Genomic DNA, 72,089 nt, shown 5'->3' on the forward strand with positions numbered 1-72,089 from the left:
TTCACTCTTGGAGGCATACATTCTGGGGACCTGGACAAATGTATGACAACATGTGTCCATCATAAGAGTGGCAGAGTAGTTTCACTGACTTAAAAATGCTCTGTGCTCCAGATGAAGTTTTATAGCGTTCAATCTCTTAAGCAGAAATATACAATAAATTTAGATACGCAAGAGTCTTTTTTGTAAGTTTTTTTTTTTTTAAAAGAATGAAATCAGAGGGGCACCTGGGTGGCTCAGTCAGTTAAGCGTCTGACTTAGCTCAGGTCATGATCTCACGGTCCGTGAGTTCGAGCCCCGTGTGGGGCTCTGTGCTGAGGCTCAGAGCCTGTGCTCAGAGCTTGGAGCCTGCTTTGGATTCTGTGTCTCCCTCTCTTTCTGACCCTCCCCCATTCATGCTCTGTCTCTCTCTGTCTCAAAAATAAATAAACATTAAAAAAAATAAAAAAAAAAAGAATGAAATCAGAGTTGAAGTAAATTGAGGTGGGGGGAGGAAAGGAGAAAGGGACAATGGTAAGAAGATATAAGATTCCTTCCACTTAAAAGGTAATTAGTGTTTTATACTGAAATCTACACAAATAATAATGCCAAATAAATTGCCATCTCACTAACTTCCTGCAAATAGAGTAGCTCATTTTTTCACATAAGATGTTGACTTTTGTATATGAAGCTGATGCCTGCAGGTCTACGCTACTGGCTTTTGACTGTAAGCAATAGAGACATACTCCAACTCAAGCAAGCAAGAAAGTATTAGAAAGATTGGGAATAGCCCACAGAATCAAAGGAAAACTGAAGAATCTGGGAAGAACGGGGATCAGAACTGCTCCAGGGCCCCAGACAGAATGATGTAATGGAGAGGCCCTCAGCTTGTTCGAGGTTCTCTGTGCAGAATGAAGAGCTCTTGCTATTACCAGTGTTCGCTTCCCTCTTCTCAAGAGTCATATCCTCAGAAGGAGAGGCTAATTGGCTTAACTTGGGTCACATGTTCATCCCTGCTAAGGGACAGTAGGCCTTGTGGGACAGTCTTATCAAGACCAAAGGGAAACCAAAAAAAGGGAAAGATAAACTGGCACCTTAAATATTACAGATGTCCCTATAATGGCCTCCCTGAAAAGAGTTGTGTTTTGAGTTACAGTCTGTTTTCCCTGAGTTGACCACAATCCCACACTGCCTTCCTTTTGATGAACTGCATACTTTTGAGAATTGCCTGTCTGGTCATAGAGGTGTGACTATAGAATAATTTTTTTAATCAGTATTTTTTCTATCAATCTACTAGCAATCTTTTTCTATCAATCTACTTGTAAATAAAATCTACAGGCATATAAATCTGAAACCCCATCTAAATTGGCTCCTTTCCTAATTAGTAAGATTTACCTATTGCAGCATTTTACAAAGACTTCCATCAAAATGCTTCTAAAGGCAGAGAAAGGAAATAGTAGAGATTGAGTGGATGAGTAATATGCCCACCAGAAGCTTGAACTTTCACCAAAGTGTCATGTTTTAAAATTTTGTGCAGAATTTGTATTACTTGCTTTATGTCCACATTTTCTTCTCCCAAAATCTTTATGAAATTGACATTCCTTGGAAAAGAGCCCTATTTTTATTGTGGCTTCTAGAACTCCTTGGCATAGTGACAGGTTTCCCAACAACATAAAGCACAGAAGTACAGAAATAAAGGAACTCTTACGTGATTTTCCTTGTTATGGTGTGGGTTTCAACTCTTGTGATGTGTCTGACCTATAATTCTAAGAAAAACCAGTGATTTGTGATATGTAATAATATATAACCACTACCATTGCCTGGGTATTAATAATCAGAATTTCCAAGCTATGAGGGCCTTGAGAAAGAATCTTAGCCTTTTACAGATGTGAGAGCCAGTCTCATAGGGGTGAAGTCACTGTCAGGTTCACGAACATAGAAACTGGCAGAACTAGGGGTGTGCCTGGGTGGCTCAGTCAGTTAAGCTTCTGAGATTTCGGCTCAGGTCATCATCTCATGGTTCTTGGGATTGAGCCCGGCATTGGGCTCTGAACTGACAGAGAGGAGCCTTCTTGGGATTCTCTCTCTCTCCCTCTCTCTCTGCCCCTCCCCCACTCTCTCCATCAAAATAAATAAATAAACTTAGAAAAAAGAAAGTGGGAGAACTGGAACTTGATTGCACCTGGGTTTTTTGTTTTTGTTTGTTTTGTTTTGTTTTGTTTTTTTACTTCCATTCAATACTCCTACTACAGAATTTGCTGTAAGATTCACTTAGGACACACTTTACTCACAATGTCCAGAATAGTAAAATGTTCCATAAAGTATGTGTATTTATTTGCTCTGGTGGCCATAACAAAATACTATGGCTAGGTGGCTTAAACAACAGAAATTCATTTTCTCACAATTCTGGAGGTTTAGAAAGCCCAAGATTAAGATGTCATCAGGGTTGATTTCTAGTGAGGCCTCTCTTCCTACGTTGTAGACCACTGTCTTCTTGCTGTGTGCACACACATGGAAAAAGATCTTTCCTGTCTCTTCTTCTTGTAAGGATACTGGTCCTATTGGATTAGGGCCCCACCCTTAAGACCTCATTTAATGTTAATTATCTCCCTAAAAGTCCTATCTCCAAATCCAATCATATTGGGGGTTAGGGCTTAACATAAGGATCTTGGGGGACACAATTTAGTCCATAACAGTATATATATATATATAGATAGATAGATAGATAGATAGATCAGTATATATATATACTGATCTACTTACCTATTTACCTATACTATCTATCTCAGTTTGGGGTTCTTGATTAAGTTTATTGATATCTTTACAGAAAAAAGAAAAAGAAATAAGAAAAAGGAAAGAGTGGGGAGAACAAAGTAGAAAAGGATCAGGAAATTTTAAGGCCCAATTATCGCACATTTATACTTATGTAGAGATTTTTAAAAATCAGATATTTAGTTGCTAATCTGAGAAGACAGCTAGCGGGCAAGGTTGAGATATAAGGCAGGTGAAACTTAGAAAGAAGAGTGAAATATAGATTGTGAGATAATGCTTCATGATCCTGGAAGACAGGTGTAGGTTGAGTGTTTTGGATTTGGAGAAGGGGCAGTCATCCTGGGCACAAGGGTACATTTAATATCTGAAAAAAGGGATTACTTTGTGGTAGATAAGGAAAAGGGGAGATTAATGTCCAGAGACTAGTTTTTCCTTTTACCTTTTAGTGCCACTGTTTCCTCATCTGTAAAATGGGGATTGTAGTATACCTCCTAGCGTTCTTTTGAATTAAACCTATATGGAAGAAAAACATTTCCTTAATTGCCCCCATAATTTGCAAATCCTCTTGTCTCTCCAAATGGAGACATTGTTCTATACCTCAGAGGCCAATCACACAGTAGCATATGCAAATGCCTCGCCCCCCCCCCCCCCCCCCCCCCGTTATGCAGTGGATAGCATGTGTCCATACTGAAGGCATTTTTCTTCTCTCACTGCTTTCCTTCTCCCTTTTCAAATCATGCCTGCTTAGACCTTCCAAGAGTCAGAACCGAGCCACTGCCTGGTCAATACTCTCCTACTGTGACTGTTCTCTTGGTAATACAAATCCTGGTTGAAGCCTTTAAATTGCCCCCTGCAAGGGCTTGATTGGTCTTTGATGAAAGACTAGTCTTCTACTCACCCTTGGAAAAGGGAGTGAGAAAAACGGAAATGAATAAATAGCTGAAATGAATGATCTGAAAAGAAGGCACTGAAGCTCCTTTCTAGAACATGCACATGGTCACATGCAAATGTACTACTTTTATCAGAGCTGATATTCTCATTCAGGAGCATACTTAGTGTCTACTTAGAAATACTCAGAATTTACCAACTTTGAAGAGTTTTTCCTCACAGACTTTATAACTTTCTGTTACACAATATGTGCAATAGCAAGAACTTTGGACTTGCCTTCTTGTGATGTGTAGGCTTTCTGTTAATGCCTTTGCAAAGGGGCTCACAAGTTTCAAATTTTCTGCTTTGTTGCACCTCTGAATCTCTTCCCTTACTTCATGGTTCATGGATGTTCTGGTTTTAGATGACAAAGATGTCTCTAAGGCCAATGCTCAGAAAACTCTCCTTTCTCTAAAGAAGTTCTTTTTTTTAATAGTTGTTCACTATGTCCCCTTATCAAATAATGCTCTGATATTGAGGCTGTAGCCAAAAATTCTGGTAAAACAACCATGCGGGGGTGGGGGTGGGGAAGGTTGGAAGAGGGTCGGTTGACATTTAATGCTTTCATCCCTTTTAATTTTTTCATTCCTTTTAAATACAGGTTATACAGATTTCACCAGCCCTGAGAAACAGAATAATCAGTATGTTTTTAAAGCTCTACTTTGCCAGAGGTCACGGTTCAGTTATATCACCCATCATTTAGTTAATTAGACATTTTGCTCTTAGCTGAATTTGCTTAAACAAATATGCACACAAATGAAAAACTACTATCTTTACAAATCAACCAAAAACTCAATGTTTCTCCATCATATAATTGTGTAGTGAATGTTAAAACTTGGATTCTTGCCAGCTTATTAGTCTGAAACCTCAGGGAATGTGTAAAAGTGCTCCCAAAGCGCAATTTTGTAAGAATGAACTTCGTGGAACTTCCTGGTATCATTCCAGTAATAATAATGGATTATCTTAACAGTTTGATTTTGTAACATTACTAGCATCGTCTCTGAGCTCAAGGATTACCTTTATTCCAGATGGTATCTGTTTTTGACAGGGAAGAGCTCCAATGATGGATTTCTTTATGTTTTTCCTCTAAGGTAGAATACTGTTCCAATATTCTCTATAGGCTGTCACAAAACACTGTTTTTAGGAACCCAATACAGAGGATTTTATTTAATAGCCATTATTCAACTTCTAAAACTGTCACTGACCATTGCCTCTCAAGTATTTGCATCCCAGTCTATCTTGGTTTCATAAAATACCTAGTGTATCATCATTCCTTCCCACCTGCTCTCTCCCCACAACACAAACTCCCCACAGGCTGCCCCACCCAGTGTTGGATCATTGTTATTCAGACTTCTAGTACTCATTTCTGCTTTAGGATTAACTTATCAACCACTTTTTTTAAAAGAATCACAAATGCCAGGGCGCCTGGGTGGCTCAGTCGGTTAAGTGTCTGACTTCAGCTTAGGTCATGACCTCACGGCTTGTGGGTTCAAGCCCCGCATCAGGCTCTGTGCTGACAGCTCAGAGCCTGGAGCCTGCTTTGGATTCTGTGTCTCCCTCTCTCTCTGTCCCTCTCCCACTCGTGCTCTGTCTCTCTCTCTCTCAAAAATAAACAAACATTTAAAAAAATTTAAAAAAAAAGAATCACAAATGCCACTGAAAATAAAACTGTCTGACAGACAATAAAGGTCCATGTATTACATGAAAAGTAATCCATGATAATTCTTCCCTTGGAAATGTGATGGAATTTCAAAATGGGATTCCTGTGTTAAAGGTTATGTGTATTTTTAATTATAATCGATAATATCAGATCATTTTACAAATATTACCTCCTCCAAATGTATCAACTCATCAGCAATGTTTTTAGATACCTGTTTCTGCCTGGTCATCATCATTTACCCTCAGTCTTTACTTTTTGCCCAACTGATGAATGAAAAAACAGTACCTCATTGTTTTGATTTTCACTTTACTGACTACTTGTGAGGTTGAGCATATTTTTATATGTTTGTTAGCCTTTGCATTTCCTCTTCTGTTGGTGATCTGTTCACTGTGCCCATTTTATTTTTTAATATGTATTTATTTTCAAGAGAGAGTGAGAGATCAAGCAGGGGAGGGGCAGATAGAGAAGGAGACACATAACGTGAAGCAAGCTCCAGGCTCTGAGCTATCAGCACAGAGCCCAATGTGGGGCTTGAACCATGAACCGCAAGATCATGACCTGAGCCAAAGTCAGATGCTGAACCCACCGAGCCACCCAGGCACTCCAGGTTGGTCAACTTTTAAGGTAAATGACCTAAGAGTACATATTTGTACAATTCATGCACAAATGAATGTGGCCGTGTTCTAATAACTTTTTAAAAACTCATAGTTGACTTATAGTTTATGATTCACCATGTAAGGAGCTTGGAAGTTGTCAATCTGTTGCAACCACAAATAAAAAAGCTGAATGAACTGAAAATCAACAACTCTTTTTTGATCCAGAAGAGAAAGCGAGATCCCAATTAGAGAGCCAGGTGAATGCAGAGAATCACAGGAGCAGAAAGCCCTGAGCAGAGGCCTCTGCAGGAACCTGTGCTATGGCAGAAAAATCTGACCTGTGATGGATAATTGCTAGAGGCTCAGAGTGGACAAGTCTGAGAATTAAAAGCTCTGGAGGGGCTGGCAGACACAGGAGGTCCCCCACACTTAGGTAAGCTTCACCTTCAGGAACTCAACCAGGTTCTCCAGTGAATATTAGGGGGAAAAAAATCTCCTCATGCTTCTGACAGCAGGAGGAGAAAAAGAGCCATTTTGAAAAATGCCAGAGCATTCTGTTCTTCTTAACAGGGGTACTCTCAAGAGAAACTATTTTACCACAGTCTAAATTATTGGGGTTTTATCCAATCTAGGGGGAAGGGAAATACCCAACGCCAGCCCTGTCTAGTCATCCTGGCCCACATAAGACGGGGGGTGGATTAGGGAACTGAAAAATACTTGCGAGTTCACAGACCAGAGGCACAAGGCTCACTAAAAGACTGAGATCTGATCATAGGATTGCAGAACGCTTCCCACCCTCTGCACCTTGACACCACATTACTAAAGGACTGTTCCTTCCACCCAGTACATCATGTCCAATCACCAAATAAAAATTACAAGGCATTCTAAATGGCAAACAAAAACAAAAACAAAAACCCAAAAAACAGTTTGAAGAGAGAGAGCAAGCATCAGAACCTGACTGAGATATAACGAGGATGTCGAGGTGACATATCAAAATGTCATACACTTGGAATCACAGCATGCTTGTCCCCATAATGTTTGAGACTTACCATATTTCTGAGGCTGTAGAATTCTTTCTGCATTTATCTGTCCCTGGTAGAACTTGGGTGGTGGGAATTATGCTTAAGAAGTTCAAAATTTATATTACACTTTATTTATATGAACACCTAACATTCCTAAAAGTGCCACATTCATTGCTTTTTTTCTTTTTTTTTGCAAGTGACAAAATTAGAAATTCTTTTTTTTTTTAATTTTTTTTTTAACGTTTATTTATCTTTGGGACAGAGAGAGACAGAGCATGAATGGGGGAGGGGCAGAGAGAGAGGGAGACACAGAATCGAAGCAGGCTCCAGGCTCTGAGCCATCAGCCCAGAGCCCGACACAGGGCTCGAACTCACGGACTGCAAGATCGTGACCTGAGCTGAAGTCAGACACCCAACCGACTGAGCCACCCAGGTGCCCCAGAAATTCTTTAGAAAAGAGACAAGTCCTTAAGCTTTGGATTGAATGGATATACATAATAAGATAATATGTTTTCCTATTGTTCCAGAATTGTGGCAGAAAACAACAGGCATCAAATCAAACCTCCTACTTTTTTATTTTTAATTTTTTTCAGCTTATTTATTTTAAGAGAGACTGAGACAGTGCGTGCAGGGGAGGGGCAGAGAAAGAGGGAGAGAGAGACTTCCAAGCAGATGCTGCACCGCAGTGCAGAGCCAGACGCAGAGCTCGCACTCACAAAAATGAGATCACGACCTGAGCCAAAACCAAGAGTCGGACGCTCAACCAACCGAGCCACCCTGGTGCCCCCAAATCCAGCTCCTTCTAAGGGCAGAGAAGTAGCTGGAATTTGACACTTCCATTCTCAGCCTACTGAAAGATGGCAAAGAAGAAAAGGGGGGAGCCCCTGCCTATCTCCTTTCAGGAGGCTGAACATTTTGAAGTCAAGAGACCTGTTACCCTACCTACGGTTACTCTTGGAGGAAAAAAACAAACAATTGAGGACAGGAGGCAGGGTCTGCATGTTGGGGGTGGTGGTGGTGGGATACTGTCAGACAGAAATGGAGCTAGAACCCCTTTGCTTAAGTTTGCAATTCAAGGAAGTACAAAAGTTGCAGCCTGCATGTGCCTGCAGACCTGAGAGCTGACCATGGAGAGATGAGACTGATGCCTCTAGTCTTGCCAGAAGTGGCAAACATTGGGGCATAGAGGTGAGTAGAACAGAGAAATGTAGCCGTGTGTGTGTGTGTGTGTGTGTGTGTGTGTAGGGGGCTGTCCCTTGGAATACACAGCCAAATTTCAGAAGGATGCTGGTGCCTGAAGAGCTTCCTTAGCAGAGCATCCCGTAGTCACATAAATGGCAATGGCTAGTGAGGAAGAAGACTGCAGGCTTTCCTGGTCACCACCTTTCCTCTCTCCCTCCTCTTTGTCCATCACCAGACAGAGGGACCGGAGAGATGTAGAAGGGAGTGAAGGGCGTGCCTGGTGCTTAGCCCTTACTTCCCCTGGCTGAACTGCCAAAGGGAGAAAAACTTTGACATGGACATGAGATTCCAGTTTCTTTTTTTAACGTTTATTTTTGAGAGACAGAGAGAGAGAGAGACAGAGCATGAGCAGGGGAGGGGCAGAGAGAGAGGAAGACATAGAATCTGAAGCTGGCTACAGGCTCTGAGCTGTCAGCACAGAGTCCGATATGGGGCTTGAACCCATGAACAGGTTCGAATTCACGAATCATGAGATCATGACCTGAGCCGAAGTCGGACGCTTAACCGACTGAGCCACCCAGGTGCCCCTCCAGTTTCAAAATAAAGTGAAGTGATGGGAGCCTGGATGGTTCAGTCGGTTGTGTCCCACTTCATCTCAGGTCATGATCTCACGGCTTGTGAGTTTGAGCCCCGTGTCGGGCTCTGTACTGACAGCTCAGAGCCTGGAGCCTGCTTTGGATTCTGTCTCTCTCTCTCTCTCTCCAAAATAAATGAACATTAAAACTCTCAAACATCTCTTAAAAATAAATAAATAAAATGAAGTGAGTCTTGGACAATGAGACTAGTCCAAAAAGTGACAATGACTGAAACACTAAGGTATGTGGCCAAGAAGTTAACAGATGTTTCCCGTGGGAAAAAGGGCTTGAGAGAACAAAGACTAGGTAGGCATTACAAAAATGCAATTATTTTATACATGCTATATGCAACATGCAATATTATATATATAAATATCTATCTATCTATATTTTTATATATATTTATATATATATTCACATTGAACAACCCAGGTTTAGCTGTGCAGGTTCACTCCTACTGGATTTTTTTTTGATACATTTTTTTGATAAATGTATTTTCTCTTCTTTATGATTTTCTTAATAACATTTTCTTTTTCTCTAGCTTACTTTATTATGAGAATAAGGGATATGATACATATAACATACAAAATATGTGTTAATCCAGTGTTTGTACTACTGGTAGGGCTTCTGGTCAACAGTATGCTGTTAATAGGTTTTGGGGGAGTCAAAAGTTATATGAGGATTTTTGATTGAGGGGAGGGGAGTTTTGGCAGCCTAACCCACTATATTCCTCAAGGGTAAACTGAATATGAAAATGGAAAGTGTAATAAGTAGAGCCATGAAATTTGCAAACAGTGGTGAGATTTACAAGGAAGAAATGACTTCAGGCTAGGAGATCAAGAGAATTTTCACTGAGGACGTGGCCTGTACGATGATGCTCGGGAAATGGGTTGGGGCTCGGGCAACACCTACTTGGGAAACAGGGATTAAGGAGAAGGCAAGAGAGCAAAGGGGGCAGAAAAGGTACAGAACTCCTGCAGGTACGGAATTGGCCTGGAGGAATACTTTGTGGTCCAGATGGGCTGGAACAGGAGCCTGTGTGAAGGGGATGATGTCACTGCATGGGCAATTTCCACCAGAGAGAGGTGGTTACTCAGGTCGCTCATGCTGGTAGTCGGCGATCGCGTGCTGAACGAACAAAACAATAAACTGACTGGATTGCCAGGCCGTGGAACCCCCTTTTCTGTATTAAGCAATGGACAGCCAGTAAAGATTCCACTTAGAGGGGGAGGACATGGGCAGAACTATGTTTCAAGAGCACTCCTAAAGATCCTCATTCACATTTTGGGAAGAATTAGCCTCAGGTACAAGGTTTGACTAAAGAACAGGAGCAGGACCTCCGTAAGGCGCACGCTTCTGTCTTCCGTACCCCTCCTTTCCAGGACCCTCGTTGACCCCCAACATCAGCACTTGCTGAAGGCTACCTTCTGTTCCTAGGTTCTTTCTGGCGTTTGCAATGTAATGTAATCCAGTTGGGCCACTTTTATCCCTTAGAAACCGTTTCTGGCGGGGCCGTGCGAGGAGACAGGCAGTAGAAGACGCCCAAGGCCTCGAGGGACGCGGAGTGCCTGAGGTGGCCCATTCCAACCTTGAAGACAAGTGCCTTTCTGTCGAGTCCTGCGGGCAAGGGTTGGCGGCGTCTGTTCCTCGTTCTCCACACGACTAGGGGGCGCCCTCGGTCCCCAACCCGCTTAGTTCCCAGGAGCTCGCTCTCCTTCGCGGCGTCTGGTTAGGCCACATCCTCGGACTCAGAAGTCGCGTCAGAGTTCCGCATCGACCAATCAGAACTGTCCATGTACTAGTGGGGGCGGGGCTGCCGAGGCAGGAGGAAGATGGCGGCGGGGGCGAGGTGAGGTGTTGGCAGTGGAAAGGGGTTCAGGCGTGGGGGGCGGGGGAACGTGGAGTGATGGCCCGCGCCGGCCGCAGGGCTGGATAAGAAGCCGTCGCACCGCGGGTGTGGGAGGGCGGGAGGAGAGGGCGCCTGGACGCCACGGGAGTATGACGGGGCTGTACGAGTTGGTGTGGCGGGTGCTGCACGCTCTGCTCTGCCTGCACCGCACGCTCACCTCCTGGCTCCGCGTTCGGTTCGGCACCTGGAACTGGATCTGGCGGCGCTGCTGCCGCGCCGCCTCTGCCGCGGTCCTAGCGCCGCTCGGCTTCACGCTCCGCAAGCCCCCGGCTGTCGGCAGGAACCGCCGTCACCACCGGCATCCGCGAGGGAGGCCGGGCCCGGCCGCCGCCCACCCCCGGCTGCGCTGGCGCGCGGACGGCCGTTCCCTGGAGAAGCTGCCAGTGCACATGGGCTTGGTGGTCACCGAAGAGGAGCAGGAGCCCAGCTTCACGGACATCGCGAGCCTCGTGGTGTGGTGTATGGCTGTGGGCATCTCCTACATTAGCGTCTACGACCACCAAGGTGAGGTCCGGCGCGGGTAGGGGGACCCGGGCGTCTCCGACCGGGGGGGGGGGGACCGCACATCCGGCAGGTGTATCCGCGGCGCGCCGCGCACCGCAGCGCTCCCTGCTCTTCCAGTTGCCCCATCCCACGGCCCTTCAGGGCAAATTACGGTGCTAGCGCTTTCGAGGAAGGGAGATAAGCTTTATTGAACACAAACACCAACATCTGAGCTTCTCCACGTATTTGCCCTCCGCCCCAACCTTTTTTGTTGTTTGTGTTTTTTCCTACACTGTTTCTTCAGAGAGATTCAAGGCACTGCTCTTAAATCATTGCTAGTCTGTGAAGGCGCATAAGCTGAGTGGTTGGGGGCAGGTAGCGTTTGAACTGGGCTTACAAAAAGTATGTGAGAGTCTGGATAGGCAAAATGAAAATAGTCACGTGTGTCTTCAGAGGTCTGGGATAGTGTGCAATCCTTGATCCTTAGTGGCTAACACAGTACTTGATATAGTAATTGCCGTTTTTTAAGGTTCGATTGAGGGAATGCATTTAACCATGGGGAATTTTTTAAGTACGAGAATTCACCATTTATTGGGTGGCTACAAACCTTAAGCACTGTGCTAATAAACACATTCCTTGTAATCTTACTTTTAACTCCATGGATTCTCAGGTTTAGGGGAGTAGATACATAAGTAACTTGTTGGTGAATAGCAAGAAGTGTTGGGAGTAAGTAACCACGATGAGAATGGGGGAGAGAAATTCTGAATTGGAGGAATTTGAGAAGTTCATGAAGAGGAAATGGGCTTTCCTTTGGACTGAAATGATGACTAGGAGGTCAGGTTGAGGAAGGCTCTAAATGGCAGGTTTGGATTTCAGTCAGATCCTGAAAGTAGTGTCATTTCCTTTCCTTAGATATAAAGATGTGACGATAACAATGATTTAGGTGTATGGGTATGAAGGAAAGAAAACTAACGTTTTCTTCTCTGTTCAGTAACGTAAATTACTGGTATGCTCCACAGAGGCTACGGTTTGATTTTTTTTTTTCCTTTAAATCTTTGTCACATAGGCAGGTGTAAGTGCAGGGTTTTGTCCGAAAGGGTACGTCAAGGTCAGACAGGAACTCTTGCAGGGTATTAGAGTAATCTTTGACTGACCTGTCACCTTCCGTGCAGTCAGCAAGGAATATAGTGACTCAGTAGTCTGTCATTATCAACTGATGATATAACCTGTAGGGTAAAGTTTAATAGGGGCTGACATTTTATGGAACTTGCCAAAGAACTGAGCAGACCAATAGAAATACAGGACTGTTAGGAAGCAACCCAGTCTTTGCTTAAACCAATGCAACAGAAACACTGTGTGGGGAAAGAAACAAGTGAAGCAGAAATGGAAATCAGTTAAAGCCATTAAACAATAGGATGAATTAACTTATAAGTGAATCCCTTATATACAGGTGATTCTTTTAAAGCAAGTACCTTTACGTTCTAGTAGGAAATGCAGATGTATATAGCTACATAGTTTAACTTGGTGACTGTGCCTACAGATTGTAATATTGCAACACTTTCTTCTTCTGATAATTCCTGTTCTTGAATTGCTGATATGGTTCAGAAATATCTTGTGCCATATTTGCTAAAAGAAAAGTGATTGTTGATGAACAGGGAGAAGTCAAGCTAACCAGATATTGACTGAAAACCTGAAGGAGTTTTAAGGTCATTTCCAGGGAATTGACATAGGGCACTTTGTGCCCAACTGTAAAAGCAGTTTTAATTATTTTTAAGGGGATAATTTCATTGTTTGAAACAAGAGACTTTTTTTTTTAATTTTTTTTTAATGTTTTATTTATTTTTGAGACAGAGAGAGACAGAGCATGAACGGGGGAGGGTCAGAGAGAGAGGGAGACACAGAATCTGAAGCAGGCTCCAGGCTCTGAGCTGTCAGCACAGAGCCCGATGCAGGGCTTGAACTCACGGACCATGAGATCATGACCTGAGCTGAAGTCGGACGCTCAACCAACTGAGCCACCCAGGCGCCCCTGAAACAAGAGACTTTTGACGTACCCATTCTTGATGTTCATTCATTCATTCAACAGTGACAGTTGGCTGTCTATTAACTATCAGGTATTCGTTTGGGCATGGGGTACACCAGTGCACAAAACAGACAAAAATCCCTATGCTCATGGAACTTACGCTTTAGTGGAAGCCTGACAAATATTATATAAGAGTAAAAGAGTGGTAAATTAGATCATAAGTGAAATGAGGAAAAATGAAACAGGGAATGGGAATGTTGAAAGGCAATGGTGGGGTGCAGCGTTAAGTAGGGTGGGCAAGGAAAGCCTCGTTGACTTTTGAGTATTGACCTGAAAGAGGTGAGGAAACGACCTGTGGATATGTGAGAAAAGTTGTCCTTTTCAGGGGAGGTATAGCTGCTTACGCTTTATTTAGTTTTCCCAAACAAACTTTTATTTAAACCCATCTCTTTATAAGTTAAAAAAAGTCCCATTGACATATTCACAAATGCCACATCTATTGAGTACCTTATGGTGTGAAGCACTGAGATACAAAGGGATACAAGAACTTGTGTTTCTTAAGAAAGTTAAAGTATCTCAAGGATGTCTACTAAAAATTAATACAAGCTAATATATAAATGCTAAGTGAGTGGCAGAGACTTTATTTAAGGAAAGAAAAATCCCTGCAAAGCAGGGTCACCCCCATATGCCCCTGATAAGGAAGGAGGTGACACTTGAGCTAGGCTTTGCCAAAGTAGGTAGAATTTGGATTAGCACGAACAGCAGTGTTCTCTCTCCCTCCCTGCTCTGTATGTGACTAGGGAATTCCCTTTTGGTGGCATTCCTACCAGACAAGCCTTAACAACGGTGCTGAGGACTGTGGGGAGCCGTAAATATAAGCAAGTTCTTATAAAGAAAACTTGAGAAATGAGGTAGGGTGAAGGTTTCTGTGACTGTTCCAGTTATTTACCCCGGGGCATAGTGTTTTAAAACAACAGCTTATATGTTGACTCAGTTCAGTTGGTCATTTCTTTTTGGGGGTTGGTCACTCATAAGGTTGTGGTCAGATAGTGGCCAGGACATAAAAATTTCTTGTCATGAGTCTGATACCTGGTTCGTAATGGCTGGAATCGATGAGGGCAGGTTGGTCATCTGTCTTCACACAGTCTTTCTACCTGACGTGCTTAGGCTTCCTCATTAACAGTGGCCTCAGGGTAGTCAGATGATAGAGTTGGCTTCTCCCAGAAAAAGTTCTCAAAGACCTAGCCAAAGGCCAAAGCTTACACGGTTTCTTTGACTTAGCTTAGGAAACCATGCAGTGTTACTTTTGCTGTACTCTCTTGGTTTGAGACATCACAGGTCTGGCCCAAATCAAGAAAATGGTGAAATAGACTTTACCTCTCATTGAGAAAATAGCTTATCCAGAAAGGTGCAAGGGAGACAAGTGTGGGAAGGATGGGGGTCAGGCAGGGGGATTGATGGCAGGGATCTCGGAGACGAGCTACTGTACCTCCTTACATCTTTCCCTGTCCTGTACCCTGTCACTTAAGAATTGGAGTTTACGTAAGTATTCATTCTAATTAATTATAATTGAATCTAGATTATATTTTATTCTTGGACTTAAAAAACCCCTTGATATTTACTTTGGTTTGATTGCCAGCAAACTGAACTTTTTATTTTCATTTACCTGCCATATTTCTTGATTGTAATAATTTCTGCCAGTAATTCTTTCACATATTAGAAATTGGAGTTGTTTTCTCAGGATTTCTTAAGCCCAGAATTCTAGTAAAGAGGTTCGCCCAATTTGTCTCCATGATTATAATTGAAGAAATGACCATAATTGGGATGGCACAAAACCTGGAGTTCAGGGACTTTTGGTATTACCACCTTAGGGGTGTTGTGCTGGCCTGGAATCTCACTTGAAGTATGCTGGGCTCCACATTATCTGGGTGTGTATTATTCATCTTCAATGATGAAGCCTGTTCTTCAGCCCAGTTATATTGGTGCCATGTTGGGGACCTTGCTGTAGGGCAGTATTTTTCAAAATGTGGCCTGTGGACCATGTGAGAAGGAGTTTCTGGGAATACTTGTAAAAACTACAGATTCAACACAATTATTGATCAGACTGAATTAGGGGAGTGGGACCTGAGCATCTCTTTTTACCCAACTGCCTATATACTGCCTTTGTGCCTTGAAGTTTGACCCTAACACAAATTGAGGGATACTCTGCTGCTTGCCTTGCCTCAAAGTATTCATTCTTCATGTTCCTTGTCATGAATGAGGAAATCTGGGTAGGATTTTAGTATTGCTCGTTATAAATTGGAGTGATCTAGGATAAGGCATTGCCTTCCGTGTGAGGATCCAGCAACAAGCAAACAGAAATCTTTCATGATGCTCTTTCTAGTGTTACTTCCGTAGTTGTATTAACAACTACTAATGTGTAGTACACATTAGTGTACTAGGTGTCTTCTGAAATTAGTTTTGGGTACAGATTTCTCACACTGGCATTAAAAATGTCTGTCCAGTGTACTCACGGCTTCCCTAACCTACTTCTCACATTTTATATACCTTTTGCCTCATCCACATTTAGGTTACTTGATGTTCCCCTTCCCGGAATGGCTCTTCTCCTTTTCCTGACAAATGGCTGTCTCCCTGTCAGAAGGCTGTCATTGATCCTTGTAAGTCTATCCTGTCACCTCTTATGTAGTCTCTCTTGACTGTTCCATTCCTAATCTTGCTCTTTTCTTGAATCTCCTCAGAACTTTGCATCTTGAAAGGTATTTGGATTTTCTAAAATAGTAATCATGTATATGTGCCTCAATTTTCTTACTAGATTTAAGCTCCCCAGATACTGTCCATCCTTCTCATCTTTGCTTCTCCTACAGCGTGTAGGTAGCTTGGTGTTCTCCGTGTAATTTGTTTCTGAGCACAAGTACCCAGGAACCTTAGAATAATGGAAGGAAACGAACATAGTTTCCCCTAGTTACATATTTGGCACACTGACGGAGATGCTGTTGGGAAGCATGGTCTTACTAAATACTTCTTCTTCTCCTTATGTTGAAATACAGAGTTGGAAGGAGGGTTGAAAATCCAGTTGTACTGTGATTACATGTTGACACAACGAGCAGTACAAACTAGGCTACTTGTCTTCCCTCATGTGGAAACTCATGGAAGGCAACATCTGTTCCTAATCTTCACCTTTGTGTAGTTCACATCTTGTACATAATTTCACATATATCCTAGCATCCTGGAACGTCTTCTTCATTTTGTGCCAGAGAGTTAGCTACCTGTCAAAAGGCTATCATCAATTCTTGTAACGTCCGTTCTATTACTTCCTAGGTAACCTCTTGACTTATTATTCCATCCCCAGTTTTGCTGACTTTGAAAAGCTTTATTCTGCTTTTGGCAACTTTTGAAATGACCTTCTCTTGAGTACCCTTCTGGTTAACCATAGTACTGGATCTATTTATGAAAATAAACCTTTACTTAATGGGAATAATTAGTCTTTGTTGAATTCTTTCTGTGCAAAGAAGTCCGTTAAACCCTTAGCAGTTTTACAAATTAAGAAACTGAGACTGAGAAAGCTAAGAACCTTTATCTGGTAAGGAACAGGTCTAGAATTTGAACTAAATCTTATTCCAAAGCTTTTATACTTAACCATTTTGCTATACTGACTTACACTCCTAAGAGAATGGGACTACAATAGTCACTTTTAGTACTGTTCCTAATTATGTTAGGTCATCTGAAAGCCTCGGTAAAGTGGTTCTTATCTACAGGTGATAGAAATGATTTGTAACATAATATGAAGGCAAATAGAATTTTCTTCCTACCACTAATATAAACGTTCATCCTGTGACTGATAGGACACTTTTTTTATTATTTTTTTTTAATTTTTAAAAAATTTTTTCATTTTTTTGAGAGAGAGAGAAAGAGACAGAGCACAAATAGGGGAGGGGCAGAAAGAGAGGGAAATAGAATCTGAAGCAGGCTCCAGTCTCCGAGCTGTCAGCACAGAGCCCAACGCGGGGCTTGAACCCACAAACCGCGAGATCATGACCTGAGCCAAAGTCAGACGCCCAACCGACTGAGCCACCCAGGCGCCCCATAGGACGCTTTTTTAATCAACTAAATGTAATATCATGGTATTCCTGCTCTGTACTGAACTGTTTCTTTGTCAGGTGAGCAGAGTCTGTGAAGATACTCTCATTTTTAAAATGTGTACCCAGGGGCTGAGAGAGGCCACATGGCTTGTTAATTTTACACATCTATCCTGCTGAAGAGCTGGGACTTGAAACACAACACTCGTTCCATTATGCTGTGCCACCATCACACACATACCTTCCCTGCTACAACACGCTGATTCCTAATCCTGGGGCTCTCTCTTGAAATAAAACTGTTTAATGGTGTATAAGATTTATTTTTTTTAGGACTGCTTGAGTCATATAAAATTTTAATGGTAGTTTTTTTTTTTCTTAATTTTAAATAATTGCTCCATAAGTATTATATTTTCTTCACTGAAGATTGCCTCTGATAGTGTTGTAAATGGATTGTTAGAGAAATTAAATGAAGGTAGCCACTAGGTAACTTACTTAAGTGTCTAGTTTAAAAGGAAAAAAGGTAGGCCATTTTGAAGGACAGGCATTTATTTTTAAAGAAGTATTACATTAATTCCATAGCTGATGAGATGCTTTGTAACTAGGAGAGATTGTTTTAGTGTTTATCTCACTTTTCTGTCTTCCCTTCCTGTAGCCTTATAAATACTTGATGTTAGTTATATCTTAAAGTCTGTTTCTGTAGAAAGGAGGGAATAACCATGGTAAAAATTCTAATTTCAGTTAATTTTTTTTTAATGTTTGTGTATTTTGGGGGGAGAGAGGCAGAGAGAGAAGGAGACACAGAATCTGGAGCAGGCTCCAGGCTCTCAGCTGTCAGCACAAAGCCTGATATGGGGCTTGAACTCATGAACCACAAGATCATGACCCGAGCTGAAGTCAGATGCTCAACTGACTGAGCCACCTAATGCCCTGTAATTTCATATTTAAAAGAAAATATGTTAAATATGTGCTTTAAAAGTCTCATTTTATGGAATTGATTATTCATTTCACATAAATTTTAGAAGAAGCAGGATTTAAGGAATAGAGATAAGATTTGCTGACTGAATATTTGTCTAATTAAACTCCTTACTTGGTTTCCTGAATTTGAAAAAAGTATGTATGTCATGGGTGTATTAGCCAGTTAACGTGTACATGAGTTGAGTGAAAGAGTAGACTATATTGAAACCTATAATTCTAAAATGTCATTTTGATTGGTATAGTAAAGATTTCAAAGGACTCCAGTAAGGTACCTGAATATAGCATATAATCCAATGGGTGGATAGAGCATGCTTAATTCGCCTCTCTTTGAAACGTACGTATGCTTGGATTTCTTCCTGTCTTGCTATATGTTCCTTCTGAGCCTCTGGCTTCTCGTTTTTTTCACTTCTAAATTTTGGGGGGTCCTAGAGTATTGTGCTGCATATATGCCTTTGTCCTTCTGTTGTTCTTGCTATCTCCTAGGTCAAGGGTCAACAACTTTTTCTTAAAGGGCCAGCTAGTAAATATTTTAGGTTAGTGGGTTATGGGTTTCTGTTAAAACTACTCAACTCTGCCAATGAGGCCAAAAAGCAGCCATAAAAGAATGGATGTGGCTGTGTTCCCATAGCAGTAGTTTGCTGACTCCTGTCCCAGATGATTTCTCTAACCATATCATTTTAAAAGTCCTTTAAATGCTCATACCCAGATTTGTATCTCCAGTCCTTATCTCTCCCATAATTCCAGATTCCATATCTAATTCACTGCCTAACAGGTTTACTTTTATTAGGCATCTCAGGTACTTAACATGTCCAAACCATGTCTCGAATTTCACTCTCCTCAGACCTCTCTCACAGTTTTTCCCATCTTAAAACATACTAGTAAGTGCTCAAGCTAAAAACTTAGATGTCTTCTGTGAGTCTCTTACATTACATTCCACCTATAATCTACCAACAGGCCTCCCTGGCCCTACTTCTAGAATATGTTCCAAATTGGATACTTGTTTTGGTTTTTCGTTGTAGCCACCTCAGTTTGAGTTATCATTATCTTTCACCTGGATTATTGCTGTAGCCACCTGATTGGTCTTCGTTTATATTCTGGCCCCTGTATAATCCATTCTTTACTCACCAGCAAAGTGATCTTTCTTGATAACATCATTTAAGCTCTGAGTAAAACCTTCCAACGGCTTCCGTTGTACTTGGAATGTTTTCTCAGCTCATTACCAAGGCCCACAGACCCCTTTGTATTACCCCTTTGTCTGGCCTCATATGATGGCCTTCATTCCACTTAATTTCTATGTTCACCAATTATATTGGCAATATATTTTCTTTTCCTTGAATATGATGAAAACCTAAATGCTGAAAGAATATGCAATAGCTCTAGTAGTAATCTTAATCCTGGGAGTATTGATTTTTATATTTTGAGAGCTGGAACGAATCAGCAAAGGCTTTTCTGTTAAATAATGCAATTGTTGTAATAATCATGAGATTAGCACCAAGGAAGAATACATGTTATATAAATGGAAAAAGCAGGATATAAAATTGCATAATCATATAGGCCAGTATTATACATGGGTGGGAACAAAGACTAGGAATAGGAAACACTAAAAACTGGAAGTGTTATGGTGATGAGGTTAGGGAATATTCAGTTTAGGATGAATGGTTACCTTATTGTCTAAATGTTGAGCATCTTAAGTAGTTTTTAATACTAGAATTCAAAATAGATATTTCTTAGAATATGAGAAGTTTACATTTGGCCCCCAAAGTGTGTAGCTAATGTTTGTCAAGAAATACTAAAAACATTGTAGTCTTTCTGAGGTCCAATTTTTCTGGCATAATATTTTATTTATTTTTTTACAGAAATTGTAGATGTTTGTGTGTGTATGTGTGTGTGTGCATGTGCGTGTTTTAAAAGGTAGTTCTTTTATATATATTATACACACACACACACACACACATACAGTTTACACTTAGGAAATTGAGAATACATGAGGTATAGTTGTAGAGCAACAAAATATAAAATTCTTGAAATCATTATTGCAAAATCTTATGTTTTCTTTTTTCTTTTAATAAAACTTTTTTTAATGTTTATTTGTTTTTGAGAGAGAGAGAGAGAGAGAGAGAGAGGAGCGTGAGCAGGGGAGGGGCAGAGAGAGAGGGAGACACAGAATCCTAAGCAAGATCCAGGCTCTGAGCTGTCAGCACAGAGCCCGACACGGGGCTCAAACTCACAAATGTGAGATCATGACCTGAGCTGAAGTTGGACACTTAACTGACTGAGCCACCCAGGTACCCCAAACTTATTTTTTCTTAATTCAAATAATTGTCAGCCCTGTGAAACCTCCTTAAGAGTCTTTTCAAAAAGGGCTCTAGTTTTAGTTTTTTCAAAAGATACTGCTTATTTGTAAAAAGGCCAGTTTTATATATTTAATAGAGTTCAACTTTTAGGGAGGGGAATTCAGAATTTAATGGGTGTATTAGTAAAGTGGGTTTAGCATCATTTGTTTATCAATGTTAGAAATAGTTACTGAACTGAATAATTAGAATCCGGGAGACCTGGATTCCAGGCCAAAATCTTAGACTCTTGGCCAAGGACAGTTGCTTGACCTTTTTGGGTCTCTTTCCTCATCTGTGAAAGGATGGTTTAAAATAATTATTTCAGCTTATTACTGTATAATTCTGTAAATTACGATTTTCTGAAAAATGTATTTACAAATGTTTTTCCCTTAGGTCAGTTATTTCTGAGCGAATGTAGTCTCAACTTCCTTTTACATAAAATGACTTTTGTCACAGTTTCTTTTATTACACCATTTTGGCGTTAGTTTAGATTCTGTGAAGGCAAACAAGATGAAATGTGATATGAGAAAAAGAGCTCTGCAAGTATGAATACTTGCCTAATACCATACTATGATATTAGTGGAGGAATTGCCTATCAGAGACAAAGGCACTCTTATATCTTTCTGCATTTCTTGTGTATCATGAGAAGTATGTATGTGTAGACTTTGAATCCTGAAGAAAATTTTAAGATGATAGTATTGCCTATGGGTAAGTGAGATAGGCAGCATAGCATATAATCAGATTTCTGGAAGGGGCAAGCGTGAGTGATCAGGAATCATCTTGCTGATACTCTGTTTTATCTATACACTTCTCAGAAACTATACTTGGGCATTTAATTTCTCCATCCAAATTAGCTGAGACAAAGGTTGTGTTTAAAATAACTTTATGAACTTCTTTATGAAAGATACTTTGTAACTGTGGCTCTGTGTATTCTTCCTTTTTAACAGAATTTCTGCCTGTATGCAATAAGGAAGTGCCTGTTTTTATTGTGAGAGGTTCCTGGAAACTTCTTAAAAATTCCACTTAGTGACCTATCCATTTAGGTTTTGTTGTTAGGTGGCACTTTGTGCACTGATTAATTCAGTTTATTAAATAAACATTGAACTCCTGCTATGTGGAAGGTACCTTAGGGGAAAAGAAATGAGTAAGCCACAAGTTCACAAGGAAGACTACAGTTCAGTAGGGGGATTAAGCTGTAATTATGGTACAAAGTAGAATCTCGTTTATTATGGAGTTTGAACAAAATGTGTGTATTTGGAGGAGGTAAGGGTGAGTCAGAGGAGGAATGGGGCATATCTGGCTGGGGGATTGGGAAGAGTCTCTTAAGAGTAAGTGACATTTTAGCTGGCCTGTGAAGAGTTTGTAGGTGTGGGGCTGGGGAGGTAACATAAAGGATGGAGGTTAGGCTCATGTCATATGTTTTGAGGGGAATATACGACAGTTCTAATTTGCTGGGGACAGAGTACTACAGAGAAATAAATTCATTTGTTTCATAAACATTATTTCCACCCACCAAGTGTGGAAGCGTAGGCTGGAATCTTAATGCTGATCTGAGCAGTTTGTTCTTAGTATACTAAGCATTTTGGGAGCCATTGAAGATCCTAAATTGGAATATGTCAGGATTAAAGATGAACCCAAAGATTAATCTGGTTGTCAATCTAGTGATACATGCTAGAAGGGGCAAGAAGACCCATTGGAAGATCATGTGATTGTAATATTTTAATGAAAAAGAAAAACTTGAAACAGCTGGGGACAATGGACAAATGGAAATGGATAGGGGAAATATTGCTGTAGATGAGTATATGGGTTTAGCATGTTAATAGGGCATTGGAAGTGGTAGTGAAAATACTAGAGTGGAGAAGATATTTGGGTGACTGGGCAGGTAGTGATGCCTTTATTAGAAATAGAACAACATGGGGCAACTGGATGGCTCAATTGGTTAAGTGTCTGACTTCGGCTCAGGTCATGATTTCATGGTTCCTGGATTTGAGCCCTGCATTGGGCTCTCTGCTGTTAGCACAGAGCCTGCTTCAGATCCCTTGTCCCCTTCTCTCTCTGCTCCTTCCCCACTTACATGCACACATAAACTCTCTCTCTCTCTCTCTCTCTCTCTCTCAAAAATAAACTTTAAAAAAAAAAGGAACTCAAACAACAAAAAAGGCTGGTGGTTTTTTTTCTTTTTAATTATATAGTTTTACCCCAATTACCATTTTAAATCCCCTGTTGTCCTATCACCCTTATACATTCACTGTTGTCATATAGCCTATTCCCTTCCAAGCTTGGTTCCTAAGTGCGTATAAATTTTACAGTTATGGTACTGCTCCATTTTTTTGGTAAACTAGATATAGGGGTACCTGGGTGGCTCAGTCGGTTAAGCATCTGAGTTTGGTTCAGGTCTTGATTTCACAGTTCATGGGTTTGAGCCCTGCGTCAGGCTCTGTGCTGATAGCTCAGAGCCTGGAGCCTGTTTCTGATTCTGTGTCTCCCTCTCTTTCTGCCCTTCCCCTGCTTGCGCTCTGTGTCTCTCTCAAAAATAAACATTTAAGAAAATTAAAAAAAAAAAAAAACTTGATATAAGTGTTTGAGAGCTAGTTTTATTTAAAAAAATTTTTTAAGTTTGTTTGTTATTTTGAGAGAGGGAGAGAGACAGTATGAGCAGGGGAGGGGCAGAGAGAGAGGGAGGGAGAGAGAATCGCAGCAAGCTCTGCATTGTCAGCACGAGACCAGAGCTGGGGTTCGAATTCACGAACTGTGAGATCATGATCTGAGCCGAAGTCGGACACTTAATCAACTGAGCCACCCAGGCTCCCTGAGAACTAGCTTTAAGAGATCAGCTGCTATGTTTTTTAGGTATGTTTCAGATGCTTACAGAACTTCTGGGTAGAATGAACTGGAATTTTCTTTTTTTTTTTAATGTTTATTTATTTTTGAGAGAGGAAGAGACAGAGCATGAGCAGGGGAGGGGCAGAGAGAGAGGAAGACAGAATCCAAAGCAGGCTCCAGCTGTCAGCACAGAAGCGGGGCTGGAACTCACGAACCGTGAGATCATGACCTGAACTGAAGTAGAAGGCTTAACAAACTGAGCCACCCAGGCGCCCCTGAACTGGAATTATTAAATGCTGATCCTTGTTTTTACTTAAAATTTTAATGTTTTGTTCATCATGGGATGTTTTTGCATTAAGTTGTTGAAGATAATGCGTTATTCTTTATCTTAGAGTTTTTTGATGCCAACTTAAGTTTTGCTTCACTTATCTCACCCTTGTCCTGGCCCTGAGTGGTTTTAAAGTCCCATGAGTGACTAGACTCAGAGAAAGAGGAGCACATGGACAGAAGGAGAAGGCTGAGATAGCAACTCTAGGAGTAATCTTCCAGTTAGAAGTGGGAAGAGGGAAAGGATTCAGTGCAAAGGGAGAAGGGGCCATTCAAGGCGCAGGCTGGGAGTAGAACCAAGAAAGGGAGTTTAGACAAGTTGTGGGATAAGGATGGAATTTTGAGAATGGAGCAGCTTGGTCATTAATGGTAACACTTCAGAAAGATTGAGAAGGAAAGGATACAGATCGAAAAGAGGTAGTGACCATTTTGGTGACAAAGAATGTCATCCATTGATTTGGAGAGAGCAAGAGTTCCTGAAATGTGTTCCTATTTTAATCTGGAAGCTAAGGCAGAGATGAGTGAATTAGCGAGCACTGAAGCATAGGTCTTTGGAGTATTGAAGGAAGGGATCAGTGTCCTGTAAATAGACAAAAGCAAGGGTTCCTAGTGGTGGGTTACTATTAAAATGAATCTACATTCTAGTAAGTTCATATGTTCTAGCAGTGTTGTAGAGATTTTACATTGTTTTTGAAATTCATATGCCTTCCATAATTTATTTATTATTTTATTTTATTTTATTTTTTGAATTTACATCCAAATTAGTTAACATATAGTACAACAATGATTTCAGGAGTAGCTTCCTTAGTGCCCCTTACCCATTTAGCCCATCCCCCCCCACACCCCTTCCAGTAACCCTCTGTTTGTTCTCCATATTTATGAGTCTCTTATGTTTTGTCCCCCTCCCTGTTTTTATATTATTTTTGTTTCCCTTATGTTCATCTGTTTTGTCACTTAATGTCCTCATATGAGTGAAGTCATATGATATTTGTCTTTCTTTGACTGACTGATTTCGCTTAGCATAATACCCTCCAGTTCCATCCATGTAGTTGCAAATGGCAAGATTTCATTCTTTCTGATTGCCGAGTAATACTCCAGTGTATGTGTGTGTACACACACACACCATATCTTCTTTATCCATTCATCCATCCATGGACATTTGAGCTTTTTCCATACTTTGGCTATTGTTGATAGTGCCGCTATAAACATTAGGGTGCATGTGTCCCTTCAAAACAGCACACCTGTATCCCTTGGATAAATGCCTAGTAGTGCAATTGCTGGGTTGTAGGTTAGTTCTAGTTCTATCTAGTTTTTTGAGGAACCTCCATCCTGTTTTCCAGAGTGGCTGCACCAGCTTGCATTTGCATGCCTTCCATGATTTATATCTATGATATAGACCAAAGTGTGGTCTAAATCATTTTTTATTTTTTACTTGCATAAACAACTGGAAGTCTTATAACATTAATAAGCCTATATCATGTAGCTGTCTTATAGTACATGCTTTTGTGTCATACATGTGAATTTTATGACTGACTTGAACATAATGTTAATATCCTACACATCTGTGTTGTTGCACAAGTATTGCTGTCCTCAACACTGTTATTCCAATAGCTTCTGATATTAATCACCTTCCTTTAAAATTTTTGTTTGTCTTTGGGACTATGTATTTTTTGTTGCTTTGCATATGGGTACTACACAGTGTTCACTTTTATACTTCCTAGCTTTTGGTCTCATGACTGTGGGCTTTCATAAGGTGCCACAGCCTTAGCCCCCTGCTCTTCTTCACGTATGCTTCTTTACCTTTGCAGATCTTATTTTTCACTTCTTGTGTGTCTGTTTGGCTTCACCTTAAGGATGGTGACTCCCAAATGTGTGTCTGTATCCCCATCTTTTGTTATGTTACCTTCCCAGCCTTACCCCTGTAGAATTCTCCTAATTCTCCATGGGCTAGATGAAATGTCACTTACCCTAAAGAGGTCTTTTTAAGTCCCCTAGACAGTCTCTGACTGTTGCCTTCTTTCGGCAGACATTTATTTGCTGAGTGTCTGTTCTGTGCCAGGCACTGTGCTAGCCCCTGGTGAGCAAACACAGTTAAGATCTCTACCCACGTGGTGCTTATATCACCTCTTTTGGTTTTTTGTTTTTTTTGTTTAAGTACGCTCCACACCCAGTGTGGGGCTTGAACTCATGACCATGAGATCAAGAGTTTGATGCTCTATGGACTGAGCCACCCAGGCGTCTCTATGTGACCTTTTTTGAATGTCCTTCCTTCATGTGTCTTAATCACTTTTTCAGTACCCCTGCCCAAATATTCTATCATCAGGTGTCTAAAACTTAAGCTTATGTTTTCCTTCAAACCAGTTCTCTGCTAGAAATTCCACACTTTAAACAAAAGTTATTATTTTCTTTTAGCTAGGATTAATGCCATGGAATTTTCTCTGTTCACCTCTCATTAAGTCATGCTTTTCATTCTCTCAGTTCTTTTGTAATGAACTCCTTCCATTGTTTCATCAAATTACGAATGGACTATTGCAGTATTCTGCTGCCTGACCTTCTCTATACCGTTGCCATGTTAGTTTTCCTAAAGTTATAAATTTCCACCTTCCCACATGGCTTAGAAATTGTTGGTTACCCACTTGGTAGGCAACATGAAATGAAAACTAGGTCCGTCCCCTTTTCTCAAATCCTTTGCACCAGCAACATTTGTCTGTCTTTTGAGTATTCAGTGTTTTTTTCTTAAACATTTTCCCAAACTAAATATCCTCTCCATCGTCTTTAACTTTCTAAGGTTGAAGCTCAGTTTTCTACCTTCCGAAAGCTCAGCTCAAGTCTTGCTTATTTTACAAAGCTTTCCCTACCAAAGGAGAATTTTTTTTTAACCTTTGAACTGCTATTACACATGGACTAGCAACGTAATGTGTATACAGCATATTCACCAGATTGTGTTATTTTATATATTTTTAACTATATTCTCTTTCCCAGTTAATCTTTGAAGTACTTTAAAGTCAGATCTGACTGAGAGTACAGAGTAGGAACACTTGGTAAAGATCGAAAAGGCAATGACCAGTAAAAAAGCTGCCCCTCTGAAAATAGCTAAATAGTTGTCACTTGTTTTTAGTTAGAACTCTCTTCATTAGTTTCATGTTAAATTTATGCCACATAGTTACTTCATCTTTTTCAATGACATAATAGTCGTTAAAAATTTTAGCTTTTTTTGTGCATGGTTGAAGGATCAAAAACAGTTTTAGGTAGAGTATTTCCATGCTTTGCTGGAATTTACTAAATTTTGATTTTGCTACTTTTGTGTATTCTCTCTATTTTCTACATAATTCTCTTTTTAAAAAAATTTTTTAATGTTTATTTTTGAGAGAGAGAGAGAGAGAGAGAGAGAGAGCGAGCATGAGCGGGGGAGGGGCAAAGAGAGAGAGGGGACACACAGAATCCAAAGCAGGCTCCAGGCTCTGAACTGTCAGCACAGAGCCCAACGCGGGGCTTGACTCAAGAACCTTGAGATCATGACCTGAATCGAAGTCAGATGCTCAACCGACTGAGCCACCCAGGCGTCCCTACATAATTCTTAATAGTTCCTCTTACCATTAAAACAACGAATCGGGGCGCCTGGGTGGCTCAGTCGGTTGAGCGTCCGATTTCGGCTCAGGTCATGATCTTACAGCTCATGAGTTTGAGCCCCAGTCAGCCTCTTTGCTGACAGCTCATGCTGTCTCTCTCTGTCTCTCAAAAATAAATAAACATTAAAAAAATAAAAAATAAATAAAACAACGAATCAAATAGAAGTAATAATATTGAATGCACGTAGTGGGTCTGCAAGGAAAGTGCATCAGACTGGGAGTCCACAAGATAAGGGCTCTGGGCCACTGCCACAGTTACAGATTCTTGAACAAGTCTCTTAAGGACTCTGGGTCCCAGTTTCTTAATCTGTAAATGAAAATTTCAAGTAAAAGATAGCTTAAAATTTCCTTCTAGGTGTAAATTTTTTTCATACTCATATTGGCTCCAAGTAGTCACCTCTATCCTTTTTTTTTTTTTTTTTTTGTTTTTTTTTTTTTTTTTTAATGTTAGCCTGACTCCATACTCTTATGTTAACAGAGTTTTGTTTTGTTTTTCTTTTAGACTCCGGTTGAGGCATAGTCAGCAATGCTTCATGTGGAGTTTGTTCAGTTCTGGGTGCAGTGATGTTTTCACAGCAAATATCCATTAATTGTTGAAGAGGATAAATTAACCTAGTTGGGATTTACTTGCTTTTTTTCTTTTTAAGGTATTTTCAAAAGAAATAATTCCAGATTAATGGATGAAATTTTAAAACAACAGCAGGAACTTCTCGGTTTAGATTGTTCCAAATATTCACCAGAGTTTGCGAATAGTAATGACAAAGACGATCAAGGTAAGCGTGAGTAGCAAATTGAGTATCTAACTTACACAGATGTATTTTGTGTTTCAAGGCAGATCCTGTCACTCATTCATTCATTTTGCGCTGTTAGTCTTTATTGTCACGCTCCTTTTATCATCAGATTTAGACTTTTCTTTCTTCATCTTCTTCAAAGAATTTTCAGAAAAAGATAAAATCGTGACTTTCATAGATATTAAAAAATACACACATGTTAAAGATTTTATTTAACTAATGAATAACCAGGAACCAGGCAGATTTTGTAACCAGTTCAAAGAGAGTCCAAAGAATGGACACACTTACAGGTAAGTAATATTGCAATGAATATGTAAATGGAGGCAAAACTGGTTTTTCTGTTGGGTTAGAGGGAAGATAACTGAACCTCTACCAGACAAGAAAGAATTTGCATTCTTGTCTATAGACAAGAATTTGGCATTCCTGTCAGGTACCTAGAATCCTGTCAATTATAAAATAGCTCCCACAGAATCAGATTCTGATAAGGTAGACAGTACCTGTTTCATTGAAACACATTTTTTCCCCTATATTCTTCATTTTTATCTTTTGTGTTACTGCTAACCGTACTATGATTGTAGATGGCATTTTAGGTGAGTGAAAATTGTAAACTAGCGTATGATTCCTATTTTCTAGAGGATTTATTCAGAGATACAAGGTCTTTGAGTACTTTGAGAGGAAGGTACTATATAAATATACACACAAATGAGATGTGTGGGTCCTTTCAGAGGGGAGTAGATAAGTATGTTTTGATATTCAGTTTGAAGGACTTAAATGATCCATGTTTACTATAAGAACTATGCTTTTATTTTAGTCTGAACTTAATATTTCTTGAAACAGATTTTGAAATGTGTCTGGAACAGGATTTTTTTTTTTTTAATAACTTGTTGTTTTTTTTTTTCAGTTTTAAATTGCCAATCGGCAGTGAAGGTGCTCTCCCCAGAAGATGGAAAAGCAGATATTGTGAGAGCTGCTCAGGACTTTTGCCAGTTAGTAGCCCAGCAGCAAAAGAGATCCACAGATTTGGATGTAGATATGTTTGGCAGTTTACTTAGTAAGTCATATATAGACAGATATATATGTTTTCAGTTGTGTCCTACAACTGTACGTGGTTTACGAGGGTACACTATGAAGGAGAGCATCTGGGTTCCTTTTGCACCATAAAGCCTGATTTTGTTGTTGTTGTTACACTTGTAATGTTTCTGAAATTTTGAAGCCCCACATGTTGAAAATGATTTTGAGATAATGAGATTTGTAGTCAGCTCTGTAGTCAGCTCACTTGCAAGAGAACTTACTGGTAAAGGAGAGGATATAAGAGGATTTTGTGGGGGGCTGAAGAATGTTCTTGAATATCGGACTTCTGCTTGTCAGCCTTCCTGTGGGATGTTTTCCTACACCGTGAGTTTTCCAATTCTCCAGACACCACATGGGCGTCCAGCAGTTCAATTCACTTCTGACACTAACCACCCAGAGATAGTGTTTGACTCTGTAGGTTGAAGGGCTCAGTCACACAAAACGGCCCCCACTTCAGATGCCAGTTGCAGTTTTCAGGCCGCCTGTACAGGCCACCTGATCAACTACCTATAACTAGGAGGTCCCTATGACTCTCTCCTAAGGTTTGCTAATTTGCTAGAATGGCTCCCAGAACTCAGGAAGGAACTTGACTAAACTTTATGTTTACCAGTTGATTATAAAGGACACAACTCAGGAACCGTCCAGCGTAAGAGGCATACGGGGCCAGGTATCGCCAGGGGATGCAGTCATCTTCCGTGACCTCTCTGGGCTCATCACCCTCTCAGCACCTCAGTGCATTCACCAACCTGGAAGCTTTAGGAACCCTGTCATTTAGGGGATTTTGTGGAAGTTCCTTTATGTTAGCATGATTGATGAAATCATTGACTATTAGGGATTGAACTCAGTCTCCAGCTCTTCTCCCCTACCTGCAGGTTGAAAGGTAGGGCCGGAAGTTGCAGCCCTCTAATCACATGACTGGTTTCCCCAGCAACTAGCTCCCATCCTAAAGCTATCCAGAGGCCTGCCCAGAGTCACCATTAACAGAAACTCAGCTGTGGTGGAAGGGGGCTTATTATGAATAACACAAGATACTCCTCTCACTCCTATCATTCAGGAAATTCCAAGGATTTTAGGAGCTCTGTGCTTGGAACCTGGACAGAGACCAAACACGTATTTTTTTTATTATAATATCGCACTCCTCTTACTGTTTCTTTTTAGTTTGAACTATCTGTTAAGTTTGAATTTAACAGCTATTTAGGAGGCAGTCCCAAGAATATAATCTTATTAGCATTCGTCACTTTATTTTTAGTGTTCTTTCTGTTATGTGATATGAAGTATACTCACTGTATTTGTCATGTTATACCAAATATAACATTATAGGGTTTTTTTCCTTCAACTATTTATAAAAGCCTTTAATTTGTTTATTCTCTGTAGAGCCTCCTAGGAACCTTTTGCTTCAACTTTATGGTCCTTCTGCTTACTGGCATTATCCTTGATCCTTTTGTTTTTTGTTTTTTGGGTTATTTCTTTTGTTTGGGAGTGGGCAGAAGGGTAGGAGAGATGGGGTGAGGGGAGGCTCGTAAGTAGGCTGCTTGCCCAGCACAACCCCTGATGCGGGGTTCGATCTCAGGACTCGTACGTCATGAACTGAGCCAAAATCAAGAGTCAGATGCTTAACCAACTGAGCCACCCAGGCACCCCATCCTTGATCTTTTGAAGAAAGGCAGTGCTTCTAACAAGTTCATGTCCATTAATAGCTTCTATAGCTATGCAATTTCAGACATACATTTTTGTTCATTCAAATAGAGTCTCCATTTACCTTATTTATTAATCATGCATTTTTTTTTTATCTAACTCAGTCATTTACTTGACTCTCCATTCTTGTTTCTTCCACATTGACACATGTTCATCATACAGCACATTTGCTCTCTGGCCTCCGGTCTCACCAACTCCTGTCTTTCACTGACTACTCATTTCTTCCCCTACTCTGGTATTCTCTCTCATTGCCTGGCTGTATTTAGGCTGAATGAATAGACTTAAAGTAGACCATTGTAGGGACTCATTGTAGGTTACTGGATGTTGACTGTTTCCTGGATTCTGTAAGGCCCCAACCATAGAGTAATTTATGAGGGTGTCCTAAAAGTGATAGAGGGACCAAAGGTGGTCCTTCAGGGAGCCTATGGAGAAGTGCCAAAGTTTTGAGACCAGGTGTTGCCTTCAGGGGTGGCAAACTCACGATAAGTGAAAAAGTACACAGTCCATAAGTTAACTTACTAATCTGACAGAAGCAGACCGCCTGAATACTGTTACCTTATGATTGCGAACTTCACCATTCCTACTTGCATACAAGGCAACTACATATCTGCTTTTTTTCTTTTACTATACTTTTATCTTTTCTAGAAATGTTATATAAATGAAATCATATAAAATAATCTTTAATGTCTTGTTTTCTTTCCTCAGCATATTATTGAGGTTCATCCATGTTGCATGTATTAGTAGTTCATTGCTTTCTGTTGGTGAATAGTATTCAGTTCTGTGGATGTACATTTCGTTTATCCATTCACCAGTTGATGTGCATTAGGTTTGTTTGAATAATGCTGCTGTGACTATTCACATATGAGTCTTTGTGCAGACATGTTTTCCTTTCTTTGGTAGATGACTAATAATGGAATTGCTAGGTTGTGTTGGTTGAGTGAATGTTTAACTTTTAAGAAACTGCCAAACTTTTCCAAAGAGGCTATAGTATTATTATATTCTACCAGTAATGTAGAGGAGTCTAGATTCTTCACGTCCTTGCCAAGACATAGTATTGTCAGTTTTTTGTTTTTGTTTCTTAATTTTAGCCATTCTAGTGGGGATGTAATAGTATCTTATTGTGGTTTTAATTAACATCTTCCTAATGACTAATGTCATTGAGCTTTTTTCATGTGCTAATTTGTCATCTGTATCTTCTTTGGTGAAATATCTGTTCAAGACATTCTGCCTACTTTTAATGGGTTGTTTGTCTTAGTTTTAAGAGGTCTTTATATATTTGGGGTACAGATCTTTTTTTCAGTAGTAAGATATGACTTAGGAATATTTTCTCACAATCCATGGCTTACTTTTTTTTCCTTAAAGTATTTCATCTTTGGGTGACTGGGTGGCTCAGTTGGTTAAGTGTCTGACTCCGGATTTCAGCTCACATCATGATCTCACAGTTCAAGATTGAGCCCTGCCTTGATCTCTGCACTGAACAATGCAAAGCCTGCTTGGGACTTTCTCTCTCTCCTCTCTCTCCCTGCCTCTCCCTCTCTTCCCCGCAAAATAAATAAATAAAAACTTAAAACAAAAACTATTTAATCTTTATGAAATCCAGTTTATCATTTTTTTCTTTTGTGGATCATGCATTTGGTGTCATATCCAAGAAATCTTTGCCTAACCCAAAGTCACCATTATTTCCTTCTAGAATTTTTATCACTTAACCTGTTCCGTTTAAATCTGTAAGCTATGTTGACTTACTTTTTGTGAATGGTGTGAGGCAGCCAAACTGAGTTGTTCTTCTGCCACCATTTTTTTCTCCCTTGAATTACTGTGACTCCTGTGTTGAAATCCAATTTACTATAAATCTTTGAATTTATTTCTGGACTTCTTACTCGCTGCCATTGGTCTGTACTGCCTGTCCCTTCAAATGCCCCAAGGTCTTGATTACCGTGGTGCCTACTAATGATAAACTTTGAAATCATGTCCTTAAAGTCCTTCAACTTTGATTTTCTTTTTTGAAGTGAAACAACTTTGGCTAGTCAGGAACATTTCATTTTCATGTAAATTTTAGAATCAGCTTCACCAACCCCAAAGCACCTGGTTTTGGTAGGGACTGAATTGCATCTGTAGCTCAGTTTGGGGAGATTGACCATCTTAACAATATTGAGTCTTCTAATCCATGAACATAGCATGTCTCCATATTTGGGTCCTAATTTTTCTTTTAACAGTGTTTTATAATTTCAGGATTTGGGATTTCTGCTTCTTTTGTTAAATTTATTCCCAAGTATTTTATGCTTTTGGATGCTGTTATTAATGAGATTGTTTGCTTAGTTTTGCTTTTAGATTGTTTGTTGATAATATATGGAAATATAGTTTTGGTTTTTTTTTAATATTGATTTTGTATTTTGCCACCTTGCTAAAATTCACTTACTAGTTCTGATAGTTCATTTGCAGAGTCTTAAGATTTTTTTTTTTAATGTTTATTTATTGTGAAAGAGACTGGGGGAGGGGCAGAGAGAGGGAGAGAGAGTCCCAAGCAGGCTCCGCGCTGTCAGATGTCACAAACCATGAGATCATGACCTGAGCTGAAACCAAGAGTTGGACACTCAACTGACTGAGCCACCCAGGTGCCCCTTAAGATTTTTTTTTTTTTTTAATGTTCATTTATTTTTGAGAGACAGAGACAGAGTGTGAGCGGTTGAGGGGCAGAGAGAGAGGGAGACACAGAATCTGAAGCAGGCTCCAGGCTCCAGGCTCCAGGCTGTCAGCACAGAGTCCAACGCGGGGCTTGAATTCACAAACTGTGTGAGATCATGACCTGAGCGAAGTCAGACACTTAACCAGCTGAGCCACCCAGGCACCCTGCCCCTTAAGATTTTTTAAATACACAATTGCGTTGCCTATATATATATAAAGATGACACCCGTTGCCTCTTCTCAAATTTTCTATTTTTAATTTTATGTTTTAGTCTCACTTCTTGTGTCTGTCTAGTTTTATGTGTCAGACTGTCATTTGCACACTGGTTGTGCTCTAACAGCTTGAGTTTGGAAGGCTCCCCTGATCTGTATGATGTTGGCTGCTGGGTTCAGAGTTCCCACCAGTTCTCAAGTCTTCTTGGTTACTTTTCCTTGGTTACTTTCCTCCTTTGCATGTATGCAGTTTCCTCATCAGCTATGGGTATGTGGAGGGCTTAGCTGAGCCCTTATTTTCAGGATCTGCCTGGTAAATTTCTGACCATTAGACTGCTTGCCCTAACTGGGACCACAACATCAAGCCAACAAGCTGTGTGTTTTCCTCATTTATTTCCTTTTGAGTTTGCCGCTTGGTGCTTTTAACTGGCAAAACCCTGGGCTTTCATCGTTGCCCCCTCCTGCCCACAATCTCCAGTTCCAAATTGAGTTCGTATCTTTTGGCCACAGGCAACAAATCTACCAATTTTGCCATCAGCCCCATGCTGGTAAACGTATAATTTTTTCCATTTGATTGGGGGTAGAGGCATGGGAGTTAGGACCATTCCCAGGCAGGAAAGACAAAGACCCTTACCGTTCTTACCTGAAGCCCTAGTTGGTGTTTCATTTTTTTGTTATTAAAAGAATAATTGTCTGCTTCTGGCCAGTATCCGGTGCCCTTAAATGTTTGGTTTTGTCAGTTTAATACATATTTTTGGGGGGAGGATTCATCACCTTCTTCACACTACTCTTAGCCAGAAATTCCTTCTTGCCATTTTTTATTTAATTTTTTTTTTTTAACTAAAGATAATTTGCTCTTTAGCAGTTAGAGGAATATATATTCTTCTTAGTCCACGCACTTTTACCAATATGGACTTTAAAGAGACTTTTTTATGGAAATAATTCTTAATTACTGCTGGATGAGCCTGTCTAATCTAGTCTCCTTATTTAACAAGTGAAATGACTAAGCCCTGGAGAGGTTGTGCGACCGAAAGTTAATGGCAGAATTGAGGTTATTAGAAACTGTTGCAGCCTGGGTTTCTTGGATAATAGCATCTTTTCTGTTCTACCAGTGACTCTGTTAATATTTATTTTACTTTATTTTTTAAGCAGTTGAACTATCCTCATCCCCTTTTTTTCTCAAACCAGGTCTTGTATGGAAACCAGTTTGTGAGACTGAATGAATGGCCATGCCTTTGTTGAGGCAGGTGTCTGGTCTTTTCCCTCCCTAGGCTGGAGCTCTGGAGAAAACATTTATACTAGATAGCTAGGAGTTGGGTTTTTTTGTTCTCAGCTATAAAATAAGGGGTATTGGGGAAGGAAGGGTTGTAGTTACTTTTATGGTTCCTTTTCATCTCTGAAGTTCTGTGATTCTATGGCCAGAATAAGCATTTGTGCCCCTAAAACAGTATGGTTCTCAGGGTGCCAGGAGAACTTTGGAGTCTTGAAAGATGGATGGGATTTGGGGGCTGTCTGGTTTAGGATGGGAGTGGGGTACCTTCTTATCAGGTAATCCATTCAGTCAAATGGTCTTTAGAGAAAGCGTTCACATTTGGAAATAACATAGATACTAAAGTATATGTTGGGCAGGGGGGTGGTGGTATGGAAACATAGGAGTGAAGTTTGTGAAGAAAACAGATAAAGCATAAAAAGCCAATTTGATGAACAGATTTTGCCCTTGGTCATTTTATTTGTGAGCAATGCATGTTAAATTCCTGTGTATTTCTTTCTTTATAAGGTTCAAATGGTTTCCCCGATCCTGATTTAGTACTGAAGTTTGGTCCTGTGGACAGCACATTAGGCTTTCTTCCCTGGCACATCAGATTGACTGAGATTGTGTAAGTAATTAAAAGTGTACTGACTTTGATTGAATTCAGCAAGTGTTTCTTGAGCCTAGCACTGTACTAGGTATGGTGAGAATTCCCAAAGACTTATAATACTGGTTCTTTGCCTCAGGTATTTCACAGTATCAGTGGTAAGCTAAAGACTCAGACACAAGAGAGAGTGCTTGTGCAAATATCTGGCATTAATACAAATTGTCATAGGAGACGAGTGAGAGAGATATGCCTGTGGGTCAGGGTTGCTGATTTTATTGTGTTGTATTGTGTTTTTTTTGTTTTTTTTTTAATGTTTATTTTTAAGAGATGGAGAGACAGAGTGTGAGTGGGAAAGGGGCAGAGAGAGAATGAGAGAGAGATACAGAATCTGAAGCAGGCTCCAGGCTCTGAACTGTCAGCACAGAGCCCCATGTGGGGCTTGAACCCATCAGCTGTGAGATCATGACCTGAGCCGAAGTCGGATGCTTCACCAACTGAGCCACCCAGGTGCCCCCATAGTTGCTGATTTTAAAGAAAAGGTCTGACATACTCCAGGGCATGTAAAATGGATAGAATTTTTGTAATTACAGAAAGGGTGAGAAGTATAGGGGATGATGGACAAGGAAAAAAGAAAAGCTGGGAAGTGAGGAGTGAACATCTCATTTTAGAGAAATCATGAGGGAACCGGCCCTACCAGAGCACAGAGATTTGGCATTATGACATTAGATGGTAGTACACTTGACCCTGGAACAATGTGGGCATTAGGGGTGTGGACCCCCTGTGCAGTCCAAAATCTGTATATAACTTTTGACTCCTCAAAAACTTAATAGCCTACTTTTGACCGGAAGCCTAACTTAATACATATTTTATGTGTTATATGTATTATATTCTGTATTCTTACAATAAAGTAAGCTAGAGAAAAGAACGTTATTAAGAAAATTATAGGGAACAGAAAATACATTTATAGTACTGTACTGTATCAAAAAAACCAAAGCTGCGTACAGATGGACTCATGCAGTTCAGACCCATGTTGTTGAAGGGTCAGCTCTGTAAGATGAAAACAAATAATTTGGGTGTATTGATGCTGGGAAGGTTTTAAGTACCAGCACTAAGAATATGCATAACGGTTTAGACAGGAAGTAGGAAACCACTGAGCCTGTAGATAGTGTGGAAATGGTGATTTTAGAAGATTTGTTTGGCACCTGTGTACTAGAGTAGATTGGATTTGGGAAAGAACCTGGTAAAGAGACAAGTGAAGAACGCTTGGCTATGATTTAGGGCATAATACAGCGCGGAGAATGAAATTGCTTATCTAGAGCAGAGTTGGGTAAACTTTTTATATAAAGGTAAGATGGTAAGTATTTTTGGCGAATGTGTGATCCATACAGTCTCTTTGCAGCTACCCCTCAGCATTGGCAGTATAGCTGAGCAGCCACAGACAGCGCAGAACAAATGTGGGTGACTGTGTCGTAATAAAACGTCATTAAAAAAAAAAACAGGTGGCAGGCTCATGGGCTGTATTTGCTGACCCCTGATTTTAAAGAGACTTAGTAGCCTTAAAATATATTTAAATTCTGAGTCTTAGGAGGAACATTCTATAAATTCTGTCTCTAATGAGAATTATTTATCAAGCATAATTACAACTGTGCTAAAAGTCCAAGAAGAAATGAAATGACTCCTAAGCTGTTAAGCCTAATTATGACGTTACTGAGAGAAACTACAAAGTCAAGGGAGCATTGATTTTGAAAAAAAAAAAGGTTGATTTCAAGGATAAGATGATTTCAAAGCCATAGTCTGTTTCGTGGAAACACTTACAAGGGCAGATGAAGATGCAGAATTGGTCCATGGATGAGAAGTCAAGGGGCTAAAAAATGTATATTTAGAGTTTGACAGTACTTAGAAGTAGTAGTAGTTGAGTCTGTGAGAATAGAGGAACTTTCTCAAGTGTATATAGAAGAGCACAGTATCAAGGGATCTTTTGGCCTTTTAATAAATGCTCCAAGTTCAGGGGCAAGACAGGGTAAAGGTGTCAAAAAGGCAGAAAAGAACCCGTAGCATTGTAGAGTCAGAAAGGGCTGTAGATCATATGGTCCTGCCTCCTCATTTTGTAGGCGTGAGGAAAATGGGGAGGAGACGTAGCTCTTACTATTGCTTGTAGTAAAGTGGAATTAGAACCCACATCTCCACAAACTCTGGCTTTCCTATGATGGGTATATGTTTCTCTTGTTTCTTTTTCTCCAGGGGTTTTCTGAGTTAATTTCAGGTGCCTTGTGCATTGGGCTCCAAGGAAGGTAGCAGTGCTGCTTTGTGAGGTTGAGAGTAGTTTGAAGGGAAGAGTGTGTTTTAGAACAGATACATCTCAGTTTGAATCTTGGTGATGCTTTTCAGTAACATGACTTTGGGTAGCTTTTAAACTTCTCTGTATTTGTAAAATGGGTATTTTAATAAGAAGTTGAGGATTTAAGTCAGATAACGGACATCAGATACCGAGCACATAATAAGCTTTCCTGTGGATCTTTGTACATATGTCTGTCATGGCCCTATCACGTTATATTAAGGTTTGCTTTGGATTTGTCTACTGCCCACCAGACCGTAAGCACCTGATGTCTTAACGTCTTAATCATAACATGGAGAAGTAGAAGGGTGGAGCCCTAACAGAACAGACAGGAATGGCAAGACCACTTTGGGGGCAGTGAGGAGGTAGTGGCGCTAAGTGCTTCTTGAGTGATAGGAGACGAAGCTATTGATGAAGAGGATAAAATGGGAAAGACTTAGTCAAGTGGGTTGTTTGAGGAGGACATCTGAATGAAGCAAGCTTCAGCAAGAAGAGTGTCGTTGACTTGTTGTTTGAGGATATCTTGTGAGGGTATCGCTGCAGTGGAGTGAGTAAGATAAAAGGTTGATGGCAGGATTAATAAGAGAAGGAAATGGAGGAAAAGGAGACTTGTTTCAGAATTTTTGGCAGTTGAAGGAAAAAGCTTATAAGTCAATTATATTTCAGTAAAGCTAGGGAGGGGAAAAGGAAGGACAAAGAAAGCCTAGCTACGAGAACCAGCACATGGTCAGACAGGAGTCTGTTTGTGGTAAGTTTGTTCAGTCTTTTTTTTGTGATGTATGTGCCTGGAGCTCCCAGTGCGACTTGTACTCTGACCAGGTGTTTGGCTCTGATACAGTTTGGAATTCCCAAAGCCTCACAAGAAAGCTGTGTACGTTAGAGAATTGTTTATGTCGATTATTGAAAATTATTCTAAGTATTTAAAACACCTAACAGGGAACCTTCTGGCTGTACATTCATTCTGCCCTTAAAGTGTCTTCACATCGCACTGTGATTGCCGCCTTGAGCGAATGGAAATGGTAGAGATGAACGTTCATTTGTTGGTTGCTCACCACGTGGCTTCAACATGCAGTCGCGTGAGGGTGCTGTGCTGCTCTGCCAGTGCTAAGCCTGGCTTTCATAGACCGCTTCACGCAGTGTGGGCTTTGCTCTGGCAGAGAGGACTTCCTAACGTGAACGTGAATGAGATCCTTACAAATAGGTCTCCAGTTCTGCATTGATTTAGACTTCGGCTGATACAGGTTCTGAATCTCTGTCTTGCTACAAGTTGCTTTTCTCTCCTTAGGGAAAGAAGGAGAGATTATTTTGTACTTGCGCTGTTTCCCAGTGAGTTTAGCTGTCATTTAGTAGAAATGGTTTGACATACTCTGTGTTTATCATTTACTTTCTTCTGTCCTTAACGTCTTTTGGGGTATTTTCCTTCTGGTTCCCCCCTCCACATTACAGTGTATCATCTAATTGCTTTTTTTCCCCCTGTGCTTTCTTTTCAGCTCTTTGCCTTCCCACCTAAACATCAGTTATGAGGACTTTTTCTCTGCCCTTCGTCAATATGCAGCCTGTGAACAGCGTCTGGGAAAGTAGTGATCCCTGGTTGTGTAATTTGATTTCAGGCTTTTGGAGAAAAGGACCCAAGTGACTCTGATGTTTACAAAGCACCTATGAAACCCTGTACACACCTAGTTCATAATCCTCATAATTTATCAACAAACACAAAAAAGTGTCTTACTTGAGAGTAAGGGTATGTGTGAATATGTGTGTGTGTGTGTGTGTGTGCGTGTGTGTGTGTGTGTGTGTGTAAATAAATTTATAAATGGGGGAAGTATTGGAGAAGGAAATACATAGATCTGCAACTTTGAGCAAATAGCAGCAGTGTTTTAGGAGCTGAAATTTCAGATTTAAAGACTTCAGCCTCAACTACTTCCCTATTTTTGTGGGGAGAGGAGGGGGTAACTAGAGCTATTTGGTTGTTTTGAGCGGAGGGGAATCGTTTTTGTTCAGTCTTTCCTAGTGACCAAACTTAATTTTTAAGAATAATGTATTGACTTATTAAATGGAACCGTTTTGAGTTTGAGGGATCTCCGGAAGGATGGAGTTCTGTGTTGGTCACATGTTAAAAGTTTGCTCACCTTTGGAGTAGAGGGAATACCTATTTTCAGATATCCGTCCATTTTCATCTCATTATAGTTAAACAATGTGACTTGTGAGTGTTGCTCTGATGTCTGTGTTCTGGGTTGTGAAAATTATTTGAAAAAGAACTCTTACTACATTGAAATGTAGAATTTAAAAAATTTAAATATCAGTCAAAAAAAGATGAAAAAGTTATAATCTTAAAGGATTATAAGTTGGAAAATTTCCTAAAATAGGAAATAAAGTTTGATTCCCTTATTTGGTGGGCAGTATGTACCCAAAGTTGGTTTAAAAAAAAGATTCCCATTAACTTTCTATTTAAAAGAGCATTTGAGGAAAGTTCTCAAGGCAGCTTTTTTCCCCTAAAGTAGTAACCTATTACTCTTTGGAATAGCACATTTAGGTCTATGTTAGTTCCCAGGATTTTTACTCAGTAAATCCTGATGGTGGGGGACTTTGCCTAAAAGATCTTTAAGTAAGATTGAGGCCTGTGTAGGTAATAAAATATTACCAAAGTCTACAAAAGTAATTTAAGTTAACCTTACATGTTCTCTTTCATGACAGAGAACAGCACTGGTTCTGTTATTTTTTAAATGAATAAATGATTTTTTGATGTTTAGTATTTCTTCCCTCACTACTGATCCTTGGACAGAAACCATTCTTTATACTTGATGGACTGTTTTCAGAAAAATCTTAAGTGTACAATAGTTGTCTAAAATTGTACATTTAGAATGGAGTAGCTTAAATACTAGGTCTCAGAAGTCTAAAAAATAGCAAGGAAGACTGGGCTTGGAAAGCAAGGTCTAAAGTTGCTTGTCATATTCTAAAGCTCTGAGGAGGAATAAATGTTTGGACTTTGGACTATAAGACCCCATTTATGATTTTAAAAACTACACTTGAAATAAAATGATTAAACTAAATTTTGGTTCAGTGACATTACTTTGCACTTCATAGTCCTTTGTACATTGTAAGACTTTTTTTAAGTCTTAATTTATTGCTACAAGTTTTGTGTGAAACTATAGCATATCCCTGAACTTTACCAATTTCTGATTTCTGTTCCCCTGTACTGTGATCCATGTTCAGTTGAGGGTTTTTTGCCTTAGTTTGAGACTGAATTTATGTCTTTTATAAACATGGTATGTGTCTTTTATAAACATTCTGGAATATGTATGGCTTCAATGAATAAATTTAATGGGTCTGGTTGAAGTGAAGGGATTTAATTTTGGTAAAATGAAGTTAATCAAACATTGCCCACTGGGATGTAGCCAAAGTCTCTAAAAGTTTAATGGTTAAGCCTCTGTACTTTTATTTTATCCTTCCATTTCATAGCAGTGTAGTATTACACATCAAAGTAAATCTGTAACCTGTGACTTGAGTCTGTTATAGTCCTAGAAAGAGACCCTTAACACAAGTTGCTGAGGATTCTGAATTCAGATATAAGCATTCCAGATCCTTCTCCTCATGAGTTTAACTGCTTGTATGGTCTCCACAACTTGAATGGCATTGGTCATTCTGGAATTCCTGCCAAAATCATCACAAGTTCCACATCATCAGGGCTCCCTGGGTACTCCCAAGAAGAACTGATATTCTTAAAGTTTAAACAAACTGTTACCTTTAGGTGTACTCAAGGTATTTGTCTTTAAATTGTTTCTTCTTGACACCCCTGACAATGGAAAAATTATCAAAGTAAACCTACTCTAAGGATGGCAGGTTGGAGCATAGCAAAAAGTCTGCGTGTTTGAATCCATTCCCAATTCTGGTTGTATTTTGTTTCTTACAACTGATTACTGTTACAATAGAGTTTGAAAGCTGCTTTTGACGTGAATAAAAGAAATCCTGGTATGTTGGGACTAAAGCTTAAGAATACTTGTCTCTGAGAGGAAGGTGTTCTAATGTTAAGGAAACAGTGCCAAATACACTGTGCGTATCTACAGTTTAATCTTTGAATGTATGTTATTTGATTAGCTCCCTCCTGTGTGATGGCACCATGCATAGAGTCAAATCTTTGTGATGTTTTGTATGGCTATAGACTTTGGCAACATGTACATAATGTGTAAAGCAAGTTTTTATGATTGAGGAATCAAATTTATTGAATTTTATTATTGAAAGTTGAAACAACATGTATGTACAAAAACAATAAAAGAATATACTCTTTTCATGGACTATAGTATTATGTGAATGCTACATTTATTCCAAACATTTAGGGCCTGCAGAAATGTACTGAGAAACTCATGGCTAGATAGCAATACTGTTTTTTTTTCCCTGATGGTATGTTTTTGATTGAAATATATTCTCATTTTAACCAGGTTAAGCATTTGGAATCTTAATGGTATTTACTTTTTGCTAGATAACGGCAAGATAAAACTCAGCTTTGCCATTGCTAGAGTTGACAAAATTCCACAGTAATTAAGATCAAATTGATTTTTGCTGAACATGGAATGCCAAGTTAAAAATGTATGTGTGTACTCTTTTAAGAAATTTGGCAGTCCTTATCAAACTAGGAAATAGAATAGTAAGAACCATGGTTTGTCTTACATTGCATAGAATATTCGTTTTCTATGTATCTAATTGCAAGACAGATTTTCATCTGAAATCAGGTTTTTCAAAGGGCACATTTTTAATTTTGGTTAATAGGAAATGCACTTAACAAAAATTAGGAAGAGTTCAGTATAGTTTGAAATAAAACCCAGGAACCAAGAGTAATGTAAGCACTTGTCCAAAAATCCTACTTGATAGGCCACAAACTGTGATAAAATTGGTGGGGAAAGGGAGTGCAGAAAGAATTTGCTTGTGGTTTTATTTATTTATTTATTTTTATTTTTTATTTTTTGCTTGTGGTTTTAAAGAATACTCATTATAGAAAAAAATAGAAAATTTAGAGAAGCTACAGTAAAGGAAAATAATTTCTAATACCATCATTCATTGGTTACATTTTTGGTGACAATCAAATTTTTTTGTACTTCTATTTGAAAAAATGAATTCTGTAACAGGTTTAATAAAGAGATTCTTTTTAAGCTACAAACTATAAATTGAGAGTCTTGCATTCTGTTTTGTATTTAATTATTGTGTCCCGATATAAACAGTCACATGAGCACATGAAAATAAAATGGGAGAAATTACAGTCCACGTTCAGTTACCCTTAATGAGTATTTAACCTTAGTCCAAATTCTTCAAGTAATTTTGTACTCCTCTTTTTTTCCCTCCATCTGTCTTGTAGAGATTTGGGAACTATACATAAATTTTAGCATCTAGATACATACATCCGGAAGAATGCAAAAGATAAAAATTAGATCTACTCCGAGGTCAGACTATTTGGATTACCTGCTACTGACCATGTTTATACTTCCCATCATTAGTAGTTTTAATCATCATTTAAATTTTAATGAGGACCAGGAAAACAGGATGTTTGGCTCAGAGAAGGAAAACCTGAGCAAAATGAAAAGATCTGAAGGTAGGGCAGTCATAACAGCATAGTTCTACTTGTATAGAGTATCTAATATTTCCATTCTGATAAAGATTGATTTCAACTGCTTATCTTTAATGGATCTGGTTCTATGAAGCCTTCCTTTCTTTTTAGTAAATGTATATTTTGCAAGGTTATTCCTCAGTAACAGTTACTCATAACTGCCTTAAATTTCTTATTTTTACAAAATTTAATGGAAAGTAAATAGATAATGGGAATAGTAACCAACTGTTTTAACCAGAGAGGAATCAATATTTTAATTAGATTTCAGATAATTAAACAATGGAACATCAAGAAAAACATGGAAGTTACTTGACAGATGTTTGACAGCATTTGTCTAGAGCAGTGGTTCTCAACTGGAGTGATGACACCCCCCAGTGGACATGTGAAAACATTGGGAGACATTATTATTTGTCACAACAGGGGGCATACTACTGGTATCCAGTGGAAAGAGGCCAAGCTAGGGGTGGTGATGGATAGTGCCTAAAATATGCTGTAGCATAACTTTAAAAAGCAAATCAAGTTTACTTGAATCTATAGTTCATGGTTTAAAGATGAAATACACATTTGCTTGTATATGCATATTTTAATTCTGTGAAATGATACGTTAGCTTCTTTCCATGCACGAGTTCTCATTATTTTCACATTTTTCCTTGATGTTTTGAAACACCAGTTTCCCAAAGCCTGTCAGTTTGTTGTCTAAGCTTATTTGAAAGAAAGCAGTGTTTTTTGAAAGATGGTAATGCTTTACCCATGTATGATGTTATAAGAAATTCCGTGCTTCAATTACCTGTTGTATAAACATCAAATTAGCAAATTTTCCCCCTTAATCTGCATGTAGTTGATTTCCACATTATAACCACCTAATAATGTTCTTAAAAATGCTTGTTGTAACATCCTGTGCTTGTTTTTGAGGTCATATTTCCAAGAATAATGATTAAGCATTGTTATTTTTTTATAATTTTTTTTTTAATGTTTATTTTTAAGAGAGACAGAGACAGAGTGCAAGCTGGGGAGGGGCAGAAAGAGAGAGGGAGACACAGAATCTGAAGCAGGCTCCAGGCTCTGAGCTGTCAGCACAGAGCCTGACGTGGGGCTCAAGCCCACGAACTGAGATCATGACCTGAGCTGAAGTCGGACGCTTAACCGACTGAGTCACCCCGGTGCCCCCTTTTTTATTTTTAAGTAATTTATCTGGTGGCCTTTTTTAGTCTTCTGAAAGTGATATTCAAGTGGCTTCAATCTAATGTGATTTTCCTAAATATTACCTGTAATTCAAATAAGTAATTGGCGTGCTTCTCATAAAGAGTTTTTTCTTGGCCTGGAGAAAGATGACTTCTCTGAGGGAAAATTATAGAGAAATAAGCCTGCTTTCATTCAGGTGTACACGGGATACATATGTGTACGTAGAAATAGTCCCGCCAAGTCTGTCACTGGCTTGGGAGTGTGAGATGCAACACCAAATATAAAGCATTCGGGAGATGAATAGGAATACACAAAGCATCTCCAGGCAAATGATTTCATTAAATATTAATTTATGAGTTACTTGGAAGCAGAAGCTCATCTATACGTAAATATGCAGAATACCTAATTACTTGCAAAATCAGACGCTATCAGATGTATTCTGAGGTCCTCAGCGTATCAGGTGGAGAAGACCAGCCATGATGCTCACAGAATATCAATTGGTGATGCTTTTAATTAATTTAGAAGAAAATCATCGCTGACCTGCTGCCTACTCATGAGGGCCCAGGCAGGGGAAAAGAGAAGTTAAATAAATGAGTACGTGTGCTTTGGAATGTGAGTTTTTGTCATCATAAAAAAAGAAACAGATATCACACAAAAACTAGTACTACTTGAATCCTGAACTGGTGATTATGTCCAAGAATTCTCTGGGATTCTAGTATTTTCTAATCTAGCATGTTGTCCGAAAAGATGAACCTGAAACTTGCTAGTTAGGCCTGGTTTGAAGAGGGCTTCTCCAACCTAGATGTCAGCATCATTCCTTTTTACCTCAAAATCTCTGTCTGTCTGCAAGCTGTGTGAGGAAAGGACGTTTCTTCGCGTCACAACTAATCCTCACACTGTACCTCTGATACCATCTCTTCCTCTCTTCAGGACCTTTGCGTTTTCCTTCCCATTTTCAGTCTCTGTCTGCTAAATACAGGGGATTCTTTCCCTGAGTTACAAATGTTACATTTCTAGTTTCTGGGATTCTATACTCTCCTGTATACTTGGAGTTTATGATTCACTTGTTTTCCTAAGAAATGAATTCTAGAAAGACCCAGTATTAGTTCCCTAACCTGTTTTTGTTGTTTAATTTAAAAATCTGCAGACCAGGGTGCTTGGGGTGGCCCAGAGGCTTAAGTGTTGACTCTTGGTTTCGGCTCAGGTCATGATCTCAGGGTTTGTGAGTTCGAGCCCTGAGTTGGGCTCTGTGCTGACAGCAGGGAGCCTGTTTGCAATTCTCTCTCTCCCTCTCTCTCTGCCCTTCTGCTTGCTTACTCTCTCTCTCTCTCAAAATAAATAAATAAGCTTAAAAAAAAAACTTGCCAACCATTATGGCCATCTTTTTAAAAAAATGTTTACTTATTATTATTTTTTAATCTTTATTTTTGAGAGAGAGAGAGAGAGCAGGGGAGGGGCAGAGAGAGAGGGAGACACAGAATCTGAAGGAGGCTCCAGGCTCCGAACTGTCAGCACAGAGCCCGACACGGGGCTCGAACTCACAAACTGTGAGATTATGACCTGAGCCAAAGTTGGACGCTTAACTGACTGAGCCACCGAGGCACCCCGTATGTGTATTTATTTTTAAGACAGTGCGAGTCAGGGAGGGGCAGAGAGAGAGGGAGACACAGAATCCAAAGCAGGCTGCTCTGCGCTGACAGCAGGAAGCCCGATGTGGGGCTCGAACCCACCAACCGTGAGATCGTGACCTGAGCCGAAGTCGGATGCTCAACCAACTGAGCCACCCAGGTGCCCCATGGCCATCTCTTTCATTCCAGGTATTATGCTAGATACTGAGGGTATGAAGACAAATGACAAAGACCCCACCTTAGCACATACAGTGTGAGATTAGTCTTGATAAGGAGGAACACTTTTACCCCAGAGACAGGTCAAGATATAACTCGCGGGAAATGGGTACCTAAGTGGATCATCAGGTTGCAGTGTGATAAGCAAAATCATGGTCACTTTACCATTTTGGAGTAAGGATGTCTACTCCAGGGCAGTGGTTGGAAGGACAGGAAAGGATTCAGGAAAGGAGTCTGAGCTGCATAAGAATTGCTTATTGACAGTGAAGGCAGCTGGGGTACGTCCAGCATCTCAGGAAAGCAAGACGTGAGCATGGGAACCAACAGCTGACACTGGAATATAAAGTGTGAGACAGAAAGTAATAACAGGGAGGCTCCAGAAGGGCTCGGTCTTGAATGCAGAGTTTAAAAGCTTGAACCCCGGCTGTAGTAGGCAGTAGGTGAGGGAGTGAAACGGTCAGAATCGCACCTTGCATAGTTCTGGCAGCCATGGAAAGGAGTCCTGGGAGGGATGATACAGAGACAGAGCACTTTGGGGACAAGGAAACCAGCCTTCAAGCCCCTCTCATGTCCACGTGCATTCCTCCAACAATCTCACCCATTCTCACGGTTCCCACTACCTCTTTACATAAATAGCTCAACCTATATTTTACCCACCATCACTACTGACTCACTGATGCCTAATTCTACCACATGTTGAACATCTTCACATGGAGGTTTTCCGGACACCTTACACCTCTCACCCCGTTTTCCCTTATTCCCCTTCCCCCATGGACTTTCTGATGCCTCTCTCTGCTAGTTCATCTTAAATCCACCCAGACTCCCTCTCTTTACATTTGTAATACCTATTTCTTTGCCCCCCAATTCACTTAACTGTCCAATTTTTATCGATTCTTCATGCCCCAAACTTCTGGCTTTTTTTTTTTTTTTCCAGTTTCCATGCTCAAGACTTTAGCTAAATTGTTATGTCCTCTTACTAAACCATCACGCTAATCTCCCAATAACTATCCAGCTTTATATCTCCCTTCTGATGTCTTCTATAGACTAGTATAAGAAGAATTTCCTAAAACATAGTTTTGCTTTCTTTGTTCCCCAAGTTAGGTCCTCCTATTTTCTAACCAGTAAATTCAACTGTTACACTGCCGTTCAAGAATCCTCTATATGAGTCCAGGCATTATGTTTAGCTATATTTCCTCTTACTTTTTAAAAAAAACACCCAATAGTCCAGCCATGAGGTACCACTTCCTATCTCTTAACTTAATAATCTCCTGCTTCCTTTCATTTGCTCGAATTGTTGCTTTTAATTGGAATGCTCCCCTTCTGTTTCTGCCTGCCACAGCAGTTTTCATTCTTCAAAACCCATCTCACCAGTGCTACTCCTTCCATGATGTCTTTTCCATCTCTTCAAACTAGATATAGCGTTGTCCTCATCTGACCACCTCCCCCAGAGCATTTCCCCCTTTTTGATGGACTTACATCACAATGATATAGTAATGTATATATCCCTTTGGTCCTGTACAAATGTAAGCTTCATGAGAGCTGGGACATTATCTATCTTGCTTAACCCCATACTTGGCACATACTAGGTTTTCAATAAATATTTTTTAATGTTTTAAAGATTTTGTGAACAGAAATTTAATGCTATTATTATTTTTTTCATCTCCCGCCATATACAACATGGTGCTTGGCATGAAGTAAGAGGTAAATAAACTGTTCGAAATAACTCGATGTCTTGGGATCTCCTATGTACGTATTACCATATTCACCTTTCTAAAACGTTCTTTTCATATCACTTTCCTACCCACAGACCTTCCTCTAATCTATGACATAAAGGCAGACTCTTAAAACAGACATCCAAAATCCAGGACACCTAAGTCCAAGTACTCAATCTCTTCTGAAAAGTTACTCTATTCATTGATGACAACCATCATTGTCTGTTGGGGGCCGGTCTCTTCCTTGCTGCCTAAATAAGCCATGGCCAACATCATGACTAGGATGCCACAACATCTCCAAACCCATGCCCTTCCAAATTCTATCCATCTCCAAAGTTGCACCCAACTCAAGTTTTATCTCAGTTATATTGTCTTGCCTCACCATTGTAGGCTCTTTCTCTTCTTCAGTATGGTTTAGTAGAAATAGCAGGGACTCTGGACTCAGTTAAACCAAGGTTTGAAAACCAATTTTACTGTATGATTGTGGGCAAGTTACCTACCCTCTACGACACTCTTTTCTTATCTGTGCAGGAACAACAAAGTGGTCACAAAGTGTGGCTATGGGTTTAGGTGAAATACTATACCTAAACCATCCTGGCACTTAATACATGCTAATTTGTCCCCTTCTTTTTTCAGTCATTCTTGAGAATGGACATTATTGTATTATTGATCATCTTTTTATTTTTTTGAGAGCAAAAACTTTCCCCCATTATTAAAAAAATATTTTTTTAAGTTTACTTACTTTGAGAGAAAGTGTGCATGTGCGCACATGCACGTTGGGAAGGGGCAGAGAGAGGGGGAGAGAGAGAGAATCCCAAGTAGGCTCCACACTCAGTGCAGAGCCTGATGCAGGGCTCAATCTCTCAACCATGAGATAACAACCTGAACCAACATCAGGAGTCAGATGCTTAACCGACTAAGCCACCAGCTTGGTACTAACAACATCAGGAGTCAGATGCTTAACCGACTAAGCCACCAGCTTGGTACTAAATACTTTCTTTTTTTTTTTTTTTTAATTTTTTTTTTAACGTTTATTTATTTTTGAGACAGAGAGAGAGACAGAGCATGAACAGGGGAGGAGCAGAGAGAGAGGGAGACACAGAATAGGAAGCAGGCTCCAGGCTCTGAGCCATCAGCCCAGAGCCCGATGCGGGGCTCGAACTCACGGACCGCGAGATCGCGAGATGGTGACCTGAGCTGAAGTCGGACGCTCAACCGACTGAGCCACCCAGGCGCCCCGGTACTAAATGCTTTCAATACAAGTTTTCAAACTTTAAAAATGTTGAAAGAATGGTACAACAAACATCCATATACTTTCCATTTAGATCCAACAATTGTTAAATATATTCCAGTATGTAATTTATCTATGTATCCATCTTATGTGTATATAGATAGATGTATAGTTAGATGTATGTATACATACCTACACTGTATATATACATGTGTGTGTGTGTGTGTGTGTGTGTGTGCCCATGTGTGTGTATACAAGTGTATATAGTAGTCCCTCCTTGTCTGTGGAGGATTCGTTCTAAGACCCCCAGCAGATTCTTGAAACTGCAGATGGTACTGAATCCTATATATGCTATGTACTTTCCTATACCTACAAACCTATGGTAAAGTTTAATGATAAATTAGGCACAATAAGAGATTAACAACAATAACTAATAATAAAATAGGACAATTATAACAATATACTGTAATAAAAGTTATGTTAATGTGGTCTCTCTCTCAAAATATCGTATTGTATTCTACTGAGCCTCCTTCTTTGATGATATGTAAGATAATAAAATGCCTAGGTGAGGTGAATGATGTAGGCACTGTAATGTAGTGTTAGGCTACTATTGACTTTGTGATCATATGTCAGAAGGACTACCTGTTTCCAAATGGGACAACTGTAGTTTCTTTTGGTGAATAATTTTTTTTTTTTTAATTTTTTTTTCAACATTTTTTATTTATTTTTGGGACAGAGAGAGACCGAGCATGAACGGGGGAGGGGCAGAGAGAGAGGGAGACACAGAATCGGAAACAGGCTCCAGGCTCCGAGCCATCAGCCCAGAGCCTGACGCGGGGCTCGAACTCACAGACCGCGAGATCGTGACCTGGCTGAAGTCGGACGCTTAACCGACTGCGCCACCCAGGCGCCCCTTTTGGTGAATAATTTGAGAGTAACCTGCAGACATAAGACACTATACGCCTAAATACTTCAGCAAGTATGTCCTAAGAATGAAGACATTTCCCCACATAATCATATTGTTCTTTTTTTTAATGTTTATTTATTTTTGAGAGATACAGAGACAGAATGCAAGTGGGTTAGGGTCAGAGAGAGAGGGAGACACAGAATCTGAGACAGGCTCCAGGCTCTGAGCTGTCAGCACAGAGTCCAACGTGAGGCTCGAACTCATGAGCTGTGAGATCATGACCTGAGCCGAAGTCGGATGCTCAACCGACTGAGCCACCCAGGCACCCCAATCATATTATTCTATTTCCCTGATCCATACCCAGAATGCCTCTTTTAGTGGACATGGTATTTAGAAACCAAGAAATGGACAAGAGGTGTGCTTATTATTACTGTCATTGCTTCTAGGTCCTTTCACGGAACGGAAAATAAGTTTTGTTTTTTTTTTTAACCACAAGGCAAAATTGATATTTCCAATATCAGTGGGTTTGTTCTGCATCTTACTATTTTTACTTATACCGGAAATATTTCTTTGCTATGACATAAAAATCTTCCTAATTATGGCTACATGGTACTGTGTTGTTTGGATGTTCCATAGGTTATTTCAGTAGCCCTATTATTTGGATTGTCTAGTTCTTTGCTATTACAAATAATACCACATATATTCTTTTTAAATTTTTTTTTTCAACGTTTTTTATTTATTTTTGGGACAGAGAGAGACAGAGCATGAACGGGGGAGGGGCAGAGAGAGAGGGAGACACAGAATCGGAAACAGGCTCCAGGCTCCGAGCCATCAGCCCAGAGCCCGACGCGGGGCTCGAACTCACAGACCGCGAGATCGTGACCTGGCTGAAGTCGGACGCTTAACCGACTGCGCCACCCAGGCGCCCCAATACCACATATATTCTTGTGTGCAAGAATTTTATTTATAGAGGTAGAAGTAGGGTTATGATTGCTGTGTCAAAGTGTAATTATTGCTAAATCCCCTTTATGGGACCTTTCACTTGCAATATATAAGAGTGCCTATTTCTTCAGAGTCTATGAGCAACTTCTAGATTTTTGCCAGTTTGATGGAGGGGAAATTTTTTGTAGTTTTAATTTGCATTTTATGGTAGATTGTGTTTCCAAGGATGGCTGTTAACAATTCCCACCCCCATGCTTTTTTTTTTTTTTTGACAATGTTACCTTGCCAATTTTCCATAAGGAAGTACAATCTGTTCCCCCTTTCCTTGACACTGGGCTGACCAGTGTGACTATGATTAATCACCAGAAGTGACACTGTGCAACTTGCAAGCCTGAACCTTAAAGATCTTGCTTCATTTTCCTTGCTCTTGGAGCCCTGAACTGTCACATAATGAGGTCTACCTTACTGGAGAGGTCACATGAAAAGAGAGAGAGCGAGGGCAAGAGAGAGAGAAAAAGAAAGAGAGAGAGAGGGAGGGAAGGTGCTAACTCAGTCAGCTCTCAGGTTGTTCTAGCCATCCCAGACAGGTGGGTGAAGGCTTCTGGGATATTTCAGTACCAGCAGAACCCAGCTGATGTGGTCTCAGGAGTGCCCCCAGGCCACGTGGAGCAGAATTATCCAGCTGAGCCTTGCTTAAGTGTCTAACCAATAGAATCATGAGCAAATAAAATGGCTGTTATTTTAAGCCAGTGAGTTTGGGGGCAATAGAAAACCAAAACACATTTCTCTTATTACAAATAAGGCTGACAACTTTTTCATAGGTTTATAAAACCATATCCTTTCTTTTTATCTGTAAATGTACATGTCTTTGTTCATTTTTAATTCTGTTTTCTAGTATATGTTTTCCTCTTTTTTATGAGCTCTTTACAAATTAGGGATGTTTGTCCTTTGTCTGTAATATGAATTGCAAACCCTTTCATTCCAGTTTATCATTTACATTTTGATCCTGTTTTTAGCTTTATCTTTTACATGCAAACATTTTTTTTTATTTTTATGTTGTTTAATTTATCAATCTTTTTTAGGTTCTAAATTTTGATTTATAGTTAGGCAATATTTCCCCACTTACAGGTTATAGAAAAATTCACCCCTATTTTCTTCTAGTATTTCTATAGTTTCTTGCCCTCCCTCCCTCCCTCTTTTTCCAAATGGCTAACCAATTGTTACATTTTTCCCAGGTCCATTTTTTGTCCAGTGATTTGAGATGCCATGTTTATTGTACAGTAAATTTTGATTTGTCTTTGGATCCATTTTTGTACTTTTTAGGTTCCATTAGTCTGTTTACCCATGCACCAATACCACACAGTTTTGATTGTACTGTCTTTAATATTTGATAAGGTTTGGCATCCCTACTGTCCTTTTTCAGGATTTCTGAGCTATTTTTGCTTACTTACATAATTAACTTTAGACTAAGCTTATTTACTTCCAGAAAATAACTTGTGTTTCTTTGTTATTTTTGTTGTAGTTTAAATTTATACAACTTGGAGAGAATTGACTTTTTTATGATGTGGAACGGACTTTCCAAGAAGAGGAGACATCATTCCACTTGTTCAAGTTTACTCATGAGTTTTTCAGTCCTTCACACTTGTTTAAAATTTTTATTCCAGGGGTGCCTGGATAGCTCAGTGGGTTGATTGTCTGACTTTGGCTGAGGTCATGATCTCACGGTTTGTGGGTTCAAGCCCCGCGTAAGGCTCTGTGCTGACAGCTCAGAGCCTGGAGCCTGCATCTAATTCTGTCTCCCTCTCTCTCTGTCACTCATGCTCTGTCTCTCTCTCAAAAATAAACATTAAAAATTAAAAAAAAAAAAAAAGGGGGCACCTGGGTGGCTCAGTCAGTTAAGCGTCCGACTTCGGCTCAAGTCATGATCTCGCGGTTCGTGAGTTCAAGCCCCACATCAGGCTCTGTGCTGATGGCTCAGAGCCTGGAGCCTGTTTCAGATTCTGTGTCTCCCTCTCTCTCTGACCCTCCCCCATTCATTCTCTGTCTCTCTCTGTCTCAAAAATAAATAAACATTAAAAAAAATTTTTTTTAATTAAAAAAAATTTTTTTTAATTTTAAAAAAAATTCAAAAAAAATTTTTTTAAATAAAATAAAACAAAAAAATTTTTATTCCACGTATTTCAAATTTATAAGTTTATTTTTGTAAGTATTTAATTTTATTTTTTTCCTTTTTTTTATTTTTATGTTTATTTTATATTCTACTACCTTACTGAATTTTCATATTGTTTATATTAGTTTTGCTTTTGTTTTTCTTAGGTTTTCTAGGTATTCTATCACATAATAAGCAAATAGAGATAATTTTACCTCTTCCTTTCCAATATTTGTCTTTAGCTGTTTGTTTGTTTGTTTTCTGTTCTAATTTTGTTGGCTAATATCCTGAATATAAAGAGTGGGGGAGATAATGGTAATACATTTATTGACACAATTTCCCAGTAAGTCTGTGCACTGCAATGGAGAGAGTCTGCCTAAGACTTCCAAATTCATGTTCGAACGACCCACCTAAGCAGTTTATAGCTCTGTAGCACTGCTACATATTTCACTTTTCTAAACAAAATTCTCAGTGCTGATGACACTTTCTAGTTTTCATTTGCTCTAATATCATAAGTAAGAATTATTTGGCAGCTTTATCAAAAGAATATGGCCACCCTAGCCAACAATTTAAAAATGTAGCTGGGTGCCTGGATGGCTCAGTCAGTTAAGCATCCGACTTTGGCTCAGGTCATGACGATTGGTGAGTTCCAGCCTTGCATCTGGCTCGATGCTATCAGCACAGAGGCTGCTTCAGATCCTCTGTTCCCCTCTCTTTGCCTCTCCCCTGCTCTCTCTGTCTCAAAAATAAATAAACATTAAAAAAATATTTTTCAGAGCTCCTGGGTGGCTCAGTCAGTTAGGTGTTGGACTCTTGGTTTCAGTTCAGGTCATGATCTCAAGGTTCCTGAGTTTGGGCCTGCATTGGTCCCTGCTCTGACAGCGCGGAGCATACTTGGGATTCTCCCTCTCTCCCTCTCTCTCTGCCCCTCCCCAGCTCACACACTCTCTCAAAATAAATAAACTTAAAAAAAAATGTAGTTTCAAAATTACTTAAGAGCAAAATGACAAGCTTTCGAATAGGAATATTGTATTTTTATTATACAAACAAGTTCTAATGACCAGGCAGCATGATCTAATGATCAGGCCTGCTAAAGCAGCATGTTTTAGGAGGAAACTACCAGAGACAGACTAAATAATATTCAAGGGATCCCATGCTCCATTCAGTCTAGAGAAATGCACAGAGCTAAATATATGAATGCAGGGCTAAATATTCTATTCCAGGAGGACAGTTGGATTATTTTGCTGCTAGGCTGCATGAATAAGAACGTACTGGGCTTCCTGCTGTGATCAGGGCCAAGGAGAATGTTGACATCAGTCTTATTCTAATAGCTCAGACTTTGAGTCCAGGTATATTTATGGGGTGTGGGTTGAAGTATCTCTCCTTTTTTGTGTTCAGGGACTGGGTCCAAGTCCTATGTGGTAAGCTAATAGCAAGATTTACCCATCTCTGTCGTGGTATAACCAGAACACAGGGGTCCAAGATTTGGGGTTGACTGGGAATGATTCCCTTAAGTACAAGACATAGCCTATGTCTGTGGAATTTTTCATATTCCAATTCCGTCTCTGGGAACCAGTCTTTAGGAAATCAATACTAGACAAACTAACAATTAGTCCTCAATTTCCATCACAGAAAGACCATTATGTTGTCATTTCATATGTATTTCACTATATATTTATATAAAAATCTGTAAACATTTGAAATGGTTTCCACTGATAAGTCACCATATTATGATTTGAACCCAGTCAATTGTGAGAAAGTTACTTTTGACTGTAACACTTAAATTTGGATGTTTTTAGTATGGAAAAAGAGAAAAATACAAGTTATCTTTAAAAGGAAGTAAGTGCTTTGAATATAAAATTTGCTTCCCTGAGGGCAAAACGTAGTTTGCTTACTGCAAATAATTTTCAGGCTACAATATGCTTCTGCAAAATTTCTAAACCTAGTTTTTATTATAATTCAATTGATCTAACAAACAGCAGTAGGCAAAACAATTTTGATATATTATTAAGCTATAAACTGATTCAGAATAGGAAATCAGAAAGGAAGAAACTTTGGGGATCTGTGAAGATGGTTTTTTAATTAATTTCTTCATATATTTGAAAGTAAAATATAAGTAACTGAAAAAATGAAATATTGATACTCGTTTTGTTTCATGCTTCCTAAGCTTTCATAATTTATATTATTTTTTTTATTAAGGAACCTATATAGTAAGAATATTTTATATTAAAAGAGCCAGAGTTTTATATTTTCTGTGTATGGCATTATTTTGTTACTTATATAGATTTTTTTTTAATTTTAAAATGTCTATATGATTTTGCATTTTTCTTTGATTAACCATTAAAAAACTCAAATGTGTTTGGTATTTTCATTGACTACAAAAAAATAAATTTCTGTTGGTTTAAGCCGCCAAATCTGTAATTTATTGCAATAGCCACAGAAAACTAATACAGATGGAAAATATGGAAAAGTTATTAAAGTGATTATTAAATTGATCATGGTGGTAGAAAATAGCCTGACTGGTTAATGTAGATGTGTCAACTGATGTGGGTATGTCAAATAAATTTACAAATAACCAATTTGTCTTTCTATGTAATTAATATTTAAAATATTCATGTAATCTGTAACTATTTGTCTATATAATCTCTGAATTGATTCTAAGTATTGTGCTAATATAGACTTAAAAGTTTTTAAGACAAATTGCTTAAAAGGCAGAGTTCATTTAAGGCTGAGGGGAGTGTGAATTTGGCTTTCTCAGTAGGTCATTGAATGGACAGCATGAAAATTACTTTTTCTTCTTTTTTGATTTTTATTTATTTTTGAGACAGCACAAGTTGGGGAGGGGCAGAGAGAAGGACACAGAGGATCCGAAGCCAGCTCTGCATCAACAGACTGATCAGCAGTGAGGCTCAAACTCACAAAACTGCAAGATCATGACCTGAGCTGAAGTTGGATGCTCAACTGAGCCACCCAGAGCCCTGAATATTACTTTTTGAACAAATAGTTATAAGGTGGATGCCAGTCTCATGTTGCTATGTCTAACAGTTCAAAGATGTATTGGATAGTCAGCATTTCTTTTTTTTTTTTAATATATTTTTTAATGTTTATTTTTGAGAGAGAGAGAGCACAAGCAGGGGAGGGGCAGAGAGAGAGGGAGTCACAGAATCTGAAGCAGGCTCTAGGCTCTGAGCTGTCAGCACAGAGCCCAACATGGGGTTCGCTCAGGAACCACAAGACCATGACCTGAGCCAAAGTCAGACGCTTAACAGACTGAGCCACCCAGGCACCCCGCATAGCCAGCATTTCTATGGCATTTCCAAACTTTCACTCCTGTTAACTCACTGTTGGTCTCGATAGAACACAGGGTCCTACCTCCCATTATAGTAACCACAATGGCCTGATTCTCTTTCTCCTCTCCTAGGAGCCAGGACATGGTCACGTTACTTGGGTTTGGTTAAACACTCCCACCCAGGACTCTGACTCTTTGGTGACTGACGTTTACATAGAGACAGGCGTAATTCATAACAGCAGGGGCAGTTATTTCTGCCAAAAGCTTCCTTTTTCTGCCCTTTAACACTGCATTGGTGTTGGCCATATTCCAAGTTTGGTCTTCCAGAAGCCCACTAATGACATCAACTCCTAATATTCTTTGATAAATCCCATTTACTCAAGAGAACTGGTGTCAGTTCTGTTATTTTTGCTTTGGAGGTTTCTAATACGTATAACAGTCTTTCCTAGTATTTTAGTATCTATCTTCAGATTTTCTTTTTTTTTTTTAAGTTTATTTATTTATTTTGAGAGAGAGAGAGAGAGAGAAAGAGAGAAAGTGGGAGAGGGGCAGAGAGAGAGGGAGAGAGAGAGAGAATCCCAAGCAGGCTGTGCACTGACCGCACAGAGCCAGATGTGGGGCTCAAACGCACAAATCTTAAGATCACGATCTGAGCTGAAACTGACTCCAATGCTTACCTGACTGAGCCATCCATGCGCCCCATATCTTAATATTTTCTTAGGAGTTCAGGCTTCAGTAATCCAATAGGATTTCTAACTCAGAGATTGTGAAGGTGAGCCATCATGTACAGCCCTAAAATTGTTAATGTTGATTATCTTTTCGAGACATACCAAAATGTATAAAGTAATTGAAACATCTATGCAGGTCTTTGTGACAATGTAGCAAGTGTTTTAGCATCCCCATGATCTGTCAGGATAACTAAAATTCTGCTTGATATTTAATTTGTATAAGATAAAAGTGATAAGGTATTTTGGTTGATTAACAATGTGGTGCAGACTGGAAACAATATAATAAAATTTATTATTGAATGCGCACTTCATGCCAGTCATTGTCTGAAGCATTAAACACATACTATCTTATTTAATCCTCATAATAATCTTATGAGCCAGGTACCATTAAAATTCTCCAAGGAATAGAGACACCGGCAAAAGATAAAAGAGGGGAGGAGTCAAGAGTTCTGTTATTTCCCATTGTTCACAACTTTAACCACTATTAATGAGTCATTTCTGTAAGACTTTCTGACTTCTCAAGTGCAATCAGGTCTAGAAATTCAGTCAATGCAAGACTTAATGTGTCCTTTTACCGACAACTTAAGCATGGCTCTCAAAAAAGCACCATCTACAGATGGTGTGGCTGGAGTGGCAGATATAGATTGAAGCCATCTGCAGAAATTCAAAAATAAATCTGTAGTTTAATTTGCTACAGATGTAATGATTATAGAGAGGTAATAGCTGTGTGCTATCTTAATGTTTAATTTTTTTTAAATAAACACCTCTTTATTTAGGAAATCATTTGGTGGCACAAAAACAGACACTCAGATCAATGGAACAGAATAGAGAACCCAGAAATGGACCCACAAACATATGGCCAACTAATCTTTGACAAAGCAGGAAAGAATATCCAATGGAATAAAAACAGTGTCTTCAGCAAGTTGTGCTGGGAAAACTGGGCAGTGACATGCAGAAGAATTAACCTGGACCACTTTCTTACACCATACACAAAATAAACTCAAAATGGATGAAAGACCTCAATGTAAGACAGGAAGCCATCAAAATCCTCGAGAAGAAAGCAGGAAAAAACCTCTCTGATCTTGGCCGCAGCAACTTCTTACTCAACACGTCTCTGGAGACAAGGGAAACAAAAGCAAAAATGAACTACTGGGACCTCATCAAAATAAAAAACTTCTGCACAGTGAAGGGAACAATCAGCAGAACTAAAAGGCAACCGACAGAATGGGAATGGTGGCTAACAGGTACATGAAAAAATGCTCAACATCACTCATCATCAGGGAAACACAAATCAAAACCACAATGAGATACCACCTGTCAGAATGGCTAACATTAACAACTCAGGCAACTGACACATGTTGGCAAGGATGAGGAGAAAGAGGGACCCTTTTGCACTGCTGGTGGGAACGCAAACTGGTGCAGCTGCTCTGGAAAACAGTATGGAGGTTCCTCAAAAACTTAAAAATAGAACTACTCTATGACTCAGCAATTGTACTACTAGGTATTTATCCAAGGGATATAGGTATGCTGTTTCGAAGGGACACATGCACCCCCATGTTTATAGCAGCACTGTCAACAATAGCCAAAGTATGGAAAGAGCCCAACCAAATGTCCATTGATGGATGAATGGATGAAGAAGATGTGGTATATATATATATATATATATACACACACACACACACACACACACACACACACACACACATTGGAGTATTACTCAGCAATCAAAAAGAATGAAATCTTGCCATTTGCAACTATGTCGATAGAACTAGAGGGTATTATGCTAAGCGAAATCAGTCAGAGAAAGACAAAAATCACATGACTTCACTCGTATGAGGACTTTAAGACACAGACCAGATGAACATAAAGGGAAGGGAAACAAAAATAATATAAAAACAAAAGGAATATTAAAAATATATAAAAAATAACATAAAAAATATACAAATACAAAACATAAGAGACTCTTAAATATGGAGGACAAACAGAGGGTTACTGGAGGGGTTGTGTGGGGGGGGGATGGGCTAAATGGGTAAGGGACACTAAGGAATCTAGTCCTGAAATCATTGTTGGACTTATGCTAGCTAATTTGGATGTAAATTTAAAAAATAAAATTTAAAAAATTAGTTAATTAAAAAACACAACTTCAGGACATATGAATACATTGTTAACTTTTACTCATTACTGTACCATAGGGAGATATTAAGTAAACTATGCAAACTTAGATTGTTTTGGATATGGAAAATATTACTCAATTCTTGGACTATAATTATAAAACTCTGTTGTCAATATTCTGGGGTAAATAAGTAACAGGTAGAATTTTATTGAATCTGAGTTTTTTATTTAATTTTTCTTAAGTTCTTTAACTGAAACAAATATTTATTGTTCCAGAAAACCATTTGGGATTGCTTAAGGCAATCTCAATTTTGTAGCTCACTGAAAACCTTATGGAGAATCTTGATATAGAGGTGTAGACTAAAAATAACTTTTAAAGTAGTCAATGTGGCTTAGGTTTCATGGTCAAACTGGTAGAAACAGCTGGCTTTTAAGTCTGTTCTGTTTTCATCCCATACTTTTACCCAATGATAGTTTACCTCTTTATTGCGGTGGGCTGAAGGCCATCATATACATGGGATGGATTGTCTGAAGCACGTCTATGATTCAGGCATCCTCCTGCTTCCTCTGGATCATATATACGCCTCAATTTCCTTTGTTCTTTCATCTTCTATTCATTCTCAAACAGCTTCTTACCTCCTTCTCCTCCTGGCCCCAACTTTCCCTCTGCAGCTTATTCCATTAGGTGTGTTTCAGTTATTTACTGCTGTATAACAAAGTACCCAAGATTTACTGGTGGAAAACAAGAACTGTTTTGTTATTTCTCACCATTCTGTGGGGTAGGAATTCAGACAGGGAATAGCAGAGATGACTTTTCTCTGCTCCATGTCATGTCTGCTGGAGCTACCATGTCTAAGCAGTTTCCTAACTTGCATGTCTCATGCCTCTATTTGGAAGTTGTCAGTGGTAAGGGCTTGAATGACTCTGCTGGGGTCATGTTTAGTGCCTTGTTCTTCTTGTTGGCTGGGTTCCCCAGTTCTTCTCCATATAATCTTATGACCTTTCCTCTCCCAATGTTGTCTCCATATGGCCTCTATATGTAATTTCTTCAGTAGGGTAGACAGACTTCTTACATGGAAGGTCAGGGGACTTCTGCCTTACTTTTGGTTACAATAGGTCATGGGATTGGCTCGGATTTATGGGGAGGAGATTACACAAGGACTCCTTTGAGAGTCACCAAAGAAATACACCAAGTGTACCAGTGATGTAACGGTAGCATTTCAGCTGCCTTTTGTACCCAACCATTATGTGCAGAAACACGCAACAAAAGCTTTTTTTCCACTCTTGCATCAGTTCAGATCAGTATTATCTACTCACAGATGCAAAAATAATTACTTCACATACTATTCTTTTAATGCTGTCATTGCTTCTTTGGGTTAGGTCAGATTTATAATAGCTTTGGTCAGAGGTTAATACAGAATTTAGAACAATGAGTTGTGCCTTAAATTCACAATAAAGGTCAGATCAGGGAAAAGGGAAAACAAATTTCTAAGAAAAGGAATACGTAAATCCTATGGGTTGATTTTATTAAACTGACATTCTTAAAGTATAATTTATGTAATATAATTTAAAGTATAATTAATAAAAACAAAATATATAGATCCTGAGTTTTGACAATATCATCACATATATAAATGTTACCTAAAACAAGACAGATCATTTCTATTACCACAGAATGTGTTCTCATGCTCCTTTCCAGTCAGTTCCCTCTTACCTCCCAAAGCAGCAATTGTTCATATTTTTATTACCACAAATTAGTTTTGCTGGTTCCTGAATTTCATGTAAATGGCATAGATAATGCAACCTTTGTGCTTAGATTTGTTTACTTACCATGGTGTTTTGAACTTTATCTGTTTAGTTGGTGTATAAGCAGTTGGTTCTTTTATTATCTGTTCCTTTCTTAACGAGTAATTTTCCACTTATGGATATACGACATTTTGTTTATCCATGCTCCTATTGAACTGGTAGACATTTTGTTTGTTTCCAGTTTTTGGCTACTATAAACAATGATGCTATACCCATTCTTGTACCTCTCCCCAACCCCTTCTCTCACACAGATCCACATACTTGCAGAGTCAAAGAGTAACTTATGATAAAGTATGTGAAGTATATATTCTGATACAAGCCCTATGTGTTAAAATTATTTTTATTCCCAGACTATGGATCCTTATTCATTTTCTTAATGATATCTTTTGATGAGCAAAAACGTTTAATTTTGATTAAATCCATGTTATAAATTTTTAATTTTATGGTTAGTGCTTTTTTGTTTTGTCTAAAAATATTTTAACAGTCTAATATCACAAAAGGTATTTTTCCAAGTTTTTTGGTAGATACTCTATGATTTTAGCTTTATATTTAGGTCGAGTTCCATTTAGGCTAATTTTTGAACTTCCATTTGAATTAATATAGTGTGAAATAAATGCTGAGGTCCATTTTTTTATATTTTTCTCCTATTGAATTACCTTGGCACTTTGGTCAAAATAATTATATATATATATATATATATATATATATATATATATATAGCTTCTTGTCTAACGTCTTTGTTCTGCTTCACTGACCTATTTATTTATTTATTTTTTTTTTTCACTGACCTATTTAAGCTCATACCAATGTCACACTCTCTTGATTAATGTACTTTATATTAAGTCTTAAAATCATAGGATATAATTCCCTCAACTTTGTTCTTCTTCTTCATGTTTGTTCTTCTTCAAGTTTATTTTGGCCATTCTGGACCTTTGTCTTTTCCTTTTCTTTTCTTTTTTTGTTAATTAAAAAATATTTTTAAATTTAATTTTTATTTTGTAATGTATATTTTTAAAAAGTTTATTTATTTTGAGAGCTAAAGAAAGTGAATACGAGTCGAAGAGGGACAGAGAGAGGGAGAGAAGGAGAGAGGGAGAGAATCCCAAGCAGTTTCCACACTGACAGCTGGGCTGGCATACATGACTTTGAGATCATGACCTGAGCTGAATTCAAGAATTGGCTGCTTAATCGACTGAGCCACCCAGTCGCCTCAAGACCTTTTGCTTTTTCATATAAAGTTTAGAATCAGCTCTTCAGTTTCTGACAGAGTTTCTTGGAATTATGATTTAGATTGCATTGAATCTACAGATCAATTTGGGAAGAATTCAAATCTTAAAATTTGAGAGTCTATCAATCTATGTACATGGCATATCTCTCTATATAGATTTTCATGAATTTCTCTCTGCAATGCTTTGTGTGTGTGTGTGTCTGTGTGTGTGTGTGTGTGTGTGTTCAGATTTGCACATCTATTAAGTTTGTAGATAATTTTTTTGATATCCTGTAATATGGGTAATTTCACTATTAATTTATTAGTTTTTATAGATGCTATAGTATTTTCTTTATAAACAATGATGTCACTTGTGATTAAGGATAGTTTTACTTATTTCTCTCTCATATTTATGCTTCTTATTTCTTTTTCTTGCTTTATCAAACTAGCTAGGGCTTCCACTATAATGTTAGAGAGAGTACACATCTTTTTGTTTTCTCCAGTCTTAATGGACATACAGCAGTATTTCACCATTAAATATGATGTGGGCTGTGTATCATATTAAGAGTCACCCTCTATTTCTTGTTTGCTGCCAGTTTTTATTTTTTAATTCATTAATTGGTATTCAAACTTATTTTGTTGTTATTCTCTATCCCAATTGTTATATAGCTTTTCTTCTTATTGTTTTATGTGATGAAGTACATTGATTGATTTTCAAATATTAAACTAATCTTACATTTCTGGGACAGAATCCACTTGGCCATGATATGTCATACTTTTTATATGTGTCTGGAATCAGTTTGCTAATTTTTGTTAAGGAGTTTTAAAATATGTGCTTATGAGGGATATTGATAGTGTGCTTTTCATTTATTGTAATGTATTTAGTTTTGGTATGAAGGATATGCTGGCCTCATAAAACAAGTTAGGAAATGTTCCTTCTTCCTTTATTTTATAAAAGCATTTACGACAGGTATTATTTCTTCCTTAAATGCCTGATGGAATTCATTGGGAAAGCCATCTGAGCCTGAAGTGGTTTTGTTGTTGTTGTTGTTGTTGTTTTGTTAATGTTTGTTTATTTTTGAGAGAGAGAGTGAGACAGAGTGTGAGTGGAGGAGGGCCAGAGAGAGGGAGACACAGAATCAGAAGCAGACTCCAGGCTCTGAGCTGTCAGCGCAGAGCCTGATGCAGGGCTTGAACCATGAACCATGGGAACATGACCTGAGCCAAAGTAGGACACCCAACTGACTGAGCCACCCAGGCACCCCTGAGCCTGAAGTTTTCTTTGTGGGAAAGACTTTGATTACAACATCACTTTCATAGATGTACATCTATTCGGGATATTTATTTGTTTTCTCCTAAGTGGGTTTTGGCAGTTTGTATTTTTCAGAAGATTTATCCTCTTCATCTAGCTGGTTGAATTGTACTGGCATAAAGCTGTGTGTAATATTCCTTTATAATTCTTTTAATATCTGTAAGATCTATAGTAATGCCCTCTTTTTTATTTGTGATACTGATAATTTACATATTCTCTCTTTTCTTGGTAAGCCTTTCAAGAGATTTATCAATTTTACTACTATTTCTCAGGAATCAGAAGAAGCAGTCCCTAGTTCTAGTTTGGCAACTGAAGATAAGTTATTTAAGTTTTTCAAAGCTTAACATATGGTGCAATGTTAGTGTCAGGTGTAGAATTTAGTGATTTATCATTTCCGTATAACACCTGGTGCTCATCACAATAAGTGCCCTCCTCAATACCCATCACCCATTTAACCCATTCCTCTGCCCCCCTCCCCTCCAGTAATCACCAGTTTGTTCTCTATAGTTAAGAGTCTGTTTCTTGGTTTGCCTCTCCCTCACCTCCTGTATTCATTTGTTTCGTTTCTTAAATTCCACATATGAGTGAAATCATGTGGTATTTGTCTTTCTCTGAGTGACTTATTTTTTTCTAAGTTTTTATTTAAATTCCAGCTAGTCAACATACAAACAAATAAACATAGGGGTAAAAAAAAAAAGAGAGAGGCATTAACATGCACCGTATGTTAACTAGCTTGAATTTAAATAAAAACTTGGAAAAAAAGTTTTTCAGGTCTTGATTTGCTCATTTGTTAGAGTCGCTCTAAATCAGTTTTCAAATCTTATTTTAAAGCAGTAGAGCTCCCTTTTCCATCAAAAATCCAAGTCCTAAATATGAAGCAGATAAAAAAGAAACTTCTCCGATTAAAAATTCCTTATGTAAAAGGCTGAATAATATCCCATTGAATGGATCTATCACGTTTTCTCTATCCATAGAGGAATGCAATGGGTTTGGCCTGGAAGCTGGGACCACAGGATACAGTCTGGAGCCTGGGTCCATGGAGGGTGGCCTGGCACCAGGGGTCACTAGGGAATACTTGGTTCTTGGATTCACCATGAACTGGGTGCTCATTTCACTCTCCTTACCCCACTGGGAGGCTGTCTCTGTCTGTGCTGGGCTGGCTTGGTTTGAAGGAGGAGTGATGGGGGAATCATGTGAAACTGTTTTTCCTACCCTCCTCAATGCATCTGTTCTTGTTTCTGTTCTCTATCTGGGTGCTGTAGTCTCTTACCTGGAATCCTTAGCTCTTGTGAAGGTGTTTTCATGAGTTGATAGTTGTTCAAAATGGTATCTTTTTTTTTTTTAAGTTTATTTAGAGAGAGAGAGAGCAGGGGAAGGGGCAGAGAGAGGGAGAGGGAGAGAGCATCCCAAGCAGGCCCCGCACTCTCAGGGCTGAGCCTGACACAGGACTCCAACTCAGGAACCATGAGATCATGACCTGAGTCAAAACCAAGAGTCAGATGCTTAACCCCAAGGCATCTGGGTGACTGAGACACCCAGGTGCCCCCAAAATGATATTTCTGTGAGGGGACAAGCACTGGAAACACCTATTGTACCATCTTGCTGATGTTACTCCAAACTATTTTAAAACTGGACACAATAGGGCCATTTTTTTGATGGAGTAATCTCGTTGCTATCCCTGTCTTAGTGTTATAAATCTCATTTCTCAAAAAGAGTTGCAACATCAGCAAATTTTGACAAATTAGTTATTAAGTATATTGGCTCTGATGAAGGCAGATTTGTTTCCTAATGATCTTTAGCATACCGAAAACAGTAAGTCTTGTGTATGTTAGTTTTTGCGCAGTGAATATTAATGTTCTCTTTATTTTTCCCGGTGATATAATATCAAATAGCTTTTGACAAAATCAGTCAACTGAAACAAAATTCTGAGGTCACCTTAATGCCTGATCATTTCATTTGGGGTAGAGTTATATGCATTGTGTTTATTTTTCTTGTTTTATTTTCATGGCAAGACACATGATTTCAGGGCAATGTACCTGGAGAAATCACATTTCTATTACATATATTACATGAAATAGGAAGGAGAATTCTGCCATCAGAGTATAGGAATTGATTATCTACCTATCATCACCTATTATCTATCTCTAAATATATCCTACCTCGTAGGAGAGAAGATGCCTTTGGTGTCTCTAGAGAATATTCAGGTATGGGGCTTCTGGAAAGAATTTGTTGTACTTCTGAGTTACTAGTGGATGTTTCTTCTATCAACAGTATTCATCTTCATCCAATAGGTCCTGTTTCTCCCTTTGCATCGGCTACTAGGGTAGCACCAAATGAGTATTCCACTTTTATTGAGTACTCTCATTATTAATTCTGCCTTCATATTATAATTTTTAGCTTTAGTTTTCATTAAGCCCAGTTTTCTCATTTGCTTATTTTAGTTTTTGAAAAGTTTAACTTGCCATATCCAGGTTGTCCTAAAAAAGTGGATATTACCTCTGCTCACATTAAATCAAAAAGTATTGGCAATGGGGTGAGGGTGTTATCAGGCTTGAACAACTGGAGGAATTAGTCCCATCAACAAAGATAGCCCAAGTCTCGCTGGCTCTTGTCCTTGGACTTCTCTCCACTGGACTCTGAGACCTGTGCACCTGGTGACAGATATGTGCCCTCTGCTTCCCTTTCTCCTTTCCCAGGAGCACAACCTCTGGAGGCAGATGTTCTCCACCCATTCTCTCTCCTCCAGGCAACTCATGCAAATAGATTTCACAGACTTGCAAATGCACTACTTCATTAAAATTCCTGAAATGCTTTAGCTCAATCTAGATCCACACTATAGGTTTATCCAACCCGGGAGGCCACAAAATGTACCACAGAGCACAGTAAAATCACCAGACTTGCTCTATTGTCTTTTTTTTTTTTTAATTTTTTTAACGTTAATTTATTATTGAGAGACAGAGAGAGACAGAACATGAGCATGGGAGGGACAGAGAGAGAGGGAGACTCAGAATCCGAAGCAGGCTCCAGGCTCTGAGCTGTCAGCACAGAGCCCTATGCAAGGCTCAGACTCACAAACCATGAGATCACGACCTGAGCCGAAGTCGGACGCTTAACCAACTGAGCCACCCAGGCGCCCCAGACTTGGTCTATTTTCTTTCCCTCTGGTTTATTTCTCTTCAACCCCAGAGCTATGTTCCCATTCCAGGTAGTCCAGACACTCACCGCTCCCTCTCCTACCATTACTAGGTCACGGTGTCTCTGCCATTTACACCCATGTTGGTCATGGCCTCTCACATAGTCTTACCCTTTATGATTTTTTAAAAAATTTCAACTCTGACTTACATGCTATTGGATATAGATGGAAATAGCTCAGTGAATTTCCTGACACTTGGAAGAATATGTGATTCTTGAGAAAAACAGTGTGCGCTGATAATCTATTGGGAGAAGTCCAAGGGTCCTATGCCCTTTATGGATTCAAAGAAAAGAACATTGACTAAGGAAATTATTCCCCTCTTTTTTATTTGAGTCCTTCCAAGTTAGATTTTCTTCCCATTCATGAATTATTCTCTTTAGCTATTTGATTCAAGTTTGTTCAATTAAATATTGAACTATATGTAAAGCAGAGTTATAAGCTATAAAATAAATAAGGCACTACTCCTATTCATACGAAATTTTAGAGTAATACATTTTTTTTCTAACCTCTGGCTGCAAAGAAGAATCACTTGGGGAGGACATAAAAATACTGATGCCAACAGTCTATCTGCAGGAACTCTGATTTAAATGATTTGGTGTGGGGTCTAGGACATTTCTTTCAGGTGATATGCATGTGCAGCTAGAGGTGAGGACCACTAAGGCCAGCATGTGGCCTGTGCACAAAATACCTGTGCTACAAAGCAGAATATAATTGAACGGTGATAAGACCAGACACCATTGTTAAGATAAAGTCCCTACTCCCCATGACTTTTCATAAGCACCTGCCCCTCTCTCCCACTGTATTCTGGGTTAGTTGCCCCACCAATCTTTTTTCATAAATCCCTACAGTTACTGCAGACATAGCATTTATCACTAACTTTTTCTCCCCCATTTATCTATAACCAATGTTTTTGTTTAGATCAGGGCCCAAGGTCTGCAGTCAGATTAATGTGATTTCCCGTCTGGGCAGCTCATGATATAGGCAAGTTACTTAACCTGCTATGCATCCTAGTTCTTTATGTGTAAAACGTCAATAATAATAGGGTCTAGGTGAGAGGGTTGACATGAAGATATAATAAAATATTGCCTATAAAGCATTTAGTTCAGTGCTTGTAACATAATGAGTGAGCCACTCGTTAGCTATTGTTATTACTTGTCTCTCTGACCTCAGAATCCTGCATGCTGATTTGTACTTGTTAAGTATTTAATACATAAAAATACCACTATACTTGACTTCACAGGCCAGATTTATTAAGTTCCGATGAGTGTTTAAATACTTCTTTAACAAAGGCAGGCTGCTGTTTGTCCACACTGTGCCTCTGTGCAACTTAGGAAAAGGACCCCATGCTGGTTTTTCTCTTTTTGTTTGTTTTGTTTTGTTTTGCTTTTTTTTTTTTTTTTTTCTGAGATCAATCTGTTTTCCACACTTCCCTGTCATGGTGCCTGACCATTCGTGACTACATCACGTGGGCTCCCTTGCCAACAGACTTGGGTTCTGCCAATGGGAAAGTAAAAGGGCAGAAGGAGAGTTGGGATCTTTACTCCTGCTCCCTGCTTGGGGCTGCATCTCTGGCAGTGGCTGACATCTGTCCACAGGGCTAGAGCTCCAGTTTTCACTGGATTCTGAGAACACCATTTCCTTCTATGCTCTCAGGTTTAGGAATGGTGATGCCTTCCCGTTCTTGCCAGTCTCCAAGTGCAATATCTCTTACTGGTCTCCTTAGCTTGGTCCACACATGGAAAGGGTGGGGAGGCAATCTCTTCATTGAAGTCTTTTGAATGGAGTTGGAAAAGCAGGTGCCTACCACCTGCTTTTTCCTCATGACATTTTACTGCCCTCTGCTGGAAACTTGTGGTAAGCAATATGCATTTCTTAAGTCTCCAAAGGGAATGCTCCCACTTAGATGTGGGTTGAAGTAAACTCAAAGCACGGCAAAGTCAGAGGCACATTGATGGCTTACTATACCTATCCAGCCATCTTGTACCTCAGGACGAGACCCCAAAGCCTCTACAGTTAGTTATCCAGGGTGTCACCTGTGAATGCTTCTTCATTCTGTTTCTCTCTTCAGCCTCTTTCATAATAATTATTATTTGGTGGGGGGCACACTTATATGAAAAAGTATTCATTGTTTATCTGAAGTTTAAAATTTAACTGGTCATCCTGTATCTTTATATACCTAATCTGGCAACTACTCCTTGGACCATTAGCAGCACAAACATTGTTCTAGGGCCAAAAACAAAAGAGAAATGTAGTTGATTCAGGGTCACACTTCTACAGGGCAGGTCTGATTCGTCCTACCATATGCCTTCCCACTGCTTGTTTGTCCCTTGAAGAAACTTCTCTTTATCAGTACTGGTGTGCTCCTTCCAAGTGCAGCTGAGTCCTTTCTGGGATGTGAAAAGAACAAATGTCACCACTTAGAGTTGGAATGTAGCTTTATTGTTTCTATAAGATCCAGATAGTGAGCAACATGGAAAATAAAGGGGGAAGTTTTGTTATGTTTGCATAATTTTCAGTCTCAACTTTAATGTCTTAATATTATTTATTGATGATTAATAATAAAGGGTCCTTTAAACACCTCATTTTTAATTACTTTGACATATTGCTGATATTGCCCTGGTATAAATGTTAATATATCATCATTTATCTCAAATGCCTTATTAAAATACTACTAGTTATTCAGTTTTGACCAGATCAAAACATTATAAAAATACCAAACATACCAAACATACCTAACTGGGCCTTCTCTATGGTACATGTGTCTCTTTGCTATGTTTACACTTACTTTTCATTCACCAACACATATTTTTAATATATAGAATGAAAATGACATTTTTTTAAAGTTTATTTTTGAGAGAGAGGGAGAGAGAAAGAGAGGGAGAACGTGAACAGGGAAAGAGAGAGGGAGAGAGAGAATCCCAAGCAGGGTCCACGTTGTTAGCACAGAGTCCCATGTGGGGCTCAATCCTACAAAGGATGAGGTCATGACCCGAGCCGACATCAAGAGTTGGATGCTCAACCCACTGAGCCACCCAGGCGTCCCAGATATTTGATAGGCACAGTGTGCAAACAGTGTAAGTCCCCCTCACTGGCTCTCAACTTCATACTTCGACAAGGGCACCACAAATACTTGGTGGTTTATATTAGTTACTCCTATATAACAAATTAATCCAAGTCTTAGTGGTTTGAAACAACAGCATTCATAGCTCACAGTTTCTGTAAAAATGTTCCAAATATTTAGTGTTATCTTTTTTTTTTTTTGCCTCTGCCTTGAACCTCATAACTGTCCCTCCTGTCCCACCGCTGCCATCCTGGGTGGAGCCAGCCATCTCTCTCCGCTGGATCACCACCAGAGCCTCCCCTCATAGCCACTCCTGCCCCTCCAACATCGTCTACACAGCAGGAGATGATCTTAAAACCAAACCATACCGCTGCCTTCTCCGGACCCACCCAAAGTCTTATGCATTTATACCCCACGGAATCTGGGGGCACAGCTTAACTGGGTCCTCGTACCCCACGGAATCTGGGTGCACAGCTTAGCGGGGTCCTTTGCTCCAGTCTCAGAGTCTGCGGTCCAGGATGGCCAGGGCTACGGTCACACCTCAAAGCTTGAGTGGGGAAAGAGTTGCTTTTAGCTCACTCAAGCTTATTGGCAGGATTCAGTTCCGAAAGGATTGTTGGGCTGAGGGCCTTAGTTCCTCACTGGCTGGCATGTGCTCTCAGTTTCTTTTCAGTTGTTTCTTTTCCCAGAGGCCTCTCTACACTGCAGCACAGAACATGGCAGCCAGTTTCTACCAGAGCAAGGAAGCAAGAGGGCCAGGGAGTGCCAGCAGGAAGTCACAGTCTTTTGTAACTTAATCATTAAAGTTACACCCTCATACTTTTGCTATGTTGTTTGTTAAAATGAAGTCTTGAAGTCCAGCCCTTAGGAGAAATTAATTTTAAGAGCAAAAACTAAAGTCACCTTTAATATACTTTAATTTCTGGTTTTGTTTTCTAAAAAGTCTGAGCTCATTGAAGTGATTACCTTGACAGAGAAGAATAGAGGGGAATGGTTTTTAAAGTAAGGATGGGTGAGTGGGGGGGGGGCGGGCGGTGGGGTGGGAGTGGCAGGAGAGATTTCCCGAGGAAAGAAATTTGCAGCCAAGGAACCTGTTGAGAGCTACTGCCTTCTGGCTGAGTGGGAGGAGGGATCCGCGTTGGTTTTAGCCGGATTTAAAGACAATAAGTGCGTATTTCTCCCACACCCACGTAGATCTGTGGACTGAGAGTCATAGTCACTTCTGATATTTGTTAATGTTTATTCACTTTAAAGGCAGACACGTGGTGGAGAGGGGCAGACGCCCAATGCCTTGAACTAATTGCATAGTCATTTTATGGGTTCAAATCTTGGCGTGTATAATTTAAATTGGTTGTTCGTAGAATTCTGTAAAGCCTATATGAAATCATGCTAGGTAGAATTAGTTCCAGAGCAATTATTGATGCTTCCACCAGGCTTAATATTCCTTTTCATAATTATTTTCCAATACATGAAATCCTGAAAAAAAGACCAGAACAAATGAGTTTTTGCTCATTTAACTTACTATTTTTAGTTATCAGAATATAATGTTTATTGGACTTGGAAGATAAAAATGTTACAAACATTTCTGAGTTAGAGATAAAATCTTAGTTAAATGAACAAAAATAATGATACATTCCATGTCTCATTCTTAATTCTATTGCTTCTTCCATTTGGGGTGGGAGAGTGCAGGGTGGGGGAAGAGGCAAAAGCATTCGCTTCAGTAAAAGAATAAAAAATTCATATAATGGATGCCGCCATTGTATCACTAGAGTTTCAATGTAAAAATGTCCCTCCACCCCGCAAAACATAAACCTGTTTCAAACAAATGTAT

At 39.3% G+C, this 72,089-nt stretch overlaps 2 protein-coding genes across 2 annotated transcripts in view; both read left to right on the forward strand.

Moving 5' to 3' along the window:
• The window catches only part of LOC125916885 (nephrocan-like), a gene marked incomplete at its 5' end in the record, with an annotated part of 11,514 nt that extends 11,085 nt beyond the window's left edge, over positions 1-429 (forward strand). Inside the window, one exon of the mRNA XM_049623143.1 lies at positions 1-429. This exon is cut by the window's left edge and continues 688 nt beyond it.
• Positions 430-10,323: 9,894 nt separating this feature from the next.
• On the forward strand, positions 10,324-42,279 carry LOC125916884 (dehydrodolichyl diphosphate synthase complex subunit NUS1). Its single transcript, XM_049623142.1, has 5 exons — positions 10,324-11,183; positions 27,996-28,121; positions 29,041-29,190; positions 35,577-35,676; positions 39,481-42,279. Exons 1-5 carry the CDS (start codon positions 10,769-10,771, stop codon positions 39,569-39,571), a joined length of 882 nt encoding a protein of 293 aa, XP_049479099.1. The 5' UTR covers positions 10,324-10,768; the 3' UTR covers positions 39,572-42,279.
• The last annotated feature ends 29,810 nt before the right edge of the window (positions 42,280-72,089 follow it).

This window comes from Panthera uncia, unplaced genomic scaffold (genome assembly GCF_023721935.1).
Source record: "Panthera uncia isolate 11264 unplaced genomic scaffold, Puncia_PCG_1.0 HiC_scaffold_1292, whole genome shotgun sequence".
Lineage (NCBI taxonomy): Eukaryota > Metazoa > Chordata > Mammalia > Carnivora > Felidae > Panthera > Panthera uncia.

What these genes read in the sequence shown, in the direction of transcription:
- LOC125916884 (XM_049623142.1), top strand. Translation starts at nt 10,769, where the DNA reads ATGACGGGGCTGTACGAGTTGGTGTGGCGGGTGCTGCACGCTCTGCTC. An exon ending in TAGCGTCTACGACCACCAAG is followed by an intron (nt 11,184 to 27,995) that starts GTGAGGTCCGGC and finishes TTTCTTTTTAAG; the next exon opens with GTATTTTCAAAAGAAATAAT. An exon ending in ATCAGATTGACTGAGATTGT is followed by an intron (nt 35,677 to 39,480) that starts GTAAGTAATTAA and finishes CTTTCTTTTCAG; the next exon opens with CTCTTTGCCTTCCCACCTAA.